The 72,089-nt window shown below is 34.0% G+C and overlaps 4 protein-coding genes and 1 pseudogene across 4 annotated transcripts in view; 1 reads left to right on the top strand and 4 right to left on the bottom strand.

Moving 5' to 3' along the window:
- The window catches only part of LOC114754405 (protein NUCLEAR FUSION DEFECTIVE 5, mitochondrial-like), a 3,699-nt gene extending 1,872 nt beyond the window's left edge, over positions 1–1,827 (bottom strand). The window contains exons 1-2 of the mRNA XM_028943172.1: positions 1,335–1,827; positions 647–1,266 (exon numbers count right to left, since the gene is read on the bottom strand). Coding sequence (XP_028799005.1) covers positions 647–1,266; positions 1,335–1,827 — 1,113 coding nt within the window. The remainder of the gene's footprint in view (positions 1–646; positions 1,267–1,334) is intronic.
- A 9,808-nt stretch (positions 1,828–11,635) lies between these two features.
- On the bottom strand, positions 11,636–12,664 carry LOC114754404 (cytosolic sulfotransferase 15-like). Its single transcript, XM_028943171.1, has one exon. The coding sequence runs from the start codon at positions 12,662–12,664 to the stop codon at positions 11,636–11,638; it is 1,029 nt and encodes a 342-aa protein (XP_028799004.1).
- A 12,387-nt stretch (positions 12,665–25,051) lies between these two features.
- On the bottom strand, positions 25,052–38,562 carry LOC114754403 (pentatricopeptide repeat-containing protein At1g05670, mitochondrial-like; annotated as a pseudogene).
- A 7,909-nt stretch (positions 38,563–46,471) lies between these two features.
- LOC114754427 (mitochondrial proton/calcium exchanger protein-like) lies at positions 46,472–61,264 on the top strand. Its single transcript, XM_028943194.1, has 14 exons — positions 46,472–47,064; positions 47,159–47,471; positions 47,937–48,083; positions 48,179–48,267; positions 48,361–48,453; positions 54,842–54,968; positions 55,048–55,112; positions 55,207–55,381; positions 55,875–56,066; positions 56,174–56,221; positions 57,232–57,378; positions 57,468–57,550; positions 59,028–59,143; positions 60,921–61,264. The coding sequence occupies exons 1-14, from the start codon at positions 46,472–46,474 to the stop codon at positions 60,998–61,000; spliced, it is 2,268 nt and encodes a 755-aa protein (XP_028799027.1). The 3' UTR covers positions 61,001–61,264.
- An 8,325-nt stretch (positions 61,265–69,589) lies between these two features.
- LOC114754402 (cytosolic sulfotransferase 15-like) lies at positions 69,590–70,600 on the bottom strand. Its single transcript, XM_028943169.1, has one exon. The coding sequence runs from the start codon at positions 70,598–70,600 to the stop codon at positions 69,590–69,592; it is 1,011 nt and encodes a 336-aa protein (XP_028799002.1).
- Between the last annotated feature and the right edge of the window lie 1,489 nt (positions 70,601–72,089).

The following is a 72,089-nucleotide window of genomic DNA, read 5'->3' as shown; positions in this document are numbered from 1 at the left end:
AGTTGTTAGGTGGGAAGCAGGATGGTGAAGAATAGATCTACCACAGTACCACTACCACTACCAGTTTGGACATCAAAAAACAAAGCAATGCACATTCCAATCCCAACCATAAGATTCCACCCGAGTGGCCCTAGTTTTGGGAAGATCCCCACATAAAAACATGATTTGTGCTAGCCATAGTCAAGTTAAAACATGTCTTCCAGATTGAGAAGCCAAATTGGAAAATGGAATATAAAATTGGTGCCAAAGTGATGAAAGTAAGAAAATAAAGACCTTTATAATCTGCAATGTAATACCACAAATCTAGTCAACTAAAAACTGGCGGACAACTGCAATAACACAAAAAAAATAAAAAACAACCTTCTGTACCTGATTCCTCCAACATCTTCCTACTACTGTTATATCATTGCTAGTTCAAATTTCTCCATGCTAATGGAAAGAACAAATTGATGCCTATAGTTTGAGATACTCTAATGTTGAAAAAACAACAGAAAATTCCCTCATCAAGCAAAGAAGTCATGCACTTAGAATTGAATATTGCTCTCTCCAAATAATCAGTAGAAGCCTCTGGATAGATTTATACCATACAATCCATTTACCTCACAAAGTTCCATAATCCATAGCTACACTAGAACTATTTGCGTACCTTTAAGTACAACGGAATTTTCTTCTCTTTCAATTTGTCAAGTAAGTTAACCCAGTCTATCCTGCTAGGTTGATGAATCTCTACCCACTCAGCTATCAATGAAGACGGATCATCCATCTCATTTAATGAAATAATTTTATCAGTGATAAGTTTGGCTTTCCCAGATACAAGTTTTGGCTCAGGCGGCCAAATGAGTTCCTCTGCCTCGTGAATTCTGTCAGCAACTTCTGCCCACTTAGGATCAGAGAGATTGAGCCCATGTATCTTGTAGTTTATCTTCCCCCGCCTCTTGGGGAGAGTAACAGTCTTAGACGTCTCCCCAACAGCATCAACCTTCTCGCTATCTGTTCTCACAGTTTCTTCAGGTTGTGCCTCTTTCCTCAGGCGATCCAAACTCTCATAAAACTCATGTTCCTCCATTTTCTCACATGCCCATTTGAATCTAAGCTCTCTAAGCAAAGTCCCACGAACACCAATTTCGCCAGCAAACCTGCACATCTCCTTAACTTCTCCGGACTGCAAAAAAACCTTGATCCTTTCCTTCTTCCGTTCCTTATTCATATCAGCCAACACCATATTGCTCACTTCCCAGACTGTTCTCCACAAATCCTCACTAAAATCTCGCAAATTCCATTTGTGTGTGTGTGTTCTCTGTAAACATATTCTGTAGTACTCTATTTCATTACACCGATCAGGAGTAGTGAAGCAGAGACCGCCGAATTCATTATCGGCTGCAACCCACCCTTTTCCAACTCTGACACAACCTTGCCAACGATGATCAATAGCATGCCATCAATTGTTTGCTTATCAGAGGCTGGATAAGCTTCAACGAGCTTCTTACGCATTATCCACACAAACCGTGACAGAAACTCATTTTTTGCTACATCTGCCTCCTCGTCCTCCACCTTCGAACTAACTTCAGGGTCATATTCCAAATTATTTGGTCTAGTTAGTGCAGTAGAATGAAGGTGTCTAGAGAAGGACGAGATGGAGTTCAGGCATTCATGCGACACGAAGGTAGTGAAGCCATAGCTGTGATCAAAAGAATGAATTGAAAGAAATGTAGGAAATGCGGTGGTGGAGCTAGTTTTACAAACATCAGAGTAAAATAATGGTGGAGCTAAGCTGCGCCTATGTGGTTTTTTTATGGCATGCCTGCAGAGTAAACTCCTCCAAACCATGTCTCAGTGATAAGCCACCAATGCTTTTAGTCCTGCAGAAAGAGGCGAAAAATACCATTTGAGGTGTTCATCAAAGCTATGGCCATCAGTCACACCGTCTTGATGTTGAAAAATTCAGAAAGAGATGAGAAATGGCTAATCTAAATCTAAACTCAAATGAGGAAGGAAAAGTTCAGATATAGCATATAAATCAATAAATCATACCTCAAGAAAGATGCCGGCCACGAGAGCTGTGGAGAGTGACTCCAAGAAGACGTCAGTGACGGCCAGAGGGAGGGCAACAGAAAGTGATAATTTGGAGAGCGTTGAACATGATGGGGTTTAGGTATGGAATCAAAGGTTGAAAGCTACTATGGACTCGTACCCATAAAAAGCCACACTGTCTTGATGTTGAAAAATTCAGAAAAAGTGAGAAATGGCTAATATAAATCTAAACTCAAATAAGGAAGGAAATTTTTTTTTAAAAAAAATTAAATCAGCAATCTGGATTGTGCAAGAACCACACCAAATAGTGCATTTTGTATTGTACATCCTCCCATACTAGCAAAGTTGATAAGGAAAAAGCTAGCACTTATTGTCTACATGCACGCGCTCATTCTTTCCTTCCTTTACCCTCATTAGTTTTCATTCCTTGTTTACCTTTTTGACTCTTGAGGATCAAAGGGGCTGAGCCTAACATTCAAGGGTAGCGAATGAAATATGGTTTAACATTAATGTAAGGACAACCGAAACATTATTTAACAGTCGAATGAACAGCTTGCATGCACCCCTTGATATCAGCTTGACTAAACTTACATATTAAACAAGTTGATTCCAAATTATTAGACTCACAAGGTATTGGTGAACAAAATCTGCTCGTTTAGATTTTTCAAAATTCCAAAAATATAATTCATATCCATCATCCTTAAGTTCATATAAACATATTTGTCACTTTTACGGTCAGAAAATACTGTCCTTGACTGCAAAATATGGTGTAGCTTTTTTTTTCCTTGGAAATAAATTGACATTCAGAGGAAAAAAATCAATTCAACGTAGACATTGCCAGATCAAGTTTCAGCGAATCCTCCATCAAATATGAACAAGAATACCCAAGGCAGGCAAATTTTAAACAAGTTTGAGCGCCAAAGCAATAACAGATACACAAGATAATATGCGTAGTCTCAAAACGCTTGCCTCAACTGATTTACGCTTTCAAGACTTGAGAATTTAGAGACCAATTACAAGAATATTTGAAGAAATGCTCAAGAATACAAACCCCTTATAGTGAAACAAATGATTAATAGCCACATAATGACCAATGATACACGGAGTAACATGATCAACAGCTAAAGATATAGCATATGAACTAATAAATCATACCTAAAGTTAGACGCTGACGACGAGAGCTACGGAGAGTGACTCCAAGAAGACGCCGGTGACGACCAAAGGGAGAGCAACAAAAGGCGGCGATTTGCGTTGAACGTGCTGGGTTTAGGCATTGAAATCAACGGTTCAGAGCTGAAAAAATGTAATGTTTGGTTGTGCTTTTTTTATGAATGAATCAAAAGAATCTTTTGAATGGTTGTTTGAACAATTTCTGATATCTACGGAAAACTGACTACCATAAATTATTGTCACTGACCAAGATGTTACTATAACCAAAGCAATTGAGAAGATATTTCCTAATACACAACATCGCTTGTGCTTGTGAAAATGCCCCATCTTATTTAGGTCATTTCAACTCTAACAAGGAGTTCCAATCATTATTTCAAAAGTGCATGAAAACGTGTGACTCAAAAGAGGAATTTGAACTCACATGGGATGAAATGATTAAGAGATTTAGCCTCAGCAACCATAATTGATTGAATAGAATGTACGCAATTCAGCATAAGTGGTCAATTGTATTTGGCGAAGATATGTTTTCTGCAAATATAAAATCTTCTCAAATGAGTGAGAGCACTAATAGTGTTTTGAGTGATATATCTACAAAAAGAAAACTTCTCTTACACAATTTTTCTTAGCTTTTGAGAAGATGGTGGAAATGGAGAAGCGCTAAGGGTAAAGAAGATTTTCACAACTGTGAAGGCATTCCTTCATGTGCTATCAATAGTGATAAGACTTTATCCCATGCATCAAAAGTTTATACTAAAAATATTTTTAAATTGTTTGAGAAGGAATATTTGGATGGAGTGAGGATTTTGTTTACAAAAATTAAAAGGGATGGGAACATTTTTTATTATGAGTTGTGGAAGGAAGAAAAAGAGTAAAAGAGGTGGCTTGTCCAATTTGATTCATCTAATAAGGATGTTATTTATAGTTGCAAAAAAATTGAATCTATGGGTATTATTTGTTCACATGCATTGAGAGTTTATAACATTAATTGTGTGATAAGAGTATCGAATAAATACTTCTTGAAGACATGGTTAAAGAACGCAAAGTTTATTGATTGTCAACATAAAGGAGAATAGGCAACTAGTAAAGATCCAAAAATTGTCTACTATAATTCTATTATGCTATTAGTTTATAACCTTGTGTTGGCCCCACAAGATCACAAGGGAACTCAAAATATCATGTAGGATATTATCAAGAATGGATCCCAAAAAGTTCTAGAACATCTATATAATTTGAATCAAAGCAGCAATATGGAAATGAATAAAGAAATTCATGCCAACAATCAAGATGCATCTCAAAAAATAGGTTAAATTCTTGATCTACCAAGACCAAAGCCAAAAGGGAGTGGAAGTGGTAGACGAAAGGGTCATTTTGAAAAATAGTGAAAATCAAGTAAGATATAATTTTTATAAGTAGTTGTGTTATATGTGTGTATATATATATATCAGGTATTTGTTTCCAAATTTAAATTTCTCTGTAGAAAAACAAAAAGGAGTAGAACATGTTATTTCAACTGCGTCAGAGCAAGTTTTTGTTCTCCAAAATATTGGTTACACTCATTAGGTAAAATAAATGTGCCTATAAAATTAATAAATATAACAATTATTTCTTTAATTATATAATTGTGTTATATTATAGGCCAATTCTACTTATTTTATTCCAACAAGTCATTCTATGATTCCACTTGTCTTTTATGGTTCTTCGAACATTGGAAGCCCATTTCACATGATCGACATGAGCAACAATTTAAATCAGGTATATTTCAACTAGTTATGTTATTATAATAACTTCATCTTTCTAAGATATGTCAATTAACTATATTATTTTGAATTTATTTCAATGCATTTTTAGGAAGTACATTAATCAATTTGGAGGCCACCAACTATGTTTGCACAAAACAAGTAATTGCCTTCAAGCATTTAAAGTAAAGCCAATGAAAGAAGATTCTTTTGCTCTCATATTATTTGTACTTTTGTATGCTGGGAAGTAAACTAGTAAATGACTTCAAGTTGGATTTTTTTGATTCCCTATTCTTTTAATGTATAGTCAAGGAAAAATGGGTAGAAGACATGATGTATACCTTACAAGCTAGATATTTTTTGGTTCCCAACTCTTTTAATTATAGTCAAGTTGGATATATTTGTACTTTTGGCCCCCTTGTGGTTCCTTGTCAGTTTTTACATTACAGTAAATTCTAATTTTTCATTATATTTATTGTCAAATTAAACTTTAAGCATATTCTAATTTCTACATTATACAAATTACATCAACAGGCATGATAACATATTCAATCTAGATGTTCTATTACTGAAGCTCTGATTTATGAAACATATTTTCATTTATTATATTTGTTTTTACACAATTGGGCTTTACACCATAACACCATACTTACGACTACAAAACTGCTTCATAACAAAGCATTCCTAATACAAAATTATAGACTATTACATAACAAAAGCAAACAACCCACGATACAGATTTATACAATCTCTTAAGGCCTTGTCTTGTCTTCTCTTTCTCTAACATTTCTTTCACCATTATGCTTCAAATTTTGCTAATTTAGAAATTCCACTCAGTCATCATCTATGGTCTTTGAATATTGCTTTACATATTCTTTTCTCTGTAAACAAGTGGTTCCTAATTAATAGAAATTCTGTTGACAAATTTAGGATCCCCTACACCAAATATAAATGTGCAAAATATACTTTGCATAAAGATCCCTACACCAAAACAAAGGTTAGTTTGTGGTCCCCTGTAAAGCATACTTTAACAACATCAAAATAGTATATTTTGACAGCATTATGTATTTACTGTCATATTATATATTTTGGGTATTGCCCAAAACTAGATTCATGAAACATATTTTTAGTGATTGTGTGTCTTTTTTCCATTGGTTATTACACCACACTTTGATAGCATCTAATTACAGAGAACCAAATTCATGAAACATATTTTCATTCCTACATCAAATGGGTCCTAATAATTAGCAATAGAAAATTCAAAATTAACACTTTTGAATGAACAACCTAAGCTACAACACACAGAAATTACATTTGAAAATTAGTCCACTAAAGTGCAATTGTAGCAGCAAACAATCCATATGCACAAACATGGTAATTCTTTTAGAAGCATCAACCTTGGTTACTAACATTGTCCCCATTCAACTCTTTTATGGGCTTCTGTATAAGAATTTTTCAAAACAACCACACAAGTATTAAAACACATGAACCTGCCATACAATGGATATCATATTGAATCAACATGGATGATGCACTCCTAGTCTCTTCTAGGCTTCAAATTGGGGAAAAAACAATAATAAGATTAATTTCTTTATTATATTCCCTATCCACTAATAAGCAACAACCTTGACCCAATTAATGATATCGATGCCACAATACTTGTTTGCAAAGAATTGATTGGCAAAAGATCCATAATCTATTTTGACTATTATATAATTATAGGAATACAATTAAAAGGAGAATGGGTGGATCTGAAATTTTTTTGGGGCCAAAACAGGGCAAGAAAGTATGGGAAATGATAAATGAAAGAGACCTAAAAGGTTGAAATCAAATTGAATTTTTGAGAAATAGATGATGATGCTTCCGCCGCCGCTAGTGATATTGGAGGCAACCAAGTCTACTTATCGCTCTAGATCCTCTTGATTTTCTTTGAACAGAGAAATGATATGCAATGCGTCTACTATCTTTTCTAGGAGGCAAATGAAAAACAAGAATTCCAAAGTTAGAGTAGAGACAAATCTTAACATCAACAGCCTTGGTTTTAGATTGGCTCTAAATTGACATCTTACTATTACAAATACCACGATCTCTAATCTAACCACTTACAGCTCTTTAGCATTCTTGCTTGCTTCATCATCGTTGCAATCAACGCCTTCGTGTCGTCAGGATCTTAGATTACTCTAGCTTTTGAAAAGGCTCCTAACTTGGTGACTTATGATTGGTTAGACCACAAATTACATGGCACTCAAGGCTCACCAAAGAATTCCTCTCGTCCTCTCTCCCCCATGCAACTATGTCATTCCCCTGTCTATGTCATCATGTGGTTGCCATGTCATCACCTCTCCTCCCATGATGCCACATCATCATCTCGTCACCACGTCACAAATTGAGCCAATTTTTGTGAAGGAGTGGTAGTTTGAACTCAGGACTTCCTGCACACGTGTTAAAGCCTTTGCCAGCTGAGCTAAAAAATACATATAAAATTTTTATGCAAAAATAAATATATAATATTTCTAATTACAAATACAAATATATATAATAAATGTTATATATATAATTTAATATATTATTATTTATTTCAATTTATTTTTTTATTTTATTAAAAAATAATTAATCATTAATATTTTTATTCAAATATTAAATAAATCATTATTATATCTTATTTTTTATTTTTATTTATAATATTTGTGTTCTTATCTATATAATATATTATTGAAAAATGGTCATATATTATATTTTTATTTTAATAATAAATATTAAAGAAATTATTATTATTATATATTTATATTTTAATTTATTCCGTCACAAAATGTTTTGTGTGGGGAGTTAGGGATGGATTAGTAATGAAAATTAATGACGAAAATTTTTTTACCATTAATCCATTGCCAATTTAGTGACAAGATAAAATTTCACCACTAATTTAGTGACAAAAAAATTCCGTCACTAAATTCTATTACTAATTTTAGTGACTTAATTTGTCACGGATTTACTAAATTTTGTCACTAATGCCCTATTTTTTTTCAATGTTTTGGTGAGATAATGGCTTGATAGCTAAATATCATATTTTCAGGATAAATGGATATCATGAATATCCTCTAAATAATTAAAACTATGTGCTAAAGATATGTGTGTGGATATGATGATTAGAATCCATCAAAATTAGATTTGGTCAAATTCAAATGAATTTAATGAATATTTGTAGGATAATTGGGTTTTCTAAAATTTATTCCTAAAGATAAACTAATAATATCCTAATATGTCTTTCTTAAATACTCTTGAATATCATTCTTGGGATTTGGCTAATCAGGTCCAGCCCCAATTCAATTTATTTAAAAAACAGTGAAAGAAAGCATGGAGTGCAAGGACAAAATGGACATTCTGATCACTCCCACACATGCCTCACGTGACGCTCCACCCATTTAATCCATCTGCACCTTCTTCCTTCCCATTTCGCACCTGGAGATTGAAAGGAGAGAGAGAGAGAGAGAGAGTGAGAGAGTGAGAGAGAGAGAGAGAGTCGAGAGAAATAGAGAGATAGACCGAGAGGAGGAGGTGTTGAAGCTACATGCAAGAGTGATTTTCGGTCAAGGTGAGTCTCTTGATCACTCTCCTACACTTCTTTTCTTCATTCTCTGCACCGTTTGGGGGTTTGAGGGACGATGGAATTTGGGTGCTAGTGAGAGAAAGTGAGTATCTAAACGGATTATGGGTAGGAGATGTTTGATGGATGTTTGATCATGTAAATGATGCTGTTGCATGTTGATTTTTGTGGCTGAATGTTTGCTTTTCTCCTCTGTTTTTCAAGGCTGAAACAGGGATGCTTCTTTCGCTGGTCTATGGTTCTGGGTTCTATGGGTTTGAGGGAGGAGATGTGATATATAGGTATGTTTCTGCTCCATCCTATGTAAACCGTGACTGTCGGAGCATGATTCCAAAAGCTGGAAAAAAATTTGCAGATTAGGAAATGAGATGTATTAGAATGTTAAACAGGTGACGTATGTAGAAGAAGAAAGAATATTTTCAGTCACAGTTGCAAGATATAGATATATATGTATATATATTTATATAACCGATAGTCTATGTGCTGTGAGATTAGGAAGGGCAGGGCGTGATTAAATAAAATACATGTGAGGTTACTGTCAAATTTGGATGACTTATGGAAGTGAAAAGTAGTATGCATTTATATATATATATATAGACACACACACATACACATATATCTATATAAACGCGCGCGCGCACGATGAGCGAAGGAAAAACGGGTAAAGCTTGGAATGCAATGAAGCTTGAGTTTTGAATATTGGATCTGGTTTTTATTAAATTTGGGAAATACCTCCAGATTAAGCATAAAGTTTCAAAAAAAAAAAAAGACCAAGCCGTGATCATGTGTAGCTGATAGATATAAGAGAGTATCTGCTAATTATTTGTGTATTATTTAGTTTTTTTTTTTTTACATGCTTTGTGTAATCTGTACATTTGTTTGATGATATATTGATAATTATTATTCCTCAAAATCTCACTCTCCCTTTCATGTGATACAGCCAAGGTCAGTAATAGCAAAAGAAAGGAAATTGCAAGAAAATAATGTCGGCTATAAGAAGAGCAGGAATGCATGCTTTTTTTTTAATATAAATATGCAAAGTATTTAATTATATCTATATTTTAGTTATTTTGGCAAGTAGCAAGTACTTGTTATATATACATATATATATATATATATATATATATTTGCATCCTCTATCAGAAGAAGAGCATTGCTGGGCGCAAGTAAAATGGGCACAAGTAAATGCTGTCGACCGAGATAGTTGCTATATTTTAACATAATATTATTAGATGTCAAAGTATAAAATCGTTCGGGAAAACATCAAAAAGCACTTTTAGACCCAAAACCATGGTTTGGATCTAAAACTATCCAAAACACCTCAAATTTTTAGAAAATCATGGTTTGGTTTCACCCTCTAAATCATGGTTTTGGGGTGTTTGGATAGAAACCAAACCATAGTTTCAAAAGTGATAAATTTTATGATATATGAAGTAAATATATAGAGGAGTTTATCTCGATTTGTGAAAAAGTGATCATGCTATCCAAACACCCTCATTTCACTTCTGGAATGAAAAACTGATGCTTGGAGTTGGAGCAATTATCATGGGTGTTAGACGAACAGTGTCAAAAGCCTTTCTCCTTTCTCCTCCCTCATTCTTTTTATTTTTTGACCAGCTCGTTTGCTCTCGTCCTTCGTTCCACAATTGATTTTTCTGTTAGGAAAGAATATTCATTTTTTTAAAAAACATATTTAATCTATATTTTATAAATATTTATAGAAATATTAACAATTAATTAATAATATTTTTATATATTATTTATTATGAACTTAATTAGGGAGTTAATGTTGGTCCTAATGTAAGACCTATTTTATATGATTATAAATTTTTTTCAAATTAACCCTATTAATATTCTTTTAATAATAATCAAGTAGGAGAGAGAAGAATGGAATCAAAATTAGGATGTTTTAAAAAAAAAATATCATACTAAATAATTTAATTAATATTCGTAATCTATTCAAATTAATTAATTAAATTTTTGTAATTATCATATTAACTTATGTCCTTTTTAGTAATTTGAACTTAAAAAGTGTTTCTGATAATAACTATCCAAATACTTTCATATTATTAAAATCACTTTTTCACAAAATCTATTCTTCACAAAGGAGGTGTTTGAGTAACCCTAAAATCACTTCTCAAAAACATTTTTCTACAAATCGAGGTAAACTCCTTTGCATATTTACTTCGTATACCGTAAAAACACTTTTAAAATCATGGTTTTGTTTCTACCCAAACACTTCCAAAATCTATTCTCCAGAGGTTATTCTCCAAACAATAGTTTGGTTTCATCCAAACACCCCTTAAACTAAAAACAGAGTTGATTGTGAATCACTCATTAGTTTTTCTGAAAGTTTAAGTTATTATAACAACGAATTCCACTGTTACTCTTGTTCTACTCTTGCATTGGGATTCTGGTTTCAAATGATTTACGTTTTGAAAAGAAAAAAAAATTATCCTAGTTTTCTGAGGACAGAAACTTGATGTTTAGTGATTCATAGAGATTAAAATAATCCTATTAGTATATTGAAAGTTAGGTGTTGCACATGGCCTATTTGGAAACTTTCTTTGTCTTCATTCTCCTCCTAAGGTGGTGAATTTTCTGCGCAATTTGAATTAAGTCTTCTTCTTTTTTTTCCTGATAACAATTGGATTTAATAAAAATATATTACAGATTAATATTGATTTGATTTCCATCTGATGTCAATTAATATGAGAAACATGTGTCCTTCAAATTAATAATATGGATGCAACATATGCAAAATGGATATAAATGAATAATAAGGATTAGTACATGAACACCTTATTTTTTAAACCAATACAAAAGGAGAGAAACCGGATGGTTGATCTCATCACTAGAGAACAATATGACACAATTTATTCAGGGGTTCTATTTCTCTTCTGGTGCTTTAAGGTATAACTCTCCCCAAGTACACATGAAGTACCAGCATCTTTTCTGAAGATGGAGAACCTGTCATAAAATACCCGGCGAGAAGCTTTGCCCGTTATCGAAATAAAAGTGAAGAACTTGACATATATTCTCTGCAGAAAGATATATTATTATGGGCTTATATAGTCTAAATGGTTGAAGAGAGCAATTAAAAGGATAAACCAGATCTTCCCAACCTCTCTTCTACCACTTTGGACAATCTCTCTACCATCCAAGGTTTAAAATGATTAACCCAATCACCTACCTCACCTTTCCTAAACAAGACCTTGTTTTCATACTTGTCAGATATTTTTCCAGTCTTGTTCACTTCCAATTCCTTCATCTTCTCAAAGCTACACAGTTCAATAATGCTTTCGATAATACCATTGCCTTCCTCCTCCGAGTCAAATGGGCAATTTAAGAACTCAGCAATTCTTTTCAAGTGGAACTTGATATCTCCTTTCAAATCCTCATACTTTAAAAACAGAACTTTGTTTGGTGCCTCTATGCTTTCCCTCCAATAACCCAAAATATTGGTCCAAAATGGACCAAACTCATTGACTCCCTGGGAATACCTCTCTAACGCTTCTTCACAAGATAATCTGAGCGATGTTGATGCTGCAAGTGCATTCTTGAAAAACCACAGAGATACGAAATTGTCAAAGGGGTTACGACATATGTAGATTATCTTGCATTTGGACTTTGAAATTGAATCAGGCAAAGAATGGAATGAAACATGTGTGCCGAAAAGTCTTGGTTCAGGCAAGTTACAGAGATCTGGATTCTTCTCTTTTTCATAAAGATGGAACTCAAAGTAAGGCACAAGATCATGCGCATTGGAGATGAGTAAAGGATGGTTTTTTTGTGAAGGAGAGAAGCGATTGCGACTTACTATGGCAAAAACAAGGGCTTTCAACCAAGTAGTGCCAGCCTTTGGTAAGGTAGCTATAACAATATCACTATCTTTTGCTTGGAATTGCTTTTGAAAAGTGTATATGGCTTGGATTCGAGCTGGTGAAAACCAATTGTCTTGATAGAGATAAATGTAAGGGACAATCCAACCCTTCTCTTTGGGAAGAGTGCGAAGCAAGCTCTTACATTCTTGGCTAAATTCTTCACATTCTTCCTCTTCAGCTTTGTTCTCAAGCTCAACATTTGGTTGGTTTTCTGTGAAAGGAGTTGTAGTAATTGCGGCCATGGGAACACTGATGATAGTTGAGTAGTAATAGGCATATAAGAACTCCCAGGTCTCATATTTCGATTATTTATAGAATCACTTGTCAACTGACTCTTGAAACTATTTGAAATGAACACACAGAAGGATCTGTCTATTTCTTGAAAATAAACATTGCGTATGGAAGGAGTCGTTTGCCTGTTGTGGCACAAAATCATTAAAGCTTCTGACTCATATTCCAATGGAGGACGTGGGTTAATTAACATCTCAGAATTCTTTCATTTAATGGGTAGATTAACCTTCACGTCAAGGTATTTCCTTTACTATTAAAGTTTAAGGTACAAATTTGGCCTGCAAATTTTTATTTGGGAGAGCTAGGCATCTGAAAACTTTTGAGTGCAAATTTGCCCTTGAAAATTTAAAATCGTAACAATTTTGCTCATACGATTAAAAATGTTAACGGTCAATGTCCTATTTTAATAGTCAGCATTATTTTTTTAATTGTAAAAAGCAATATTACTATGATTTTAAGTTTTTGAGGCAAATTTGTACATAAAAAAACCCTTTCAAGTACTCAGTGCTCCCTGAGTGAAAACTTTTGAGATAAATTTGCATATTAACCCAATTATTAATCACTTCTTACGTTTAACGTTCAAGCTTCTCAATATTTTGTCCTTTCAATTTCCAAGTCCAATGTTTATTTATGATTCCGATCTTTTTTTAGCAATGAAATTGATGATTCCAACAGATATGAATGACTCAGAATTAAACAATTGATAATTTAGTACTCCTGCATCTTGTTTCCATTTCTTAGTTATATTTCTTTGATTTCCTTTTTATGTAGAGATTTTTTAAAGTGAATACTCAACATACGAAAAGAAGCAAGATGCCCATTTTAAGACATTTCATTTTTTTAAATACATTTTGAGACGTATTTTAATTTGGTGTACAAGTCTAATTTTTATGAGTAATTAAGATGGGTTATGTATGAATGACTAGGACGAATAATGGTGTGATTTACTTGAACAACTTGTTTTCTTTTTCTGCTTCCTTGATTAACCCCCGCAACTTGTTTCCTTTTCTATTTCTGTATTCGTCTTATGTGACAGAAAGAGGGAGAATATGCTTTTGTCCTTAAGATAAGTTATCTTATTAAATTTATATATGAATGTACAATTCTTTCTTAGATTATTGACTCTTCTGTAAATTGTGTGTATCAAGTAAGGATAAAATTAAAAAGTTATTAAAATTTAAGATAGAATTAATGAAATTTAAAATCTTTCTTAAGTCTAATGAAATATGTTGAAAGTGTCTCCTAAAAAAGTCAAGTGACAACATTTTGATTTTTAAATGGATGAAAAGACTAGATAAAGCAGATTTGCATCATCTTAGCATACTTTGTCTCCTTTTCTCCTGAGAATCCCTTCTCCGCCCTTAAATCAAATAATGGATGATTCAAATGTAATATTTTATAAAACTATTATTAATATATTTTATAAATTAATTTTTTGTACTATAGGTATAAATTGTCCAGATTTTTTTTTTCGCCAATGTGTCCAGATTAAATTTTAATAGTTTAAATTTACTTATATTATAATAATATTTTATAAGATATTACATTTGAACTATCCAATCTTTTAATCTAAGAGCAGTGTAGAAGGAAGTTAAAGAGGAAAAAGAGAGAGAATTCCAAGGGAATCGAGATGCATAAGAAGCGAGGCGCCCATTTTGCGACGTATGTGAAAGTGGTGCGTGTGTACAGTTTATTTGAATATATCATCAAATTTGGAAGTTGAGCAATTTTTCTCCGGATCAAAGGACTTATAGTTATATATATATTTTTTTTCTCTTGCCAGCCTTATGGTTATATATGATTTATATATACAACACCAGGGTACTTTTAGATATGAAAGAATATATATATTAGATTTTTGGGTTAGTATGATTTTTATCCTCGTGTTTTTAGTTTTCATCCCTTAAGTTTCAAATCATGGGTTTTGGTACCTCCAATTTCTTTTCATTTAAAAAATTAATTTTTATAATTCAATAAAAACTGGATCATCTTGCCTCTAGAGAAACTAAAACTTATAGTTTGAACCTTGAAGAACCAAAACCAAGATGGAAAAAAAATTCCATGTGAAGATAAGGTAGAGAAAATTGCAAATAAAGACCCATAAATTATAAAATTATGAAATAGGTACCTGAATCAACAAAATTGTTGTTAGAGAACAGGTCACAAATATGAATTATTAACTGCTAGAAAAAGACCAAAATATCTTCTTCTTCTTCTCCTCTTTCCTTTTTCTCTTCCTCTCCCTCTCTGCATCCTTCTCTTTCCTCTGCAATCTATAAATATGCAAGACTTCCCGTGCTATAGTGCTTCCTTACACCCCCAAATGGTAATCAAGAACTTTATACTTCTCTCTTTTGTATCAACATTTAACAATGGCGTTAGTTCGATCTTCCTTATTTATTAAAACCGGTTTTTTCTCATTATCTTCGTCAGCATTTCTCTGTTCAATTTACCATGAGCATCCATCAGCACGTGGTTCATGAATTTTATATAGGAGTGTGTGTGTAATAATTTAGTAAAATTGTTGAATACGTAAAACAAGTTCGAAGAAGAAGAAGCAGAAGTGTTCATTGTTAATGCAAGTGTTGATTGGCCAGGTCGACCTGCTGCGGGAGCCAAATCTGGAACATTGATTTTTGGGATTATATATATATGCATGATAAGTAGATACTAGAATTCCTGAATTTTCTCTCGACCGCTTGGAAAATTAAAGGAGAAGATCGCTCAGGTTGATAAGGGTGTGTTTGGTATGAGGGATTTGGAGGGAAGGGGAGGGAGGGAGAAGGATTTTAATCATTTCTCCTTATTTGATAACACACAAATTTTAGAAGAAGATGGAAAATTTTTAAAAAAATTTCCTTCCCTCCCCTCCTCAACCTCCCCTCCAAAATTGGGAGGATTTGGAGGGAAAAGGTAATAGTTTACCATGTGTGATCATTATGCCCATATTTTGCCATATTGTGACTATTATGCCCCTATCTTAAATAAAATGAGGGCAAAATTGTCCGTGTTAAAATATTTTTTCATCCCCTCCCCTCATGAACCAAATAAGGTAATATTAAAACTCCTCCCCTGCCTTCCCTTTTTATAAATCCAAACAGGTAATATTAAAATCCTTCCACTTTCCTCCCCTTCCCTCCATTAAAATCCCTCCCGTCCCCTTCTTCTTACTGAGCCAAACAGACCCTAAATGATAAACGCTTTATACTATACGTATGGGAACGCACACACATAAATACTACCGCCAGTCCTTAATATAAAACCTTGTTTGACTTTTATTTTAGTTCTAAACATAAGACTCCAATCCACTTTGTCTCTCATATATATGCATTTTTTTTAATGTAGTCCTTCTAACAATGATGGTTCTAACCAATACACTTGATTAGCAAGGATATTTTAAGAAAGACAACACTTATTTATCATAAATAACTAACCTAACTTATTTTCCTAATCTCCTCAGATTAGTCAACTAGGTCTTATAATTAGGACCGAAGGTAGTATTAAGCAATTTAAGTGATATTTTATGCGTAGGGGTATTATTTTTACAATTTAATTGTCAATTAGAAGTCTAATATGAGAAATAATAAGTATTGAAAAGCTATTAACAATAACATAAGTTTTAGGAAAAATTGACACTATTTTCACAAATTAGTTGTCAATAACAAGTGTTGAAAAGCTATTCACAAGAATTTAAGGTTTAGCCAAAAATTGGTATTATTTTCACAATTTAATGTATCAAGGTGGTTTGTTTCAATTTTATCATCTTTCAATCTATCTTATTTAATGTTTAGCATTTTACTTCTCAAATGAATACTTTCGCTTTTTATATTGAACAAATATGTTACTTATAGTTATGTTACTCTGCATTTCATTTTTAATAAAAAAAATTTATGCTTGGAATTTGAAAAGAAGTTTTGAAAATGTTATTTGAACACCCTCATGACGAGATCATTGTTATAAAATATTTTTTAAAAAATTTCATTTTTTTGAAATAAAATATATATTACTCCGTTTGCTAATGATAAATTGATCCCATGTATAATTGTGCACTTACTGAGAGGATGAATACAAAACACTAGTTACTAATAGTAGTACTATTAGTCCTTGGCGTGTCATGGTAATTTTGATCTCAAGAGGTGCTCGTGGGCACTGCTCCTACACTTGTTTCATGGTTTTAGCTACGCTTATTTTGTGGCTTTAGCTACATTTGATTGGTTACTTAATCTCGTAGGATGTGTGTCCATGTTTTTATTCGTGGCTGCAAGCTGTACTTGTTGTTTCATTCCGTTGAAGTCTGACAAAAAGATAAGATTTGAAAAATATCATTTTATATTATTTTCTTTGTGCCAAAAATTATCCTATTATGAATTTGAATTTATTTGTTTTGAGTTTGAGTATACATTTAACTTTTCAACTTATGATTGTATAGTGCAGAAATTTTAATGCTTTGCCGCATTATCATTGAAATTCACATTTATTTCATTCATTTTTTATTATTGTATTGAATTTTATAAATGGGATATCATTCACTGCTAGATTTTTTTTTTTTTTACTTCAAATACCTATACCTCCAGCAAAGCAGTGAACAGCCAAGATTCATAACTTGGGAATTTGTTTTGAGTAGCTATTAACTGTTGTAAACTCAAAAGTGGACTTTTAGTAATTGCTTCTGTGAACATAGTAGCTAAATAATCCCAATATGTTACATAAGGCAGATATTTTACAATTGTTCAGTTTTCTGCAATTTTTTCAGTCCCTCTGTGTAAATAACCCAATATGGGTTCACAATCAATAACATCCTCACCATCTAGAGTAACAATAAGTCGAAAAACACCATGCATTGATGGATGGCGATGACCCACATTGACTATCACGAGATCTTTTCTTGTAGTTGGGGCATTCATATTTATTTTTCATAGTTAGATGCTCCACGTAATGTATAGTTAGGTCCTAGTCTTTTAGGTTATTTTGGCATGTTCATACATATAGTTGTAATGGGGAGCTAAGCTCCAAATACTGTTTTAAACTTACAAACTGTTCTAGAATTTTTGGAAAGTTTAATTTACAGTAAAGATTCTGCCGAAATAACTAAATAACTATAATATGTATATTTTAAATACCAAACTGAATATTAGCAAATAACCAAATCAAATTAACCAATAATTCAGTTTGGTTATTCGGTTTTAATAGGTTTTTGGGCTTTTTCTTTGTGTTGCAATAAACTTTTCTGCTTGTTCAATGTATCCGATGCTTATATTAAAAATATTACTAAAATGGGATAAGATTAAGGGGTGGTTTGGTAACTCCAAAAAGTGCTTCTCAGAAATACTTTTCAGTAAAATGAGACAAACTCCTCTACATATTTATTTCGTAAACCGTAAAAACACTTCTGAAATTATAGTTTGGTTTCCATCCAAGCATCTCCTAAAAATATTAGAGCAGCTCAAAACTAATATTAGGTTTCTTTGTTGCTCGAGAAAAGGACAATGCACCGTTGGGGGGGGGAGGACAAAAGCTATAATTATTATTTGAACTGAAGGTGAAACTAGGGACAATGATTCCTGATGTGATGTGAGAAGCAAAGGAGGGCAAGGACATGAGACTACGACGTAAGCTGTTTGGTTTGAGGGGAGGAAGGGATAGGAAAAGGAAGGGAAGGTTTTATCCTCATCTTATTTAGTTTGATTAAAAAAGAAGGGATGGGAGGATATTTAATGATCCCTTGTTTGGTTCAAGAAAGGGAGAGGAGAGATAGTAATAATCAATTTACTATTTTACCTTACATATTAGTTTATGTTTTTATTGATATATTATATAAATTAATTTACATCTTAATTTAAATTATATAATTTAATAAAAATTCAGTCTTATCATGTTAATATGTGTATTAAAAAATTGGTACAGTAATTTTTATTCTAATTAATATAATAATATATTTAAAATAATCAAATTAACAAATTTTATATGCTCTAAGAAAAATGAAATTTTATTCTCTTTAGGCTATCTTTTTTTCCAGCTTTAAAATATATTTAATAAATAATATATTTATAAAAAAACAATTAATTTTATAATATTATAGTTTTTTATTTAAATAATTTTTTATTTTTAAATAATTTTTTTATAATATATTTTTAATTATAATAATGTTTATTTTTTTATTTTTTTACTTAGGATAATATATTTTTTATTTAAAATAAATATTATAATAATATATTTTATGGGTAGAAGTGAAATATTAAAAAAACTATAAAGGCATAATGGTCCAAAAATTTGGTTCCCTTCCAAAAACCCTCAATTTGGATGGGAGCTAAAATGAGGGGAGGGAGGGGAGTTTTAACCAAATGAGAGGAGGGGTTTATTTTCCCTCCCCTCCCCTCCAACCAAACAAACCCGCAGAGTGAAGGACTGGATTGATTAGGCAGAAGAGAAGATAAAAAAAAATTCAGCCTCCATCCATTCTCCCACGTCAGTTGGGGCATAATTCGACTATGCGGTTATGACCTTTTTTTTTTTTTGCAAGGCACTGAATCCAACACCAAAAACCAAAATAACTTAAAATAAAAACAAAAAAAAATTGAATACGGAATTAACCTAATAAAAAAAATAAAACTAGGTTTGGTTGGATTTTTGTTTTTGGTTCAGTCTTATTTATGATTTCAATCAAAAAGTTCGTCAAATACTACCTCCGGTCCTAATTATAATTATGACAGGAGGTGGTAATTGTTTGTGTATGAGAAGGCTTGGTAGTGTGAAGCTTCTTATACTCCGTGCCAGTTACCTCCAAAATTTAGAGCGCAACAAATAAGAAATATTTTTTTGACAAAGTTTGATGCTCCAAGAAAAGATATTTCTCAAACCCATTGATTTGGAGTATCTAGTCTTTTAACAACATTCAGAGAGGCCAGCAGGCTTGAATTTTGGTTTTGATGTTTCAACTAAATTTGATTAAAAATTTTCATATTTTTTAAAATTATATGTCAATTAAAATAAAAACTTATTAAATATATATATGATTAAAAAATCAAATTTGTACTATCCAATTTCAATTTAAACAACTGAGATTTTATGACCATTAAAACTCATCCCTTTTCAATGGGGTCATTGATTAATTTGGAAAGTAACATTTCAACTTCCCAATTAAGAGCTACAAAATTAACCTCTATATACGTGGTGGCTAGCCTGCAAACAGTAAGCATTATTAATCTCAGTCATATTCTTAAATGACAATTGAATAACAAAAATGACGAGGGTAGAAGTAGGCCAAACTCTTATCAAGTGGCCTACAGTCTCGTCTGGTTAGAGGAGGGGTGGTAATATGAGTCAGCCTGTGGGTTGCAGGTTGACCCGTGACGGGTTTAACCCATGTGAGTAGGGTTAAAAAGTGTTGTTTCAAGGTGAGTTGGCTTTTAGCCAACCTTAACCTGTCAAGATGGACTGGTGGGTTGGCCCGCCTACCAACCAACAATTATTTACTTTTTACTTTTTATTTTTTTATCTTTTAATATTTTTTATTCAATATTCAAAAAAATATAATGATATTAAAATATTTGATTGGAAGCACCGAATAAATTATATAGATACATTTTTAATTTTTTAGATATAATATTATATGTAATAATATAATTATAATAATTTTTAACAATTTTAAAAATAAAAAAATAAATGCGGGTTAGCCCACAGGTTGGTAGGCTAACCTACGGCGAGTTGTAGGCCTAGCCGTACAGGTTAGAAAGATTCATTTACTAGCAGGTTGACTTTTAACCAACCATAACTCATCATTTTTTGCGGGTTGGCGGGTTGGACCTACGGGTTCAACCCATATTACTAGCTCCAGCTTAGAGCCTAACTGAACAATAAACGCTAGTAATCTTAATCATGTCCTTAGATAACAATTGAATAACAATAATACTAAGAGTGAAAATAAGCCAAGTCACGATGTTTAACAAACAGGTTAGGCTTGGCCAAGTCTATTTTGTTAAGACTTAGCCTATAAGCCTTCAGGCTTCATCTCATTACTACAAGAAAAAAAAACATTTAACGGCAGTTAAAATAAGCTTTTTATGACGGTTTTGAAAGCGATGTCTATGTCATCGACGTAAAATGTAGAGGATTTCACGGTGATTTAAGAACCGTCGTGGTATGTGACTTTTCACAGCGGTTATATAAATAACCGCCGTAAAAAGCTTTTTTTTTCTTAAGTCTATGTTTCACCCTATTGATCAAGATGGAACGGGAGAGCAAAGCCTCAAAGAAAGGGGTCTGAAAATCAATTAACCAATAATCTCTCACCAGTTAAAAGCATTCTAATAGAGCAAATGTAGATTCTTTCCCACCGTAATAGCGCCACTTAGCTCACCAGATTGAAGCCACTAAGATTTAATAAAGATAAAATCAAATAGTTAGATCTGATAAAATCAAATACTCAAATCTGATAAAAATCATATCTCTTTAAACTCAGATTAAACATCATATTTTTAACCAACAAAATAATCATATCAAACCACAAAAACTATGAAATCTATTGAAAGAATAGAGGTGAAAGCTCTTTTTTGTAATAGTGTCTTTTTACGCATTAAATAATATATATAATTATATTTATATTATATTTTTTATTCTTTTATTATAGTTACCTAACTCTATTGTAATACCCTAAGTCTCTATCACTCTCTTCATGCTAAATATTCAACCTCTTCTATTCAAACCTAGCCGTCACCACTATCTCCCCTTGCCTTTGCATTCTTCCTCGCAACCCAGTTCGCGTTCCCCCATTCTTTCAGACTGTCTTTCTTCATTCTACGCTCTGTCCTATGGTTTTCTTGTTATAGATATTACTATATTTTCCTTACATAGATGTTCTTTTTTTTTTTAATGATTAATTGTCGGCAAGCAAAATTAATTATGCGAAGCCACAAACTTTCGCTCCTGAAAATGGTGATGAATGTGGAGACTTACCTTCAGGTTGCAATGGAATGATTGTGGGCAACCAGATGTCTTTGCAAAGATATTCTTTTTTTTTTTCAATTTGATTATATCGTATTTTTGTGTTTTTTTTATAGAGTATTATTAGTGAGATCATTTTCTATAGTTTAGATTTCAAATAATAACTGAGTTAATTTTTATTTAGATGTATTAAATTATATGATTTATGTTTTTTTGGCTGGTATAAAAAGTTTTATTTAATAATATTGTAGAAGTTTAATGAGGTGTAGGTCTCCAAGCCTACTTAAAGTCAGAGTAAGCTCTTCAAGACCTAATTTCGTTAAATTTATTTAAAAGCCTACATTTTAAGTAGGTCTTTAAAAAAACTTGAGGTCTGACCACAACTTTTGAAGGCTTGGACTTGAGCCTAAAAAAAGGCATATATACAAGCTTAGGCTCTAGGCCTTCATTACAAGCTCAAACCCGTTTGATCTAGTTTGGTTTGTTTTCACCCTAAGTAATGCCATCTACTTCTAGTTGCTTTTAATTTATTGGAAGCCTTTGAACCAAACCAGAAATGTTATGTTAACCTTTTTGTATAAAGAAGAATTATAAGTTACAGAAGAAAATAGACTTTATGATATATTAATTAACATTAATTTAGATTTTTTTTTGGAGTAGTAAAAGAGGCCTAACACCCAAAAAACTCAGCCATTACAATTGAAAAAATTACAATGAAGTCTCAAAAAAAAATACAAAACATGTTCTAAAAATTGTTATTTTCTATTCTGAAACTTGTCATTATAAGTTATTTAAGATATTATTGAACTTATTAATTTTTTTTTTTTTTGACTTGATTGTGATTCTATCATCACTAATTCTCCCCCACATCCAAACACGAAACAGCCTATTTATCCCTTTCGAACTTAACTCGCACAACTTCTAGAACTTCCTCCCAAATCCTGCCTTCAGATTGAGCTTCAAACCATATTTCGCCATAGCGTCGGGATAAACGTTCAAATCTTTACTTGAAAATAACAATTTGTTTTTTTACTAATACTTGAAAATAACAAGTTCAGAAAGGAAAGAAGCATATTTTTCTTTTTCGTTTTTTCACACCAGGAATCACATTTTTCCACAACTCACATGGGAATAATAAATCCTAATGGTAAAATAACAAATCTGGAGTTGAGAATACCAATAACTTTTTTAATACAGAAAATGACATTATTTTTATAATTTATCTAAAAATAATAAGTTCTAAATATAAAATAACAAGCATGAAGCTATAATAACCTAAACTTTAGGCAAAACCGTAAATCCACTCACCTTCCTCATTCCCCACAGCACGCCTCGGCAACTCACTAGTCCAGCCCCGACAAAGTACCATCTAATTTGATCTTTATCCAACTTAGGTGAATTAATATATTTCTAAATTCTAATCCCATATGAAAGAAATATATTCAAATATAAAAACAACAAAAAAATTAAAGTGAAGATGATAATTAAAAATATACCTCTATCACACTATCATAAAAAAATTATAATACCAAAAAAACATAGAAAATATAATACAATCCATTGTTAAGATAATGAATGTCAACTCTATTTTCCGAATGGGACCAGCTAGTTAAACCAATAAGTATCGGTTTGGTCCTTGGCCTAAAATCGACTGGTCAAAAATCACAGTGATCGGTTAAAAACTTTAACTACATAGAATTGGACAATTCCACAAAGAAACTTTGAACCAGCTCATAAAAAGACCGCCCCCCCGGGAACCCAAATACTTTTTTTTTTTTTTTTCTAAGTACTGTCAGATACTAAATATTGACATCTTTCTCGGTGAGAATTTGAATTTTAGTTTACCACATAGAAAATTAGTCCTTTCTGTTAGACTCAACTTTTTTTGATAATCCAAACAATTAATATAATTAAAATTAATTAAATTTTGAGCAGTAAGCGTAGCTGTAGGCCCACTAGACTTGGTAACTAACTAGCCTACACCCCAACCCAACGCTCGGTCTTTTTACCTTTTTTTGGGCTTTGATCTTTGTCCTTTTGGTTTATCTCCAGAAGTGTTTCGGAAAATTTTGGTAAAATATTTATGTCTGAAAATTTAATTAACTAAAAAGACTTGAATTTAAACCCGTCCAAGTATAATATGTGAGTGCAACGTATCTTCTATTTTAATTTGTGCAACATATTTACTGATGTGTGCAAATGATTTTATATTGATGATTGTTGCACATTATTCATGCTATGTTGCACACATCGGAAGATACGTTGCACTCACGAATTAAAGTTGTATTTGCTCAAATTCATATCTTTTTAGCTAATTAAATTTTTAAATAGAAATTTTTACCAATTTTCCCTATTGCTTTTGCTTATGTGAGAGGATATTTTTAATTTATGTTATTCCAATTATTTATGTATATTTTCTTAGTTTCTTTCATACTTTATCTTTTTCATTCAGTTCTAATATGACTCCAAAAATTGCTTGATTGCAGAGGCTTTAATTAAGGATAACTTTAAAAATAAGGGTTCTTAAATTATTATTAATAATTTCATTAATGTCAAATAATTTTAATTTCTTGCATAATTTTTATCATACAAGTAAAAAATATATTAACTTAATTGCAAATGGTTCGGCTTCAATTTAATTATTATCCCACTCAGATGAGTTTGATAATCGATCCAGTTTTTACAAAATTGTTATTTTCTAAATGCATGCTCATGTATTGAAAAAACAGTTTTGAGTGCTCCGCTGCCCATAGCATCTAGGATAGGGAAGAAAAAGGAAAATTACAATGAAATCCCATGAAAAGGACATATTCACACAAAAAATCTCATAACTAGATACCTTGTAATGACAAATTTCAGAACAGAAAATAACAAATTTCAAACACCACCTTGTCATTGGCATTTTTTTAATAATTATCTTCTTTCTTTGAAACCTTAGTAATGCTCCCCCCCCCCCCCAAAAATGTTTCATCCACCAAAGCGCTTCCTAAAATACAAATGTCAAAATATAATGCTAAATACTTGATACACTTAACAACAACAATAGTGTCAGACCACAGACAAACAGCACATTGTAGAATAAAAGAATGTGAAACCACCAGATCCTCTTCAACTGGGGTTGGTGTGTTATAAGAAGCTTCTAAATGCAACATTTGTCACAGATGTGCGCACTAACACGAACTCCACTCTCTATAGGATTAGAAACACATGACAGACCAGGATCAACATGCCAACAAAAATGCTTATTTGGAAGATATTGCCTGTCCCATTAACGTGCTACAAAACGAGCAACCCAACAAGAGAATAATAAAGAGATGAAAAGAAGAGAAGGAGGGGTGGTGTTCCTCTGAACACTCGAGCATGTAACCACTAACAACAGCAACATTGACATGGGCCGGTTAAGAAACTGGTCATCTGACAATTTAAAACTCAAATCTTTGTTGGTTACACGCTGCGACTATTCCAGCATCCAGTTGCTTCCATGACAAGCTATCGCATCGGTTGATCACTAAGAGACCAGAAAGAGAACATTCCCAACACAACTGAACTATCTCAAAACTGGCCTTCTGCCTCCACGATCAGCTCCCCTAAAAGCCATTTCAAGTGGCTGTGATGGAGTAAATCCCTGTGCCTCCATTATTCCTCGTATTCTTCGAGCATGCTGCACAAACCCACCCGAAAGGAGACTTCTTATAATTCTCTCAAACTCATCTTGTCTTAATTGATCCTTTCTAGCCTCGAGAACTCCCAGAGCTTGAAGGGCCTTTTTCTCATTTCCTAACCTTGCGTACATATCACAAAGACTCACTTGAATTTTTAAAGGAGGAGCCTCGCCCTGCTGAGCAATTTTCCCCAAAAGTTGTTCGGCCTCATCAACAAGCTGCATCTTTGCGAACCAGTCCACAAGAACAGTGTTAGTGGCAATCCCAGGCTCAAACCCATCCTGCTCTAGCTTCAAAAGAAGATTTAGTGCCTTGTCCAATAAATTTTTCCTCTCATAAGCCGATATCATGCTAGCAGTAACCCTGTCATCAGGCTTAAATCCAACTTTTATCATGTAGTCAAAGCTAGTTCTAGCCATATCAGGGTTGTCTGCACGCTCATATGCCTCAACAAGCAATGTACAGGTCTCCATTGTGGCCTGAAATCCTGCAAATTGCATAGATGTTGAAATTCGTAAAGCTCCATTAACATCTCCAAGATGAGCAAATGATCGGAACAATGCAAGGTATATTTCATAAGAGGGTTTCACTTCTCCTGTCTCCAGTTCCCTCAATAGAATCTCACCCATCTTAGGTTGGCCAGCATTTACATATGACATAATCATCGCATTATATATTTTCATGTCTGGTTGGACACCTTGGCTTCTCAAGCTTTCAAATGCTTCTTTTGCGCGATCAAAATTACCCGCTTTGGCATACATGTGAATCAAAGTATTGGCTATTATAGCATCTGGAAGAAAACCATTTTCACTCATCTTCTTGAGAATCCTCTCAGTATCATCATATTTGCTCTCTTCAGCATAGACACTAATAAGCTTAGAATAATCCCGGATATTTGTTTGGAAAGACTTTTCTGTCAATGCAATTTCTGATACCTACAAGTATAAAATTTGATTAAAATAGCTAAATCCATAGACCAGAGTAACATTGGGTTCATTCCGGGTTAAAATTTGTTCACTTTAAAAATATATCCAAGTAATACATAAAGGTTCTTTTATTTCATAAGCTACATATACAAGTATCTTCCTAGTTTCATCTGCATTAGCAAAATAAAATATTCATGTAATCATAAAGCCTCAGAATTTTGTGGGACACGAATCATCATTTCTATTTAATTGATAATCTACCCAAATTACAGCTGCTCAAATCATTACCCAAGAAAATTAATTGGGAAAAAAAAAAGTTTTTAGTTCCTATAGTTAAGGTCAACTTGGATCAAGGTCCTAGTAGCTTTCTCATTAAGGAATCAGTCTCCAAGTTTTGGTCAACTTAGGTCAAAATCCTATTGTTACAAAACATAACTGCCGCATCAGCAACGTGTCATCTCCAAGGATTGTGACAAAAGTTTATCATAATTTTAAGGATTGATTCCTCAACGAATAAACCATAGGAACCTTAACCCAAGTTGACCACATAAACAGAGGAACCAAAAATTATATTTTCCCAAATAAATTCGTTGTGGTGAGGGATTTATTAATAAACATTCTTAGCACCTCAAGCAGCATAAAATTACATGTGAAATTCTTGGACACTCTAAAGAAGCTTTGTTAACCAGAGATGGAAGGAACAAACAAAACATATCTCCTACCCAAAAAAAAAAAAACAAAGGTGTTGAGTTGTTAGGTGGGAAGCAGGATGGTGAAGAATAGATCTACCACAGTACCACTACCACTACCAGTTTGGACATCAAAGAACAAAGCAATGCACATTCCAATCCCAACCATAAGATTCCACCGGAGTGGCCCTAGTTTTGGGAAGAGCCCCACATAAAAACATGATTTGTGCTAGCTATAGTCATGTTAAAACATGTCTTCCAGATTGAGAAGCCAAATTGGAAAATGGAATATAAAATTGGTGCTAAAGTGATGAAAGTAAGAAAATAAAGACCTTTATAATCTGCAATGTAATACCACAAATCTAGTCAACTAAAAACTGGCGGACAACTGCAATAACACAAAAAAAATAAAAAACAACCTTCTATAACTGATTCCTCCAACATCTTCCTACTACTGTTATATCATTGCTAGTTCAAATTTCTCCATGCTAATGGAAAGAACAAATTGATGCCTATAGTTTGAGATACTCTAATGTTGAAAAAACAACAGAAAATTCCCTCATCAAGCAAAGAGGTCATGTACTTAGAATTGAATATTGCTCTTTCCAAATAATCAGCAGAATCCTCCGGAGAGATTTATACCATACAATCCATTTACCTCACAAAGTTCCATAATCCATAGCTAAAATGATGGGTTACAGTAAAATAATCAGGCTAAACAGCTAATGCAACACTAGAACTATTTGCGTACCTTTAAGTACAATGGAACATTCTTCTCTTTCAATTTGTCAAGTAAGTTAACCCAGTCTATCCTGCTAGGTTGATGAATCTCTACCCACTCAGCTATCAGTGAAGACGGATCATCCATCTCATTTAATGAAATAATTTTATCAGTTATAAGTTTGGCTTTCCCAGATAGAAGTTTTGGCTCAGGAGGCCAAATGAGTTCCTCTGCCTCATGAATTCTGTCAGCAACTTCTGCCCACTTAGGATCAGAGAGATTAAGCCCATATATCTTGTAGTTTATCTTCCCCCGCCTCTTAGGGAGAGTAACAGTCTTAGATGTCTCCCCAACAGCATCAACCTTCATGCTATCTGTTTTCACATTTTCTTCAGCTTGTGCCTCTTTCCTCAGGCGCTCCAAACTCTCATAAAACTCATGTTCCTCCATTTTCTCACATGCCCACTTGAATCTAAGCTCTCTAAGCAAAGTCCCACGAACACCAATTTCACCCGCAAACCTGCACATCTCCTTAACTTCTTCACACTGCAAAAAACCTTTCATCCTTTCCTTCTTCCGTTCCTTATTCATATCATCCAACACAGTATTGCTTACTTCCCAGACAGTCCTCCACAAATCCTCACTAAAATCTTGAGAAGCAGAGGCCGCCGAATTCATTATCGGCTGCAACCCGCCCTTTTCCAACTGTGACACAACCTTGCCAACGATGATCAATAGCATGCCATCAATTGTTTGCTTATCAGAGGCTGGATAAGCTTCAATGAGCTTCTTACGCATTATCCACACAACCGTGATAGAAACTCATTTATTGCTACATTTGCCTCCTCGTCCTCCACCTTTGAAGTAACTTTAGGTCAAATTCCAAATTGTTTGGTCTAGTTAGTGCAGTAGAATGAAGGTGTCTAGAGAAGGACGAAATGGAGTTCAGGCATCTATGTGACACAAAGGTAGTGAAGCCATAGCTGTGATCAAAAGAATGAACTGAAAGAAATGTAGGAAGTGCAGTGGTGGAGCTAGTTTTACAAACATCAAAGTAAAATAATGGTGGAGCTAAGCTGTGCCTAGGTAGTTTTTTGATGGCATGCCTGCAGAGTAAACTCCTCCAAACCATGTCTCAGTGATAAGCTACCAGATGCTTTTAGTCCTGCAGAAAGAGGTGAAAAATACCATTTGACGTGTTCATCAAAGTTATGGCCATCAGCCACACTGTCTTGATGTTGAAAATTTTTAGAAAGAGATGAGAAATGGCTAATCTAAATCTAATCTAAACTCAAATGAGGAAAGGAAAAGTTCAGATATAGCATATAAATCAATAAATCATACCTCAAGAAAGATGCTGGCCACGAGACCTGTGGAGAGTGACTCCAAGAAGACGTCAGTGACAGCTAGAGGGAGAGCAACAGAAGGTGATAATTTGGAGAGTGTTAAACGTGATGGGGTCTAGGTATAGAATCAAAGGTTCAAAGCTACTATGGACTTGTACCCATAAAAAGCCACACCGTCTTGATGTTGAAAAATTCAGAAAGAGATGAGAAATGGCTATATAAATCTAAACTCAAATAAGGAAGGAAAAAAAAATTTTAAATTAAATCAGCAATCTGGATTGTGCAAGAACCACACCAAATAGTGCATTTTGTATTTTATATCCTCCGATACTCGCACAAGTTGATAAGGAAAAAGCTGGCACTTATTGTCTACATGCCCGTGCTCATTCTTTCCTTTGCCCTCATTAGTTTTCATTCCTTTTTTAGCTTTTCGACTCTTGAGGATCAAAGGGGCTGAGCCTAACATTCAAGGGTAGCAAATGAAATGTGGTTTTACTTTAATGTAAGGACAACCGAAACATTATTTACCAGTTGAATGAACAGCTTGCATGTAGCCCCTTGATATCAGCTTGGCTAAACTTACATATTAAACAAGTTGATTCCAAATTATTAGACTCACAAGCTATTGGTGAACAAAATCTGCTCGTTTAGATTTTTCAAAATTCCAAAAATATAATTCATATCCATCATCCTTAAGTTCATTTACAAAAATATGGTGTAGCGTTTTTTTTCCGGAAATAAATTAACAATTACAAAAAAAAATCAATTCGACACACACATTGCCAGATCAAGTTTCAGCAAATCCTCCATCAAATAAGAACAAGAACACCCAAGGCAGGCAAATTTTAAACAAGTTTGAGCGCCATATTAATAACAGATATAAGATAATATGCATAGTCTCAAAAGGCTTGCCTCAACTGATTTACGCTTTCAAGACTTGAGAATTTAGAGACCGATTACAAGAATATCTCAAGAAATGCTCAAGAATACAAACCCCATATAGTGAAACAAATGATTAATAGCCACATAATGACCAATGATACACAGAGTAACATGATCAACAGCTAACTATATAGCATATAAACTAATAAATCATACCTCAAGTGAGACGCCGACGACGAGAGCTACGGAGAGTGACTCCGAGAAGGCGCCGGTGACAGCCAGAGGGCGATTTGCGTCGCGAACGTGCGGGGTTTAGGTATTGGAATCAACGGCTCAAATGGAGTTGTACCAGAAACTAAAAACTAGTATGGACTTTGTGTTTTTGTTTGCTTATGTTCGGGCCTGGAATTGGAATCCGTCCCTTCCAACAAAAAAGTACTCACGTATTCACTGAATTTAATTCAAAAAAAAATCAAGACCGAATTTTATAAGGGAAAATGACACATAAAGAAGTTTGAAAATAGGGAAAAAGACAGAAAAATGCACCTCCAACTCCAAAAGCCCAGAAATGTCCGCCCAATTCCACAAATCCCATTTTGGTACCATGAGACCAAATTGGGATTATTATGTGAAAGGAAAAGACCACATTGCCCTTCATTTTAAATATTATTTTTAAAATATCACAGCCCCTACTGGCCGGCCGGTCACCGGACCTCCGGCAGCGGCGGTCACCGGAGCTCCGGCGACCAGCCGACAATTGGTCACCGGAGCTCCGGCGGTCGGAATTTTTTTTTTTGAAAATTTTTACAACTTTAATATAACGGTTAACAACTTTTGTAATGCTATTCACAACTTCAATATAGCAATTAACAACAGCTTTTCTGGAAAATTCAACAAACTCCGGCGACCGGAAACAATTATTTTGAAAATTTTTACAACTTCAATATAACCGTTAACAACTTTTGTAATGCCATTCACAACTTCAATATAGCAATTAACAACAACTTTTCTGGGAAATTCAACAAACTCCGGCGACCGGAAATAATTTTTTTGAAAATTTTTACAACTTCAGTATAGCGGTTAACAACTTTTGTAACCCTATTAACAACTTCAATATAGCGGTTAACAACAACAAACTCAAGCGACCGGAAACAATTTTTTTGAAAATTTTTACAACTTCAATATAACGGTTAACAACTTTTGTAAGCCTATGAACAACTTCAGTATAGTGGTTAACAACAGGTTTTTGAGTTTGTTAAAGGCATTACTGAAGTTATAAAAAAGCCACTTTTTGAATTTTTCGAAAAACTTGTTGTTAACTACTATATCAAAATTGTTAACCGTTATATTGGAGTTGTAAAAATTTTCAAAAAAACATAATTGTTAACGTTATACTGAAGTTGAAAATTTTTACAACTCCAATATAACGGTTAACAACTTTTATAATGCTATTAACAATTTCAATATAGCAATTAACAACAAGTTTTCTAAGAAATTCAACAAACTCCGGCGACCGGAAATAATTTTTTTGAAAATTTTTACAACTTCAATATAGCGGTTAACAATAGGTTTTTGAGTTTGTTAAAGGCATTACTAAAGTTATAAAAATGTCACTTTTTGAATTTAAAAACTTGTTGTTAACTGCTATATCAAAGTTGTTAACCGTTATATTAGAGTTGTAAAATTTTTCAAAAAAACGTAATTGTGAACGTTATACTAAAGTTGAAAATTTTTCCAACTCCAATATAACCATTAACAACTTTTGTAATGCTATTCACAACTTCAATATAGCAATTAACAACAGCTTTTCTGGGAAATTCAACAAACTCCGGCGACCGGAAACAATTTTTTTGAAAATTTTTACAACTTCAGTATAGCAGTTAACAACTTTTGTAACCCTATTAACAACTTCAGTATAGCGGTTAACAACAGGTTTTTGAGTTTGTTAAAGGCATTACTGAAGTTATAAAAATGTCACTTTTTGAATTTAAAACTTGTTGTTAACTGCTATATCAAAGTTGTTAACCGTTATATTGGAGTTGTAAAAATTTTCAAAAAAACGTAATTGTGAACGTTATACTGAAGTTGAAAATTTTTACAACTCCAATATAACCGTTAACAACTTTTGTAATGCCATTCACAACTTCAATATAGCAATTAACAACAGCTTTTCTGGGAAATTCAACAAACTCCGGCGACCGGAAACAATTTTTTTGAAAATTTTTACAACTTCAGTATAGCGGTTAACAACTTTTGTAACCCTATTAACAACTTCAGTATAGCGGTTAACAACAGGTTTTTCAACCGCTATACTGAAGTTATTAACCGCTATACTGAAGTTGTTAATAGGGTTACAAAAGTTGTTAACCGCTATATTGAAGTTGTAAAAATTTTCAAAAAAATTGTTTCCGGTCACCGGAGTTTGTTGAATTTCCCAAAAAAGCTGTTGTTAATTGCTATATTGAAGTTGTGAATGGCATTACAAAAGTTGTTAACGGTTATATTGAAGTTGTAAAAATTTTCAAAAAAATTGTTTCCGGTTGCCGGAGTTTGTTAAATTTCCCAGAAAAGCTATTGTTAATTGCTATATTGAAGTTGTGAATGGCATTACAAAAGTTGTTAACGGTTATATTGGAGTTGTAAAAATTTTCAAAATAATTGTTTCTAGTCACCGGAGTTTGTTGAATTTTCCAGAAAAGCTGTTGTTAATTGCTATACTGAAGTTGTGAATAGCATTACAAAAGTTGTTAACCGTTATATTGAAGTTGTAAAAATTTTCAAAAAAAAAAATTCCGACCGCCGGAGCTCCGGTGACCAATTGTCGGCTGGTCGCCGGAGCTCCGGTGACCGCCGCTGCCGGAGGTCCGGTGACCGGCCGGCCAGTAGGGGCTGTGATATTTTAAAAATAATATTTAAAATGAAGGGTAATGTGGTCTTTTCCTTTCACATAATAATCCCAATTTGGTCTCATGGTACCAAAATGGGATTTGTGGAATTGGACGGACGTTTCTGGGCTTTTGGAGTTGGATGTGCATTTTTCTGTCTTTTTCCCTTGAAAATATAAAATGCCAATTTAGAAAGCTAAAGAAATGTAATAATAGAGAGGAAAGTCCTTCGCAAATAGAAATTTTGAAATTCAGTAAAATGACAAAAATACCCTTTATCTTTTAAAAAAAAAACCTCAGTCCCTCACCGATGGCCGGCAACCACCACCGGCGACTGGTCCCCGGGCACCAGCGCCGACCATTGGTGAACTTTTTTTGCTACAGTTTTTTTTTTTTTTGCATGGAAGAATATAAGTTCGAAGTGGAGGGAGTGGGATTTGATCCCACAACCCCTTGGCTATTTGGGCCAACCAAAAAAAAAAAGGACCATTAGGCCATCAAAAATTTATTAACCTTATAATACAAATAAAAATATAAGTTGACTCTTTTGCTATGACTCCAATTCGTGATAACAATTTACCTGAGGATGACAAGTCGTAATTGAGAAATAACAAGTCTAAATTTGATATTAACAAAGCAACTTTTCCTGATACATAACAAGAAGTAGCACATACATCAATTAAAAATAACCATAATTTATTTGAAAATGACACTTCTTTACTGGAAAATGATAAGTTTAAACTTGAGATTAATAATATGTCTTTTCCTGATACATAACCAAAAATAGCATGTACATTAATTAAAAATGACCATAATGTATTTGAAAATGACAAGTCTAAACTTGATATTAACAAAGCAACTTTTCTTGATACATAACAAGAAATATCATGTACATTAATTAAAAATGACCATAATTTATTTGGGAATGTATATATTGTACATGATATTTCTTGTTATATATCAGGAAAAGACACATTGTTAATTTCAAGTTTAGACGTGTTATTTTTTAGTAAAGACATGTCATTTTCAAATAAATTATGGTCATTTTTTAAAAACGTGTCATTTTCAAATAAATTATGGTTATTTTTAATTAATGTACATGCTACTTCTTGTTATGTATTAGGAAAAGTTGCTTTGTTAATATCAAATTTAGACTTGTTATTTCTCAATTAACACTTGTCATCTTCAGGTAAATTATTATTACGGGCTGGAGTCACAATAAGAGTCTACTTATATTTTTGTTTATATTATAAGATTAAGAAATTTTTGATAGTCCAATAGCCATCTTTTTTTATTGTTGGCCCAAATGGGCAAAGAGTTGTGGGATCAAATCACACCCTTTCCACTTTGAACTAATATTTTCCCATGCAAAATATATATATATATATATATATATATATACCGTAACAAAAAAAGTTCACCGGTAGCCACCACATCGATGCCCGATTGCCGGCAGCCAGTCGAAGGTAGTGGCTGCCAGCGCCGCCGGCCACCAGTGAGGGGCTGAGGTTTTTTTAAAAAAAAAAAAAGACAAAGGGCATTTTATCATTTCACTGAATTTCAAAATTCCAATTTGGGAAGGACTTGCCTCTCTGTCATTATATTTCCTTAGCTTCCCAAATTGGCATTTCACATTTTCAAACTTCTTTATGTGTTATTTTCCCGTTTTATAAATTTCTAGAAATATTTATTATTTATAAACTATGAGTCTTGTCAAAGTCTCTATCTCTGCAATTTTTTCAATCTTTCTCCTTTTCCTTTTCTTTTTTTTTTACCAGCTTTTTTTTTCCTTTTTCTTTTGCACTTTTATTAGGATCTGTTTGTTATGAGAGAAATGTAAGGGAGGGAGAAATTTTAATAAGCTTGATTTAAAAAAATCTGAAGAAATTGAGTTAAAATTTTTTAATTAAAATTTCTTTCTTTTTTATCTTACATCTTTTTTTAATCAAAATTTCAAAGCCCCACTTCTCCAATCTTGTAAATCAATCTCATTAAAAAAATTTCTTCACTCTAATTCCCTCGTACCAAACTAGTATTTGAAAAACATGCTAAAACCAATCCTTCACGAGCTGCAGGTCTAAACAGGATCACCATACAAAAAAGAACCATTTTACTAAACCCAACCCTTGAGCTTGTGAGCTTAGAAATGTTATCGAAATTAGGTTACAAATACAAACATTATCACCAATTTAGTGCTACTCTGGTCTTATATTTAGGACCGAGAGAGTAATATCTACATATCTAGTAAGACAAATACTAAGTGAAAGACATTAAACATAAACAGAAAATCAATATTAAGCAATATCATTAATGGTTATATACCAACTATATATATACTGCGCACACTCTTACAGGATCAAGTAGGGGATCTTTAATTAACCTTTGATTCAACACTGCAAGGGATATTGTAATTCAAACCACCAAATAACACAAAAGAACTTAAAATTTAATTAACAGACCAAAAATCAAACAGCTACATATGAAATATTGAGATTAATTTACCAAAATGTATCTAATTAGAATCCTTAATACAAATAACGACATTAATATATTTCTCAAATTGGAACACCAGAGAGGCAATAGAAAGAATCTATATAAATATCACAAATGAAATCATAAGATAAATTAAAAAATTTTAAAAATAAATAACAGGCTTAAAGGGGCCCTTTTTAAACTTCGGCCTTATAAGACCAGTCTTTTTAAACTCAACTTCCCTCTAGAGCTCTCAAATTGGAAGCCTCACCCTCGATTTAAACGAGTCAGCTTGATTTTATCATTTCCATACCAAACATAAGATTAGGGTTTAATTTGAGCAACTTTTTATATTTTAATAAGGATCTCAATCTCAACCAAAATAAGACAACTCTTTGTTACCCAAAAAAAAAACAAACAACTCTTTCAGCTCAAGGGAAAAAAAAAAAAAACAACTCTTGTTAACTAATTGCTTTGGAGAATCCATTAACGTAATTGTGTCCGATTTGGTTTAGACTTCTTTTTACCATTTTTGGTTGAGACTACAAATTTTATATAAAGATGTTTCTGAAGTCGAACCGTCGATATAATTCAATGAGAGGTTCAAAAGATTAGTTTAATTTGTCCGTAGTCATGTTAATTTTTGAGTTTTTTGGTTACCACTGTTTAATAATTTGAAGTCTAATCATAATTCATAACATTCAATGATGATTGATTAAGGTATAAAAATATTCAATTATTATATTTTCATTGTAGAATTTGACGGCAAATTAGATACTTAAAATTTTCATTAATTTTTATAAAAAAATAAATATTTCTACTCATATATATATACACCTAGTTTTAGTATTCATCATTGTGATGAGATTTGCACCATTTAAATATAATTCATTTAGTCCAAATTTAAAAAATTTAATTGATGATTTTTAAATAAAAAATCAGTTTTTGAGAAGCTACTACCTCCGGTCCTAATTATAAGACCCAGTTGACTTATTTGAGGAGGTTAAGGAAGTAAGTTAAGTTAGTTATTTGTAATAAATAAGTGTTGTCATTCCTAAAATATCCTTGCTAATTATGTATATTGGCTAGAACTATCATTATTAGAAGGATTATCTTGGAAAAAAATGCATAAATATGAGAGACAAAATGGATTGGGGTCTTATAATTAGGACCAAACAAAAAGTCAAACGGGGTCTTATAATAAGGACCGGAGGTAGTATTAGATAAGAAATTATTTCAATTTTAAATTCTACACATTAAAATAATTTTTTAAGAAAATATAAGTTAAAAAATTACATCTAAACTCTATTCATCCATGATCCAGATTTTGGTGCTCATCAATGAAGAGAACCAAAACTCTATCCAAAGATGTGGGTGTGTGTGCGCGGGAGATAACTTTTTACAATTACTATTATTTTGAGCCTACACAATTACTACTTATGAGATCTTATAATTAGAATCAAAGATAATATTATTTACACTGCAAATTAGTATTTATATTTAAAACTAAAGATGATTTTTTTTTTCAATAGATAGAGACAGGCTCTAATCCGCATTACAACACCCACTCCACTAACAAGCATATAACTATCACTCGGTCAAACAGTCAGTGGTGGAGCTAGTACATTCTTTCCAGAAGCATCACAGTACAAGTGATCAGATCATTTTCCAAACCCCAGGTACAATTTTTTTTTTTTACCAGCAAACCCCAGGTACAGGTGACATTATTTGAACACATAAACAATTGATAACAATACAGGAATAACCATTAATTAAATATCACAAACACATAATATACTAGTGACTTCTAGACTGAGATCATATATGTAAAACATTGTTTTATCTTTCTCAATGTGAAATTTATGTTACGTTTTATTTAAACCACATGCAGTAATCATTTTTATCTTGATATATTAAGAAGGGGAAAATTAGAGGGAAGGATCTAGATCAAATGATATTTATTGGAGAGAATCTTATAAAATGTAATTATTTAAAAAGATCAAAATCCAAAATATATGAATGTATAAATACTAACTTTGGTGTTTAATATAAGAACTAATAAACTAATTTGAATAAATTAAAAAAATTAGCTAAGTGATTGATTTGTAATAAATATGTATTGTCTTTTCTGAAATACCTTTGCTAATCATACCTATTAGCTAGATCTACCATTTGTTGAAATTTAATTTGTGTTAGTATTACGAGGATTACCTTAAAAAAATTGATAAATACAAGAGATAAAATGAATTATGGTCTTATATTTATGATCAAATAGAATGTCAAACTAGTTTTTATATTAAGTAGTAAGTGCCAAAAGTAGTACAAAATTGCCCCCGTTAAATTCCAATATTCTCTCTCATTATATCTCAACTATTTGACAGTTGTGAAGAGAAATGATTTTTTTTAATTTTTTTAATGGAAAAATTAAGGAAAAAAATTAAAACCACACTCTCTCCTGGTCTCCTTCCACCTTCTTCTAGACGATGGCAGGAAAGATCAGGATCTCAAGCAACTACGTTCTATCTCTCTCTCTCTCTCTCTCTCTCATTTTCTTCCATCTTCTTATCTCAATAAAATCTCCATTTCACAAATTAAATGAGGCACTTCAAATCCTCACTAGGGGTGTTTACGGAACGGGACCGGACCTGACCAGGACAGGCCTGTCCTGGTGAACAAGGACGAGACAGGGTTTTTGTCTTGTGTCCCGTCCCGTTCCGGCTCTATCCTGATCCTGTCAAGACTGGGATGTCCGGCTTCCCTTTAAAAAAATACTATAATTTTTTATATGAATTTTTTTTATGTTATAATGCTTACTTTTTATTGGGCTTCTAAAGATAAAAACATTATAAGAAAATATTATGTAGAAAAGTCAATTATATAGCATAAAAAAAGTGTAAAAAAATATTGTTAAAAAAATACCGTAAAAGAAACACTATATGATGACTTTATAAATTATTTTATTGAGGAAGAAGATTTTGTTGAGATAATACTATAACTTAAGAGCTAAAAATCACTCTAAAAATAATAATTACTATTAATAAGTAAATTGAATAATCTAATAATAATTATTAATAAATAATTTTTAAAAGAAAAAAAAGCCCCAGGACGGGACAGGATGGCACGGGGTCCCGTCCCGTTCCGTTTTTGTCCTATCCTAAAATTTTTTTTGTCTCATCCATCCCGTCTTGAACTCAGCCGTAATGAGATGGAATAACTGGTACGAGACAAATTGAACACCCCTAATCCTCACCATCACTTACTTTCACAAGGCCAAGGTCATCAAAAGACGGTGATGGCAAAACAGCATCTCCAAAAGCAGGTAACATGGTATCCAAAATGGCAATCAATATGGCTTTTCCCTAAATACCATACGAGTTTTTCTTCCTCTTTCGTGATTATATCCATGTTTTTTTTTAAAGAAAAAAGTCATCTCTCCATTTGCCTAATTGTTAAATAGTTGAGATTTGATTAGAGGAAAATATATGGGTTTGAGTAGGGGCAATTTAGTATTTGTACAATTATGTTTTGTTTTCTGGTCTCCTAAATAGGTACGTTTTTAAAATCCTTTTTAATAAATATCATTTTATCTAGGTTATTCTCTCTAATTTTCTCTAAAAAATTTTTTAATTATTTTTTGTCATTTTAAAAATTTAATTATCATCATTATCACGGGAAAGTAGATTCTAAAATGCAATGAAAAAAGTGCCGTAAAATACGTTTTTGTCGTATTTTTATGTAAAGTAAATAATTCCCAGTTTTATTTACTATGACAACTAACAGAAGTCATGATCATAATAAAAACATATCAAGACAAACATATTACATCGAATAAATATGTAACAAAGTACTTAGGGATGCATGCATCATTATGATATTTACATGTAAGGTTCTAACTCAAGCATATAAAAATAGATTGTTTGCATATTGTGCAGTGGATACATTAATTGTTTACCATTTACATTGTTTTTTATTGTATGATTTTGATTGGATTTGAGAGGTGAAAGTTGTTTTCTTAAAAAAGTACTCACTCCGTTCCTTATTATAAAAGACATTTGATGCTTATGGCATGTTCCTATATATAAGAGACACTTACAAGTTGTCTCTACTTTTTTGTGTTGATTTACTATTTTACCCATATTTATTATCTCCAACTCACACTCTCTCTCCCTCCCACTTCTCTTTCTTTTAATAATTTAATTGTTCTCTCTCATGCTCTCTCTCCTTATTAATGAGGGCATTTTTGAAAAAAAAATTATACTTTTTACACATTAATTGTTCTTAACTAATTTTAACTGTTTTTTTAATCAACGTACTTCGGTTATTTGTCTCTTATAATAAGGAACGGAGGGAGTAATATCTATGGGCCCATTTTGTAGAGAAAAACATTGGTTAGAACCAAAAAGAATAGACTGAAAAATTTCAAACCCAAAACTATTTGGTAAACACAAATTAAGGAGAATTTTAAACTTTATTAACTCTCATTTAAAATTTAACAACTTTCTAATTTTATTCATCTTTAATATACATTATAGCGTATGTAAACAAAGTCAACACAATAATAAATGAAGGGTAAAATTATAAATCTATACAAAAAATTTCTCTCAGTATCTTATAAATAGGACTAAAAATATTTTCTTTTTCTATCTTATAAATAGGACCACATGAATATATATAACAATGCTATCCAGTGAGTTTGTGCCTTGAATAATGTACAATCATCATGTTCCAATCTTTCAGGACGATTCTGTGGTAACTAGTGGGTTATAACAATCACATTTGTGTGATCGAGAGTTTTGATAGATACCGATCGTGTTTGCAATACTTATATATTTATAATTATTTTGCACTTTCCTATGTTAGATGATGTGTCTTATTGGTATTTGTGATATGTTTTCTCGATTTTGTCTTTCATGCGAAGAGTTTCAATTCAATAACCCATGCATTGCATGGGATGCGGCGTCCAATTTAGATTTAATTTTCAAATTATATTTGATGAAATTTAAATTTTAATATGACAAGGCAAGCAAATTCAAACTTGATGCCAAAAAATTTGAATTTTATTGCATCCAATTTGAATCTACTAAAAAAATTCGAATTTGATATGAACATTCAAATTTTCTTGCATTAAATTTGAATTTGCTCATTTCCTTATTACAACTTAAAACTCAACTATGGATTTATTAATGTAAATTAGAACTTGTATCAAGAAGTTCTAATTTATGCATCATACATTCCAACTTTCACATAAAATTTGAATTTTCTTATCCTTTCTTACACTCTCTATTTGACGTATTAAATAGAACAACTTTCAATTAGATACAATTTTTTCTGTTTAAATTCAAATTAATTTATCATTGAAAAACTATGAGTCTAGTTTTTAATAAAATAAGACCTATTCAAAAATATTTTGTAATTTTAAAATTATGATCAAAATAGTGATCAAGGGTCAGAAATGTTTTTCTCACCAGATTTAAATAATCATATATGTTTCATATAAAAACATTTTTATTGAGGTACATGTTGTTAAAAAGCTTATTGAGTCTAGTTTTTATATATATTGAGTTTCACTTCAAAAATATTTACATATAGGCCATGAACGCAAGGCAAGTTCTAAATTTGATGATTGAGATAAAGGGCTTATAGGTCAAGCTTGGATGATATCTTTCCACTTGTATTTTTTAGAAACAGTAGTTGTATGCTGCTCTTCCTCCTTGCCCATTGGAAGATTTTTTTTTTTTGGCTTTTAATTAAAAAAGATATTTTGCTTATCTATTGAGAATAAAGGGTCAATCTTTACTGCATAAATTTTGTTTGTTTTAAAGGAATGAAACGTTTTGTTTGTCAAAAAGGGGAATAAAAGGGGATGGATGTGAAGATGAAGAAGGGAAAGAAGATGGAAAGAAAGAAAGATGAGGAGAGAGTAAGAAGCAATAGGGGAAGGAAAAGAGAGAGAGAGCAACATCGTATGCTTTGAGGGGCAGACTTGTCTTTTACATTTGCTTGCCTGCGTTGGAAAATGGGTTCCCACTGAAAAGGGTGGGAACTTATTTTCCTTTATGATCTCCTGCCACCGAAGAATTGCTTCCTAGAAAATTGTCCAACCAAATATGTCAAATCTATCGAAAATCTTGACTTTCTTTTTTCAAAGCTAAATTTTCAGCATACCAACACAAGTTCTACGGATTTACAAGCTTCTCGTGCAACGTACGAGGAACAAAATCTAATTGAAAGAAAATATAAGACTGGTAAAAAAAGCCCCAAATAATTCGCACTTGGAATCCACAAAAAACGATGGGTTTAGATTGGGAAAAACTTTTAAAAAGTGAGGTGTTTTTGGGGATCAAGAGCATTTGGTTTCACTTGAAACTGTTTTTTAAAAGCATTTTCGTTGAGATAAAACTCCTCTAAGATATTTACTTTGTATATTGTAAAATTATTTGTAAAAGTATGATTTGATTTTTACCCAAACACTTGTTTAATCTCATTTTGATGGAGCCTGTGACAAGTTAATCTAGACTCTAGGTGTTGGTAGGTTAATCTGACTTTCTTTTAATAAGTTTTCAGCTGAATTAAAAAAATACAAATAATATCATTTGAAATTCTTGTACAAATTTTCAAAATTTTAAGCCAATACCCAGGACCAAAGTATAATTTTAGAATGTGGTCATTTTATAATACAACCTCCAGTTTTTAGTATAATAGCTTTTTGACTAATTTGAATAGATTAAGAAAATTAGTTAAGTTAGTTATTTATAATAAATAAATATTATTTTTTCTAAAATATCCTTACTAATTAAGTGTATTGGTTAGAATTACTATTATTATAAGAATTATCTTAAAAAAATAGATAAATATAAAATATAAAGTGGATTGTGATTTTATATTTAGAAAAAAAATAAAAGTTAAACGAATTATTATATCAAGAATTAGAGATAAAATTAATTTTATGGAAAAAAAACCCGGGTCGACATCGACAGTGCCTAACTGGGGAGAGTCACATAAATGGCGGCTTGAATTTAAAGAAAGAGCAAAATTATAAATTGGGCAAATGGCAAAAGAAGACTGTGGAAATAAAAAAAAATTGTAAATAATAACCCATGACAATATTAATATGGGTTTTAACAATAATAATATGGGTTTTGACAACAATTTTTATAAATTGGTCATTGTGTATAATTTTTGGCAGTCTTTTTTTGTCATTTTTTTTTAAATTCAACGGTATTTCAAAATTTTATTTTGATTATGAGTATTAATATGAAATTTTGGTAATTTATATTATCTAGTTTTACATTTAATTTATTTTTAAATATAAAATTCAAATCTATTTTTTTTTATCTATCTGTTTCTTGTCAAGTAGTCTTTACACTCATAATTAATAAAAATACTCACTTTTTAAAAAAGGGAAAATGACAGATAAAGAAGCTCCAAAATGTGAAATGCCAATTTAGGAAGCTAAGGAAATGTAATTACCCATAGGGAAGTCCTTCCTAAATTAGAATTCAGTGAAATGACAAAAATGCCCTTTGTTCTTTTTTTTTTTTAAAAAAAACCTAGCCCTCACCGGTGGCCGGCGACCACCGCCGGCGGCCTCCGACCGCCTCTGGCCACCGGCACCGGCCACCGGTGTGGTGGCTGCCGGTGAAGGATTTTTGTGACAAGATTTTTTTTTTTTTTGGAATGGGATAATATTGGTTCAAAGTGACGGGGGTGGGATTTGATCCCACAACCCGTTGGCCACTTGGACCAACAAAAGGATGGCCATTGGGCCATCAAAGATTTCTTAATCTTATAATGCAAACAAAAATATAAATTAACTCTTTTACTGTGACTCCAGCTCGTGACAACAATTTATCTGAGGATGACAAGTCTTAATTGAGAAATAACAAGTCTAAATTTGATATTAACAAAGCAACTTTTCCTTATACATAACAAATAGCAGCATGACCATTAATTAAAAATGATCATAATTTATTTAAAAATGACACGTCTTTGTTGAAAAATAACAACAATTTATTCGGGATTTCTTGTTATGTATAAGGAAAAGTTGCCTTGTTAATATCAAGTTTAGACTTATCATTTTCCAATAAAGACGTGTTATTTTCAAATAAATTATGGTCATTTTTAATTAACGTAGATGCTATTTCTTGTTATGTATAAGGAAAAGTTGCCTTGTTAATATCAATTTTAGACTTGTCATTTTATAGTAAAGACGTGTCATTTTTAAATAAATTATGATCATTTTTAATTAATGCACATGTTGCTATTTATTATGTATAAAGAAAAGTTGCTTTGTTAATATTAAATTTAGACTTGTTATTTCTCAATTAAGACTTGTTATCCTTAGATAAATTGTTGTCACGAGTTGGAGTCACAGTAAAAGAGTTAACTTATATTTTTGCTTATATTATAAGGTTAAGAAATCTTTGATAGCCCAATGGTCATCTTCCCTTTTGTTGGTCCAAGTGGGTAAGGGATTGTGAGAACAAATCCCACCCTCGTCACTTTGAACTAATATTATCCCATTCCAAAAAAAAAAATATTGTCACAAAAATCCTTCACCGGCAGCCACCACACCGGTGGCCGGCGCCGGTGGCCAGAGGTGGTCGGCGGTCGCCAGAGGCCGGTGGCCAGAGGCGGTTGCCGGCCACCGGTGAGGGGCTGGGTTTTTTTTTTAAAAAAAAAGAACAAAGGGCATTTTTGTCATTTCACTGAATTTCAAAATTCCAATTTAGGATTTGGGAAGGACTTCCCTATGAGTAATTACATTTCCTTAGCTTCCCAAATTGGCATTTCACATTTTGGAGCTTCTTTATCTGTCATTTTCCCTTTAAAAAATAACTATTTATTATAAATAATTAATTAAACTAATTTTTTATTTAAAATTTCAAATGTTTTATGTTTGTTCTTTTCCAAAGCAAAGACCCCGTGAATGCTAGCCCCCCGGTCGCCCGCGCTCGCCAGACCAGCGGAGCCCAGACCTCGCATTGCACTCGCACCGCAGCCTCTGTCTCACCTCACTCGTCTCGTCACTCACGCTCTGCCTCCCTCTACTCTGTCGTTCTCCCTCTTGTGATCACTCGCTAACGGAGCAGCTCGCCAGTTGCCGTCGGCCCTCATCCCACTCTCAGTCATCGCCTTCCTCCCCTTCTTCTCAGCTCGGTCAATTTCAATTGTCATGGCCACCGTTGTTCTCACTCTCTCGTCGTCGTCGGCCATCTGAGGTCCTCAGCCACTCGCCAGCCGTCCATCTTCAGGTTTGATTTGAACTTGGAATTCTTGAAAATACAATTTTAAGAGTTTGTTTACTAGTTCATCTGGAAGTACATACATCCTTAGAGCGAAAACCATAGAAACCAAAAATTGTTTGCTTAAATGTTTTCTGAAACTGTTGCTCGGTAAAAATAGCATCTCACTGTCCAAAATTGTTGTGCTTTGTGGCTGGAATCTTAAGCTTACACATTGGAATTTTGCAGCATTTTAAGAACCCGGGGGGGGGGGGCTAAGAATTTTCCTCTTTTCTCTATTACTGCTGTTAAAGGATAATATATTGCTTGCACACGGCGTTTTAGCTTCTTGCAATGACGGACATTCACAAACATCTCCGCTGAACAATAATCACGTAGCCATTTCAAACTCTTTTATTTATTGAATGAGGCAAAAATATAAAGGAAAAGTTATCAATAAAATCCGTTGTCTGAAATTGAGATCATGTTGGCTTCAGGGTCATAAACTTACACTTCTATGAATAAAGGGTCAGAAGCATAGGATTCGGAGAAATGAAAATGAGAGATGGTAGGGAAAAGAGGAAGTGACAGGGGGAGAAAGCAAATAGTTTGCGTTTCACCCCTACAACACTGGAGGCTGATAGGCAAGTTAAAGTTATGATGTTATGCACCTTGCAGCAAAAGTTAGAAGAATAATTTTACAATTTTACACTAAGGCAATTCAAATCTCAGAGACCCAGACTCTCACACCTAAGGCCCCCCCATATTTCTAGTATGGTATTTGCTTTTTCAATTTTTTGCTCTTTTTTTCTTTTTTGTTTTTTTCACCTCGTTAATCAAATTCTCTTCCCCACATGGTTTATATTATGAATGAGAGAATTCTTTTAGAAGTGATTATATTGTCGACTGGATCAGGGAGATAGAAAGTGAGGGAGGAAGATAATTTGGGTAAGGAGGTAAAAATAACAAAACAGCATATACCATACTGGGAATATAGGGGGCTTGGGCATGAGAATCTAGGACTCTGGGATAGGAATTCCCCTTGAGGGTGAAATTGTAAAATTATTCTTCTGACTTTTGCTGCAAGCTGCATGATATCATAACCTAAACTTTTCCGTGTTTACCTTTATGGCTCGCTGCTGTTTGCAGCCTTTGATCACCTTGGCCTTTAGTGTTTAGGCCAAAACCAAATTGGATCAGTGCACTGATACCATGAACATACGAAAACAATATCTGATGCCAAAAGCTTGTGTTTTATTCAAATATTAGTGGTATGCATAGATACAGAACTCTCAATAATTAGAGATATGCTGAGATATTAGGGAGAGAGACAGGATCTTATTCTAGAAATCAGGTAATAATTTAAATAGAATAAAATAACACAAAATAATGGATTAGATACTGTTTCTGGCGGTAGGCACCAAACCTAGGAACTAACCTACTAAACCTAGAAACTAACTTAGGGCTTTATGGTTTTAGGTCCAGAGGACACACTAGGAGTCATCTCTAACAGTATTGTATTATAATAGGTTAAAATGCATGATAGCCGAAGTATGTGCCCATGGTCCATCTTGTGTATTTTCCAACCCGTTTAGTTCCCTTTTTGTGCAGGCTCAGGTTGACCCAAATTGATTGGGTACAAACGAATACACTGGGTTCGCTGATGGCTTACTTAACCCTAAAACCACTGCAGGGTCTTAGGTTATTGTTTTACGTCTACTTTTGGTAGTGTACTAACTAGATAACCAACATCCTGAAACATATTGCTCTCTAGTTACATTAGTTTGAAGGTTAGACGGTCATAACTGTGATATTTGTATAAGAACCCTAATTTGTATGAATTAACATGGCATGTGAGCTTCCAGTTCAATGAATTTTTGATCCATTTTATATCTTTCTATTTCTCATGTTTTTTATTGTCACTTGGGTTAATATGTTTGAAGAAGCTTAATTAGATGTTTTTTGACAGATGTAGATGTGTTTTTACCGCTGAAGAGAGCTGACCTGGATAATGGCCACTAGAGCTATTTTGAACAGGAGAAGATTTGTTGATCATTATGTCAATATCTGCGCCCGTTCGATTATAAGTTCTCAGTGGCATGTTATTGCTGTAGAAAATTTGAATTCAAATCCTCTTCAAGTCTCTTCTTTGAACACGCCTACAAATTTTAAGCACGTAAAAGATTATGAAAGAATATCATTGCCCAACGAGGAATTCTTCAACCTCTCTGCATTGGAACAATATAGACAAAGATGCTATGAATTAACAAGATCTGTACCCGCTGATCGTAGATTGGTATCAAACACTTTGATAAGTACAAGATGCTTGTTGCAGTTCTTGCATGGGTTTTCCACTGCAGCTGCTAAACAACCTGAACTAGGTAGTGATGATGAGAAAAGTGATGAAATGGTTGCTAAGAAGAGGACAGAAGCATCTCCAGAGGAGTGTGATCAAGCTGTTGAAGGTTTAAGCACTGCAAAAGCTAAAGCAAAGGCAAAACGGTTGCAAGAGCCTCAAAACATTGTTCGAACTACTTTAAAGAGATTGTGGGCTGTGATTTTGGGGATTGGTCCTGCTTTTAGAACTGTAGCATCTATGAGCAGGTTGGGATCCTTCTTTTGTATGTCATCCCCAGCATAACTATCATATGTTAATATGTGATAACGTAGATATATGGTTTGTCAATCCTTACTGCAGGGAGGACTGGTCCAAGAAACTTGTTCATTGGAAAGGGGAGTTTCTATCAACGATGCAACACTACTGGTTGGGTTTCAAGCTGCTGTGGGCAGATGTAAGAATCAGCTCAAGATTGTTGTTGAAACTTGCTGGTGGGAAGAGTCTCTCTAGAAGGGAGAGACAACAACTGACTCGGACTATTGCTGACATTTTAAGGCTAGTTCCTTTTGCAGTTTTCATCATAGTTCCCTTTATGGAATTTTTGCTTCCAGTATTTCTGAAGTTATTCCCCAACATGTTGCCATCAACATTTCAAGACAAAATGAAAGAACAGGTGCTGATAGTGCTGAGTATAACAAATTCCATATGTCATTTGGTCATATTTTTGCAACGTCTTTTTTTTTTTTTGGGGGGGGGGGGTCTTGATTTGTTGTTTCTTGTATCAAAGTTCTCATTGCAAAATATGTGAGTTAGGACTTGATAAACTATATATGATGAGATAATATTTGTGCGTAGACGTCAATTGTCTCCATATATCAATTTGCATGATCATTGCCAATGTATGCTCCACATTGTTTACAAAGACGGTAGCCACTGATGATGATAACCCTGTTTGAAATTTTTTCCATTAGTGCAATAGTGTTAACAACATTTATGTTGAGTTTTATTAGTTTGTATCAATGCATACATTTTGCACTTGTTTTTGGAGTTTACATTAGTATTTTATAGCATTGTGATTGTTCGGGTTTTGCATGATCAGTTTTACTGTCTTTGTTCAATTCACATGCTCAATATGTAGGAAGCATTAAAGAGAAGGCTCCATGCTAGAATAGAGTATGCAAAGTTCCTCCAAGATACAGTCAAAGAAATGGCAAAAGAAATTCAAAACTCACGTAGTGGAGAAATAAAGCGAACAGCAGAAGATCTTGATGAGTTTTTGAACAAGGTCAAAAGTTCAGTTTTGTAGAATAATTCATAGCTATTCTGTCCACATATTTCCCTTTTCTCTATAACCCTTGTCCACTTCATATTTTTGTGCAGGTTAGAAGAGGTGCCCGTGTTTCTAATGACGAAATTCTGGGCTTTGCCAAGTTGTTTAATGATGAACTTACTCTAGATAATATTAGCAGGTGGATTTCATAGCTTTTGTTTGATTTTAACATACTGTGTTTTTAAGTTGTGAGGTGGTATGGTGAAATCTGTTGGCTTTCTACTATTCTTAGGGCACGATTGGTCAATATGTGCAAGTACATGGGAATCAGCCCTTTTGGAACTGATGCATACCTGCGTTACATGTTACGAAGATGCCTACAGAGGTAATAAGCATCATCTCATATTATGAGCAACTTGCATGCATGGGTATGGTGTATCCCACAATAGTTTCTGTGGTCTCCAAGCAAAGTAGATCAAATGGGAATTGATATGCCGTAGAGCTGGCTTATGCCTTTAATTTTTAACCTAGTCTGAGCCCTGACATCCAGTTGTAAAAGTGAAGATTGGAAAATCAACTTTTTTTTTTCCCCAGATTGCAATTTTTATATATCTAGCTTTATAGAAATTGCCAGGTTCATGATATTCTCTTTAGAATGAGTATTTGAGCAGGAATGCCTTTTTTCTTCCTATCTTTATCATTTTATTGTGCATTCTTTGTAAGCCATATATTTTTAATTGGGACAAAACTTAGGTCAAGTTGCTTATATACATTAGGTTAAGCTCTCCATTCACTTTGTTATTTTGCTATTGTTAGTTGTTATAATGCATATGTGCACTTGTAAATTTATCCACGAACTTGACCTAATGACTATAGGCAACTTGACGTGAGTTTTGTCTTTTTAACTGAGGATTGGGGAGGAAACAACTTAGCATCAAACTTAGGTTTTACTAACTTTAGCCCTAAGGTACAACAGGGGGGGGGGGGGAAAAAAATCTAGTTTGTCATGCTGGGCTGGTCCCTGCTCATGTATCTTGGTCATGTTTGATTAGGAACATATTGCCACGAAATGTCTACTTCACAATATTTATTTTCTGGTAGTTCAAAATTATTAGAATTTTAATTGACAAGAATGCATCAGAATTGTTCACTATTTTATCTGTGTTGCTCAATCAGAGAAAAAATCCGCGAGACTCCATAATACTCCCTCCATCTCTTTTTATAAAAAACAATCTCTCTCATAGTGATGTCCCTAAATATAATAATCAAATTCCCTTTGTCTGAAATTTTAAGCTAGTCTTTTCACTTTTACTCCCATTAAATATATGCCACTTATTATCTCTGTATAATAAATTTTTACTGATTATTTCTTATGTACTTTCTTTACAAACTGTTAGAAGCCGTGATCCTCTCCCCCATCTTCTCCCTTGATTTTCTCTATTAATTATCTAGAATAAGTTCCTGATTTCTTGTGATACTGCATTATTACTGATTGATTGTAATCTCTTTGCATTATTATTATTGATTGTAACCGGATTGCATACTCCTATCCGGACTCTATAAATTGTACTCAGATCATATGAAATAATATGAATGAGTGAATTTTCACACTCCACAAATATGGTATCAGAGCACTGGGTTCGGTCTGAACCCAGAAAAGCTCCTTGAACGTCTGCTGTGAGCCACAGAGAGAGAGACAGCGAGGGGGAGAGAGAGAGAGAGAGTGAGGCATCCTCAAACTGGTGCAAGAAGAGCTGCGTGGACGACACCACCCCTCCAATCCTCACCGGCATCCCTTGATCGGCCAGTCCCCAGAAGCCGACGTCGAACGGAGCTGCGTGTGACTGTCACGCGCCGTCACAAGCTCTGCGTGTGAAGTCCACGCGCCACCACGCCCCTGTCACTGTTCCAGCGCGTGAAGCCCACGCGTCGCCGCCAGAGACCTCCAGTACCTTCCAGAGACCCAGAAAATGGATGACCCAGAATTTCCACCACTTTTTGGATCTATTCGCAATATTCCAAGGGCCCTCATGTCCGGTACATCTTCTAATACTCAAGCTACTCCTTCTAAAAACTCTACTGCAGAATCAGACTTGACAATAGCCACTGAACCTCAAGCTATGAGGGTAGCTCACAAACTTAATGGTAGCAACTATCTCCAATGGTCTCAAAGTGTCTTAATGTATCTGCGTGGGAAGCGTAAGGAGAAGTATATCAATGGAGAAGCACAACACCCTTCACATAATGACCCCAAATTTGACACCTGGTTCGCTGAAAATAATCAGGTGATGTCTTGGTTGTGCAATTCAATGACTCTCGAAATCAGTGAAGGATACCTTTTTGCAAGCACAGCCAAGGAAATCTGGGATGCTGCTAAGCGGACCTACTCTACCCTCGACAACACTGCAGCCTTATTAGATCTCAAGAGGCAACTCAAAGATCTGAAGCAAGGCAACTTAACTGTAACACAATACTACAGTACTTTGACAAAGATATGGCAGCAATTGGATCTCTTTGAAGTACATCCTTGGAAGGATATAGATGATGCTAATTACTACAGACAATTGGTGGAAAAGGGACGAACATATGACTTTCTGTTGGGCTTGAATGATGTGTTTGAAGAAGTGAGGGAGAGAATTATGGGACTGACACCTCTGTCATCCCTATTTGAAGTCTTCAGTATGGTTAAGTTCGAAGAAAGCCGAAGACACCTCACCCAAGGTAACCTGACCCCAGCAGAGGGCTCGGTATTGGTGACGAGAGGGTTCCAGACATCAGAAGGGCCTGAGAAGAAAGGGAACAAGTGGTGCAATCATTGTAACAAGAAAGGCCACACCAGAGATGAATGTTGGAAACTACATGGAAAACCAACCCAAGGGAAGCAGAAACAACGAGAAGATAGAAAGAGCCACCACACCTCATCTGAAGAAAGAGGTGACGATGGAGACCAGTTGACCAGAGAAGAGCTTTAAATGCTTCGTAAGATACTTGAAAAACAAAACAAGTCAAAATCTGTTCCCAACGTGAACTTGATACAGTCAGGTAACTCTATTATAGCCCTTAATGCAATGGTAACTAGTGATGAGACTTGGATTATTGACTCCAGTGCTACAGATCACATGACTGGTAATAAGTCCTTCTTCAAATCCCTCAAATATTGCCATGAGAACCTTAGGGTAAAAGTAGCAACTGGACTATATACTAAAGTTGAGGGTGTTGGCATTGTGGCTCTATTTGAAGATCTGGAAATCCATAATGTTTTGTTTGTCCCTGCTCTTACTTGCAATCTTATTTCTGTGAGCAAATTAACTAAAGGGCACGTATGTCGGGTGTCATCTTTGATGATGTTAAATGTGTTTTTCAGGATTCGACCTTGGGGAGGAAGATTTTGACTGCTAAAGAATGGGATGGACTCTACTACTTTGAAGGAAAGGATATGAAGATAGCAGGAGCAAAGAAAGCTATGGTTAGCTCCAATTCTTAGAATAAAAATGTAATGTTGTGGCATCTAAGATTAGGCCACCCCAGCTTTGATTATATGAAGCATGTGTTTTCAACTTTATTCAATAAAAATTCTTCTCCTTTCCAATGTGAAACGTGCCAAATTGCAAAACAAACTCACGTCTCTTATCCCAAACATACTTACAAACCTACTGCCCTGTTCACAATGATCCATACCGACATTTGGGGACCTGCCAAAACCAACACCCGAACAGGCACAAGGTGGTTTATCACATTCATAGATGATCACACCCGGGTCACATGGGTTTACCTTATGAAAGAGAAATCTGAAGCCTTACAAATTTTCAAAAACTTTTGCTCGTTTGTGAGAACCCAATTCCAAATTCCCATCAAAGTTTTGAGAAGTGACAATGCCAAAAAATACGTGAGTGGAGCCTTTAGGGAATTTCTTGAGCAGGAAGGAATCCATCACCAAACCTCATGTGTCTATACCCCCCAACAAAATAGAATTGCTGAGCGAAAGAATAGACATCTTTTGGAAGTAACTCGAGCTATTATGATGGAAAGAAACGTTCCAAATATGTTTTGGGGAGATGCTGTACTAACCGCAGCTTACTTTATCAATCGCATGGCCTCCAAAATCCTCCATTTCAGTAGCCCTATTCAGAAATTCCTCGAGACTTATCCCACCTCACCTATCATCAATTCCATTCCCCAAAAGATCTTTGGGTGTGTTGTCTTTGTTCATAAACATGATGGAGGCAAACTAGGTGCTAGAGCAGAAAAATGTATTTTCCTCGGGTATTCCTCCACCCAAAAAGGGTATAAGTGTTATAGTCCTACTACCAGAAAACTCATAATCTCCAAAGATACCGTCTTTTACGAGGATGACGCTTGCTACCCCAAATTACCCATTCAGGGGGAGCACTATAGAGTAGAATGGCTAATTACACTTGAACCTATAACCACCTCCAACCTACCTCTTAACCCTCTTGAATCTTCCACACCTCAAGAAGAAATCCTTGAACCAGAATCACAAACCCCTAGTCCTACACCTTCTCCAAAACACCAAAACACCACAAACACTCCTCACCCAATGGAAACCAATGCTAAAATTGATGCAGGGGTAACAGAGTACTCAAGTCCTCAATCAGGTAGTAGGGTTCCTTCCATTCCAAGGCAGCAACATGATTCCAATCTGGAGTTGGATCCTAAAGAGCTGGGATGGCCTATTGCACTCAGAAAGGGGGTAAGATCGTGTACTCAGCATCCTATTCAAAAATTTGTTTCCTATGGCAATTTATCTGTGCAAATGCAAACCTTTGTAGTGAATAGTTCACAGGTGAAGATTCCAGAAACATTTCAACAGGCTATGACAGATCCTAATTGGAAACATGCTACATATGAGGAGTTAAGAGCCTTGAAGGAAAACAACACGTGGGATATTACCACACTTCCTGAGGGCAAGAAAGCAGTGGGCTGCAGGTGGATCTTCACCCCTAAATTCAATCCTGATGGAAGCATCAACAAGTACAAAGGAAGATTAGTGGCTAAAGGGTACACTCAAACCTATGGGATTGATTATCAAGAAATGTTTGCTCCAGTGGCAAAATTCAACACCATCCAGGTACTCTTATCCCTTGCTGCTAACCTTGACTGGTCTCTACATCAGCTAGACGTGAAGAATGCTTTCCTAAATGGAGATTTGGAGGAGGAAGTATACATGGAAATTCTAGATGGAGTAATAGCTCCACCCAACTCAGTTTGCAAATTGAAGAAATCATTGTATGGCCTGAAATAGTCTCCACGAGCTTGGTTCGATAGGTTTGCCAAAGCGATCAAAAGGTTTGGTTACATTCAAGGACAAGCTGATCACACTCTTTTCGTCAAACACAGTGATGGAAAGGTAACGATCCTAATTGTGTATGTGGATGATATAGTCATAATTGGCAATGATGAGGTTTCTATCTCCCATCTCAAGAAAGCCCTGGCTAGGGAATTCCAAGTGAAGGACCTAGGACAAATGAAGTACTTTCTTGGAATGGAAGTTGCTAGATCCAAAAAGGGTATAAGTGTGTCTCAACGAAAATACACACTTGACTTACTCCACAAAACAGGAATACTTGGGGCTAAGCCTAGTGAGACTCCTATGGAAGAGTCATGCAATCTGGAAGTGAAACCAAACGGGACACCGGTTAACTCAGAAAGGTACAGAAGACTTGTGGGTAAACTGATCTACTTGACTCATACAAGGCCTAACATTAGCTATGCAGTTGGAGTGGTAAGCCAATTTATGCATCAACCCCAGGAAGAACACATGGAAGCAGTATACAGAATCCTCACCTACCTCAAACTCAATCTTGGAAGAAGAATATTCTTTCGAAAGGGGAATACAAGGATCATAGAGGTCTACACTGATGCAGATCATGGGAGAGCTGTGGATAACAGGAGATCAGTCACAAGATACTGCACTTATGTTCGGGGAAACCTAGTCACTTGGCGAAGCAAGAAACAAACAATAGTCTCAAGGAGCAGTGCTGAAGCTGAGCTAAGAGCTGTAACCCTTGGGGTATGTGAAGGAATGTGGGTGATTAGACTCCTGAAGGAATTGAGAATTTCCTATGAAGGACTTATGAATCTCTGGTGTGATAATCAGGCCAGCATTGAAATGACTAAAAATCCTGTGTATCACGACCGAACAAAGCATGTTGACATTGATCGGCACTTCATCAAAGAAAAGGTCGAAGATGGCACCATTAACTTGAACTATGTGCGTTCAACTGATCAGATTGCTGACATCATGACCAAGCCGTTAGCCAAAGTCAAGTTTGAAGGGCTTCGGAGCAAGTTGGGAATGGTTGACATTTACTCTCCAGCTTGAGGGGGAGTGTTAGAAGCCGTGATCCTCTCCCCCATCTTCTCCCTTGATTTTCTCTATTAATTACCTAGAATAAGTTTCTGATTTCTTGTGATATTGCATTATTACTGATTGATTGTAATCTCTTTGCATTATTATTATTGATTGTAACCGGATTGCATACTCCCATCCGGACTCTATAAATTGTACTCAGATCATATGAAATAATATGAATGAGTGAATTTTCACACTCCACAAATACAAACAAAGGTATAATTGGAAAAATATGTATATATTTGACACATTTATTGCTTTTAATTAAATTTAACTAGCATTTTGAACCGTGTGATTTTGGTAGTTTCTTATAACAAGGAATGGAGGGAGTAGTATGTGTTATGTCTAACATTTTCTTTTCTGTGTTTTTTTTTTTTTTTTTTTTGGGTTGGGGGATTAGGATTAAGGAAGATGATGTGTTAATTCAAGCGGAAGGTGTGGATTCCCTTTCAGAAGCTGAACTTCGCGAAGAATGTACAGAGCGAGGCATGCTTGGATTGCTTTCTGTTGAAGAAATGCGCCAACAGGTTTTTTGTCATGAAAAATTTGTGATTCCTTTTTGACGGACATAAACCTCACTATTAAATTGTTCTTATTCTCATGTAGCTTCGGGATTGGTTGGAATTATCTCTGAATCACTCTGTACCATCATCTCTTTTGATACTTTCTAGGTAATTTTAAAGCTTCCGCACCAAAAAGAAACTATAATTAGTAAAACCTTACCAAATATATGCATCCTGAAGTCTTGCATGATGCTCTTTACAGGGCATTCACTGTGTCTGGGAGGTTGAAGCCAGAAGAAGCTGTTCAGGCTACGCTTTCTTCTCTCCCTGATGAAGTGGTAGATACTGTTGGTGTTACTTCTTTACCCTCTGGGGATTCAGTCTCAGAAAGGAGGAGGAAATTGGAGTTCCTTGAAATGCAGGAAGAACTTATCAAGGTGTATATTGGGCTTTTTTTTTTCGGTCCCTCCACTTGTTTGATTTGAAGCTTCGATTGTTGCACTAGAATATCAGCATTTCTCTCTTTGCTCAATTACTGATATTGCATTAATTTATCCGTCAGTAGTTGATAAAAAAAAATAGGTAGCATGTGCTGGTATCCTTAAAAATATAAAATTCTTTCGAGATACAGAATTATTATTTGATTCCGATTGATTATTATTTAATAATTAACAATCAATAATTAGGTCAAAACCTTTAGTTTCCAATATTGCTCAGATTAATCTGTCAATAAATACTGAGCATTTAAGGTACAGAAGCATTGTCTTCCACTAATTGTTAGGTTAAAGCCTCAGGTTGACCATTTGAGATGAAGAGAGTTCCCCTCAAGGTTTTTTTTTTTTCTAGGTTTAAAATGTTGGGCTTAATATCTTGGTATTAATGAACATTCAAGTGACTCTGCCTTGAACAAATGAGTTTCCCACAATGTAGGAGGAGGAAGACAGAGAAGAGGTGGAGCAAGCAAAAATGGGGTCCAATTCTGGTCAAGACAATATGGCCTCGAAAGAGATAAATATATCCACAGCTTCAGAAGCACAACAACTTGCTAGAGCTAGGGCATTGGAAAGGCAAGAGCAGCTGTGTGAACTCAGTCGTGCATTGGCTGTTTTAGCTTCAGCATCTGTGAGAATTTGTGTTCAAAATCTTTTGATTGTCTCAGTATGGCTGATTGCATTTTCTTGTCTATGATACATATATTTATACGTGTTTTTCTCTCATTTTGATGGCAGTCAGTTAGCAGAGAGCGTGAAGAATTTTTGAGGCTTGTTGATAAAGAGGTATGGTGGAACTTCTATTATTTGTTACTTGTTTTCACATCTTCCACACCCTGCCCTCAATATTTTGTATGTGGGGATCACTTTTCTTGTATTGTATCTTGTGTGAGTTTTCTTGTATTGTAAAACTCTTTGACTTCACTGAGGGGAAGAGTACTTGATTTAATATAAATCAGTGTCAGTTTTCTACTATTGTGCTTTGGTCCCATCACAATTCTGTTTCAACCAGTATGTCTAAGCCATATTTTCTCTATGATACAGCAACCTTGGTTCAAGATTGAGCAACTTTAATTCCCAGAAGATATTTCAGTTTTCCCATATCCGTTTCTTGAAAAGAATGGAACAAATGCTGGTTGAGTTGAAGAATGCTCTTATCATCAATGCTTGGAATGATAGGAGTCCCAAAATTTAACTTTTCATTTTCATCAGTTTCTCTTTACAATATTTCAATGCAACATTTAAGATCATAGAAGTATGAACCAATCTTCTATGCCATAGTTGCTTGATTGAACTTGTGTAGGAAGTTCTATTCACAACTGAAGCCACTAGAGTTGCATGTGACTGATTCTGAATCTTGCACACGCCTCCATCAATTTTCCGTTTGAGCAAAATTCTTCTCCTATCCTTTTCATTCACAAGAGGATTCAGAAAATACTGGATCTCCGCCCACACAAGCAAATTGTTGATAAAACTCCAAAATGTCATTTTCTTTTGACCTGATTTTTCTTTCTCCTTATCATTCAGGAAAGACAAGAAAATTTCAGGGTAGCACACATTCTCTGGAATTTCTCTTAAATTTTAACCCATAGCACTTGTCAAGCCTAAGAATGGACTTTGATAGATTATGTTTAACAATTATATTCTCATGTCTTCGGAAATTCTTTGATTAAGTTGGATAGCAGCTTATCTATTTAAAAATTTGTAATTAGATGTGGTCCATTTGGAAATTTGAATCTTAATCCATATGGGACCTTCCTGAACTTAGTTCGTGCTTCTGATTTGTATGATTCCAGATAGAACTTTATAACAGCATGGTAGGAAAAGATGGTACAACTGATGGAAGAGATGCCTTGAAGGCATATAAAGATGCACGAGAGGAAAATGAGCATACTACAGAGTTGGATGAACGGGATGAGCTGTCCTCAGCACTCATAGAGAAAGTAACGTCCCCATATCATTTTTTTTTCCTTGAAAAACTAGTAAACCAACTGGTTATTTATGCTTTTTGCAATTGACAATATTCCTTCAGGTTGATGCTATGCTCCAAAAGCTTGAGAAGGAAATAGATGATGTTGATGCAAAAATAGGTGATCGTTGGAGACTGCTAGATAGGTTTGTACTTTCCCTTTGACAATGCGTCTTTTGTTGGTTGCTTTTGTCTAACCCAAAAACTTGAATTGTTAATAGAAGGCCTAACCATTCATGAATGGCTGTGTTAATGTTTGTAATACTCCTTTGCTTGAACTGTGGAGAACACATAGGCTAACCATGTGTCTAGAAGTGTAAATGAATTGATTTGTTTATGAACTATTCATGTTCAGCTTGTGAAGTGTTTGAACATGGCTCATCTTATTTGCAAATGAATAAGCTACATCAACTTGTGAGAGCTTTCATGGTTGAAGTGACTGAGCTAGAAAATTGGATGTTAAGCTTATTAATCTTCCAAATATGAAACTTAATTTATTTAAAACTAAGGAATATTTGTTGCATGGAAATTAATTTGTTTAAAATTATGGAATTAGCAAGCAAGAAACTTCTGATCTTGTGGTCATAAAGGCTCTGATATTATGTGTATTTCCTTTTTCTCTTTTTATTGACATAATCCGCTAAGTAGTGTTGCCTTCTCCAAGGCCATAATCACAGCTGGCACTGCTATCTTGCGCTTATTAGTTGGAACATCGAATGGTTCTTGGATTCTCTACGATTCTTGTACAATGTTTTCATTCCACTAACAAGAATTTTTAGCTTATATTTATGGAAAAATTAGAAGCTTTTGAGAAGGTGATTTGCATTCTGCGACAAATTCTCTTCATCATACTATAAAAGAATTACTTATATCCTCTGACCTAGTTTATCCAATGATTTCTGTCACTTTATGACAGGATATTATTCCCCTTTCACAGCAGTAACATTGCTGTTCTCATTATGATAATAAGGCCTTGATAACGTTGAGGGGTATCTATTTCCTGAGAGAGCAGAAAGGTTTCACCCCTCATCTTCCAAACTTGTCATTTTTTGAACTATCTGGCCCTTTACCTCACTAGGTAGGGAGTAGATCCTTTCAATTTAGCGGGTAAATTGAATTCTTCATTTAATATGAAAGAAATTAGCAAACGGAGAGGTAGCAGAAAAAGAAAAAGCGGCTCTTATTCTCTCAAGAAAGAAAATGCATTGTTTTAAGAGTGTGGAAGAGCTTAAATTCTTCATGATTTCTTTTACATTGTTTCCTTGTTTGTGTAGGCCCCCCCCGGGCGAATTCTACAATTATATGAGAGAAATTCTTAGGACTTTCAACCATTTTAATTGGATGCTTATAAACTAAAGGTCTCGGCCATTTGGTCAGAGCCTGAAATGATGCATTGTTCATGGCTGGTGAACAATATTTTGATTTGGCTAGCCCTTCTTTTAGTTTGGGGCAAGGCTGTTTTGAAGGTCTATCGTTGAACACAATAAACCTGAAATTGGCTGAAAATGAACTTGTTGAACTGACCACATCTTAATGGTTTTTGCTCTCCAATCTTTAAATGCCAATAGTTACATGGCTTCAATGTAGTGATTATTGTCAGTATTATTGGTGAATGTTTTGCAGAGATTATGATGGGAAAGTGACTCCTGAAGAGGTAGCAGCAGCTGCAATTTACTTGAAGGATACTTTGGGCAAGGAGGGAATTCAAGAACTCATAAGCAATCTTTCTAAAGATAGAGGTCTGTCATCTTGTTCTTTTATTGTTTACTGATTCCATCCCTTGTTTGTTCTCATGCATTTTTTGAGTTAAAGATAAAAATAAAACGGAAAAGGAAAAATGCTGCTCTTTTTGCATTTACCTGGAATAGATTGTTGCAGATATATGATGAAATTTCTCCTGTACGGGAGAGATGGCCAACCAGTGACCAGTCTCTATTCCCAATGGCTCAACTAATATTCTTCTTCTGTATGCATCTTGGGGCATAGGATTTGCAATAGTTTGGAGAGACTTGAGTTCTTCCATTATGATGGAGCCCAAGCTAAATGATAAAAATCTAATGCTGATTTTATATTAAAAATATCCTGACAGTTGAAAGAGTACTCAGAGAAAATAAGCTGCGGTTTTTTTTTTTTCCTTTTTTTAGGGGGGGGGGGAGGTGAGAATATAGGGACTGAATAATTTCTTTATTCAGCAACCAAGACGAGTACACGCTGGGGTATTAATAGTTCTCTACCACTCACTTATTCTGATTGAAATCCCTAACTGAAGTGGTTATACCCTAACCAGAGTAGTTACAAGCTACTTAGCCTACTGCCACCTATCAAACACGCCCCCCTAACGGAAAACATCCTTGTCCTCAATGATAGAGTGAGGAGGTGTGGTGGTGGAAATCAGGCGAGGGCTGCTGGCTGAAGGGAAGGTCCTCTTGGGTTGTCTCCTTCAGGACCATGAACTTCCATTAGAGACTCGAATTTGTTATGTGTGCTGGTATTATAAGCATCATGACCCATTAACCCATGGCTCCCTGCACCTGTGACCACTTGCGTGCTTCTCATTGCACCAGTAACATAAGCCCTTTGTTCTTTGCTCCATTTCTTTCTCACTCAAAAGTCATTGTTGGCTTCTTGCTAGAAGGAGACAAGATCGCTGTTGAGTCAATCTCCCCCCCCCCCAAAAAAAAAAATCCTTAGGAGTAGCTGTTGAGCCGATCTTCTCTCCCTTAGAATCCTTAGAAGGAACAGAGGTTGGAAGCTTTGGTCGATGATGCCCTTGCCGTTGCAGTTGCGGCCAGGTGTGATGGTTGGATTGAAACATTTGACCAGTTGCGAAACCATGATATAGTGAAATAGATGCGTTCTGAATCTTAGTATATGATGAGGGTGCAATATATATAGCTATTCTGAGGCTTACTCTAACGTGTACATGACAACCGTGCTGTTGATTCATATGACCAGAATTAAAACTGAATCGTAAACTAACCCATACCTAAAGCATAACTGCTTATCTATTTAGTTAATTCTCTAATATAGGGTGCTTCATCTGCTGCCTTGGACAACTTCTATTATTACTAATTTTAGTCACTTTTCTATATGTTACATCTTAAAACGACTCCTGGGAAGTTATTCTATAACTAGAGTTTGCGTCTGATGTCTTACTAAAATCAGTAGGGGAAAATTTAACAGAAAGGCAGAGATTTAAAAAAAAAAAAAAAATTGCAGCCAAGATAGAAACTTGGATTGTGTAGATAGAAAGATTAGTATGTTCATGTATTGACATCTGGAGTTCTAATTTGGCGAATTTGGTATCCTTTTGCTCATACACCCTCTCAGTTTAACCTGTTCTCACTCTTATATTTTTCATAATTTTTTTGGGCGGTTTCATGCCACGCAGCTCTTGAGTTGCACAGCTAGAATTCTATTTCGCTTATAGTCATTGTGTGTTCAATGTTCATTATCAACATTGATTGTGAAATAAACCATGTTACTCAGCCATTGCATTCATTTGTGTTGGTACAGATGGGAAAATTCTTGTAGAAGACATTGTTAAACTGGGCAGTTTGAAAGATGTCAATGTGGCCGAAGATGAGACTAGGTAGAGAGTGATATCTCATTCCACCTTCCGATAGATATTGGAATTCTATTTACAAAATTCAATTTTGATATCCCATTCCTTGCTTTAAAAATGGTGCAGGAATGACATTTAGAATCATTATTCTTGTTTTCATTGTATACATAAGTGGTATAAGTGGGAGATGTCAGAGGAAGAATTTAAATCGTCTGCCAGATTGTAAATCTATAGTAGCTGGTGAATCAAACAAATGCATAGCATTATGGAATCATAGCCTTGTTGACTATCCCAATACATATTCTCTCGCTCAATAAAACGTGTTTGTTTGTTCATTTTGAACAAGTGTTCTATCGGCAATGTAGTAAAAACTACACGGGGATAATTAACGTGTAATGTCCTTATAACTGATTTTTATTCTGATACCTATGGGTTTTTTTTTTTTCCTTTTTATAGTCCTTATTGTTTCTATTTTTAATTAGGTCCTTATAGTTTTTCTCCTCTAACGAGGTCTTTTTTTTTACCCAATTTTTTATCAAGTCTTCTAGTTTAGATGATAGATAAAAAGAAAAATAACGGATAAAAAAAATACTATAAGGATTTGATCAAAAATTAGGTAAAACTCTGAAGATCTAATAAAAAAGGCATGTAAAACGAGGAAGACTTGATAAGAGAAAAAGAACAATGGGAACCTGATTAAAAAATTGGTAGAAGTATAAGAATCTAAAGATTAATTTTTCCAACTATATATCAGCTGCTTCAGTTTTTGCGTGTTATGGTTTTTCTTTTTTTCTTTTTTTTAATGCCAACGAGTAAGGAGAGTCAATTATAAGCTGACAATTATGCCTTTCCTTATTCTTTTATAATATTTATATTAGAACTATTATTTTCTAATTTTTGAATTTTAAAAATTTGTTGTCACTTTTATATGAAAAATGTTTTTATATGCATTTTAAAGGATGGTTTTATTAGCTGGTAAAAAAAAAGAGAGGATGGTTTTATTTAATTTTAATATGTTTTTATCTCTTAAAATATGATGAAATTAGAAAGTTGAGTTGAGAAGGAGATAAATGGTTTCTTGGAATTCTATTTACACAATTCAATTTTTATATTTCATTCCTCGCTTTTGAAAATGGTGGGGTTTAGAATCATTACTCTTGTTGTCATTGTATACACAAGTGGTATAAGTGGAAATGTCACATGAAGAATTTAAATCGTCTGCCAGATTGTAAATTTATAGTAGCTGGTGAATCAAACGAATGCCATCATGGCTTTATTGGCTTTCCCGATACATATTCTGTCAATTATAAAACGTGTTTATTGGGTCATTTTGATTGAGTGCTCCATCGGGGATGTAGTGAAACTGTAAAGGGATAATTATTGTGCATGTCCTGAACTTTGATCTGATTCCTATAGTTTTCGCCCCTCTTTTTATAAGGTTTTAATCAAGTGAAAAATTAAAAAAAAAAAAAACTACAAAGACTTCATTAAAAATCAAGTGAAATTATATAAACCTGATTAAATAAAAGCATGTGGAGCAAGGACTTGATGAAAAGGAAAACATGACAGGGACCTGATTAAAAAGTTGGTAAAGGTCTAAGAACTTGAAGGTTAATTTTTCCCACTATATGTCAGTTGCCTCACAAGTGTTTTTGAGGCAAGGGATGGTTAACTAAAGGGAGGGGAGTGAAGGGGAGGAGAGCCAATTCTAAATTGACATTTATACTCTTCCTTTTTTTTTTTTAATAACATTTATGGGGTTAAGAGCCAATTATATCCTTCCTTATTCTTTTATAATTAACCTCATTTATATATTTTTTATGTAAATATATATTATTACATGTGGTGGCCAAACAAATATTATGACATGACGAGAATGGAAGCATGAAACCCAAAAAAAAAAAAAGATAAATCCAGCACATGTGAATCAAACATAAAAAGGGTTCAAGTGAGGAGGGTAATACTGGACAGATGGAAAAAAATGTCATGGGCAATTTTGTGGCATTTGAAAAATAGTTTCTCTCCCTCCAAAAACATTTACTTTTCCTCCCATTCTCCTAAAAAAAATCCAACCAAACACTACTTAAAGTAAAGATTTTGTTAGTTCAGGATAATTTGTTTCACTAATATCCTCATCAAATATAATAATACCTCTAGTCTTTAATATAAGAGTTAGTTTTACATTCAATTTAGTCCTAAATATAATACTCAAATTTGCTTTGTCTCATATTTATTCATTTTTTCTCAAAAAAGTCTTGTAGTAGTTGCACATTAAATGTTTCATCAAATGGTAGTTCTAGCTAATAAACATGATTAGTAAGGATATTTTAAGAAAGACAATACTTATTTATTATAAATGACTAACTTAATAAATTTTCTTAATTTATGCAAATTAGTCAACTAATTCTTATATTAAAAACCGAAGGTAGTATAATTGAATAACTTGAGTTTTCAAACACTTTAATGGAGAGGGTAATAATGTCTAAAATGCTTTAATTGCTTTACTTTAAAGTTTAAATGAGAATCAAATGAATTTTTAAGTAATTTTTATTGACATAATTATTTTTTAAGTTTTAATAAGGCAATTAAAAGTAACTTATAAAAAGGATTAAGGTATAAATTTTGTCTCAAAAATTTTCACCTAGAAGCATTGGATATCTAGATTTTTTTTTTTGGTTCAATATCCCTTTGAAAGTTTTTAAATATTGTGAGACTTTCGTTTCACCTTGTCATTATCTAGTTTAATTTTCACTATTAGTTGGCTAAATATACTGAGTTGGCAACTCCATGTGTTATCTATATCACTTTTGTTAAGTTATAAATTTGTCATAGAAGTTTTCACTCGTGAAATTTTTTAGGTTCAATATTATCTTGAAAGTTTTTAAATTATAGTAATGTCACCTAAGTCATTATCCAAATTAAGTTTGACCATTAATCCACTAAAAGAGTAAACTACAGTGAAGAAGAAGAAGAACTCGTAGACGGAGGAGGAACTTACATTGGCCAAAAAGTAACAGAGAAGATTGGAGTACCGGATGCAGAACACACTGTGGGACATTATCAAGAACGAGGCCACTGGCAATCCTCCACTGCCATAGCCCAGCAACGAAGAGATAGGCAAGTGGCTCTTCAATTTTATTTCACTCCGCTGCACCAGATGCTTCCACTTTTTTTTATTTTCTCCAATCCTTCAAACAAATGCATTTTTTTGTTAAAAAAGTTTTACTTATAAATCTGACTTGGAAAAAAAGGCAAATGACATATGGACCTAGTAGATTATTATATTTTACTCCCTCCGTTCCTTATTATAAGAGACGAATAACCGAATTACGTTGATCAAAAAAACAGTTAAAATTAGTTAAGAACAATGAATGTGTAAAAAGTATAATTTTTTTTTCCAAAAATACCCTCATTAATAAGGAGAGAGAGCATGAGAGAGAACAATAGTAAATTCTTAAAAGAAAGAGAAGTGGGAAGGAGAGAGAGTGTGAGTTGGAGACAATAAATATGGGTAAAATAGGAAATCAACACAAAAAAGTAGAGACAACTTTTAAGTGTCTCTTATATTTAGGAACATGCTATAAGCATCAAATGTCTCTTATAATAAGGAACGGAGGGAGTATTAACTAACAGTCAAACTTAATATGGATAACGGCTGGAAAAAATTGATACAATTTGGAAGCTTTCAGAGCAATATCGAACTCCAACAAAAACTTTTGAATACCTAGTGCTTTAAGTGAAAACTTTGAAGATAAATTTACATCTTAACCCAAAATAAAAATGACACGAATCACATGCAGATCTGCTAGCTTAGCATATTTGGTTAACTAATAGTCAAACTTAATCTGGATAATGATAAGGACAAAATTGCTATGATTTGAAAACTTAGATTGAACTCAAAGCAACTTCCACATAACCAGCACTTTTTTTTTTTTTGGAAAATTTCATAGACAAATTTACTCCTTAACCCCAGTAAGAATTAGAGGGAGTATTATTCTTAAAAAAAATTAGAGGTAACATTTTGTTCGCTTCATTCTCCACCATGACCTGCATACAAGTGAATGCCACTCCCTCTTATCATAAACTTCTTTTAACTAAATTATGTAGTTTAAAAAATAGTTAAAATTAGTTTAAAATAATAAATAAGTAAAACTTGAACTTTTTTCCCTTCAAATATGTCCGTATTTAATAGGGGAATAAATAAGAGAGAAAAATACTAGTAATGAGATAAAAGAAGAAAGAGAGTGTAGTATGAGAAAAAGATAAGAAGAATGAATAGAAAATTAATTATGGAAAAAATTGGTAAAAATACATTTAATGTTTGGACAATTATAAATAGGATCTTACGAAAAAGACAAAATCAATTCAAATTTTAGGACCTTATAAAATGTACGGAAAAAGTAGTTTCAAGAATTGAATGAACAAAGTTGTGGTTAAGAATGATGGATGGGATGACAATATTGCCCTAAAAACATGACCTCAAGTATCATATATAATCTTTTATTATTTCTTGAAGTTACATCAAAACATTTATTTAAAGCAATAAGAAGTCAAGTCAGGCAAATACTAGAATTGTTCACAGTGAAAATCACAAGGCCCAAGCAACCTCCCCCAGTCCCGCGACGCAGGGTTCATGTAACTAAACTACAAGACCAAGCACGGGTTTAAGAAGAAAGGTATTGTTTGATAATGCTTATGTATGTGTTTAGTTTTTTTCTCTAAGAAATTTCACTTGAGTCCCGTAATGTGAATTTAATAAATAAAAGGTCTCAAGAAATTGTGAAACTTCAAATTAGGCTCTCTTTTTTTTGGATACAAAGGAAAAGAAACAAGACAAAAAGACCCCAAGCTATAAGGGCAGTGCTCAAGAGCACCTCGAGAAAGTCCGGGTTGAGGATTTGCATACCCCAGCTATTGCTAAGGGCATGTTTTGCAAGGGCGTCCGCCACCTGATTGTGTTCTCTGTCAATAAGCTGCAATGACTCAACGGTCCATTCCCTACTTAGAAGCTCATGTATCTCCGAGATCATTGCATGGTCTCCATGCAAGTCATATTCTGATGAGTGGGCAAGTAGTAAGGCTTTAGATGAGTCATTGCGCAGTATGATGCTTCTGAGGACATTACCCAGGCCCTCTTTAAGCCCATCAAGATCCCCCAAAGCTCCACTATTAGGGAGTCACCATAGTCCAATTATAGGTAAACGCCTGTTTGAGCAAATGGTCTTCATGTCTGATAACACCACCGCACACTCTCTTCTATAAACAAGGGAGAACCCTCCATTGACTTCTAGTATTGCTTTGTACACTCATAGAATCCTTACTTGGCATCTGGTTCTACTCATTCAACTTTACCTGTTGTAGATTGCTTGAGGCTGTAGTCATGCATCGCAGGATTGCTGTGGCTCTTGTTAAAATTCCAGAGATGTTCATTGGGGTTTGTTGATGAAGGATCTCATTCCTCCTTATCTACATTAACCAGCAGCATAGAAGGAAAAGATTGTTCCAAGGGTCGTTGTTCAGGACCACACTTACAGTTCAAGTTGAAGCGCAACCACTCGTGGAGATCTAGCTTAAAGGATCGGTTCTGGATATCCTGCCTTGTCATGTTCAGCCAAAACAGTTTGGTATCCCTACAATCTCTCGAGACATGAAGCTCATCTTCAATCATATTACTCTAACACATCTCACTGTGACCTGTAGGATGAATGTTTTGTTTCTATTTGAGACTGTTGGTCAAGAGCTGCTCTTGGGTAACCAGCCACGCAAAGTGCTTGAAGTGTTGGGGTATCTTGCTTTCTAAATAGTCATGAGCTAATAGTTACAAGTCTGGGATGGTTCGTTTTGTGCCACACAAGCCGATTTCAAAATGAATTTGCATGTCTTTGTCCACTTCCATTGAACCACTGGGTTATTGTTTCTGTCCATCACGTATTGAATTCCTTCCTGAAGCAAATTCCAGTTCCACTTTATTCCTTGCCAAGCATTAGAGCCTAGCTTTCGTGTGTTAACTGAAGGCAAGAGTTTATCTCCATATCCATGTTTACTTCTAATCACTCTTGTCCATGGAGAATCACGCTCTTTAATGAGTCTCCGTCCTAGCTTTATCATGAACGCTCTGTTTTGCTATTTGATGTGCCTCATACCAAGGCCCCTGGAGCATTTCTCTTTGCACAAGTGCCTTTTACAGTGTTCATCTGAGGATCCCCATAGGAAGTTCTTAGCTTGCCTTTCGATAGTCTCACAAGTACTAGTGGGCTTACCATATCTCTTCCTTTAGGCTATCAATGTATCTTTTTCATTCCTCATCGAACACCCTTCTACCTCTGCCATTTACAGAAGTGGATCCAGTCTTTGATCCTGTCAGCTTGTCCTTAAAAGTGTCCCCTTTCTCACTCCAATTGCCTTTGTTCATTACATCCACCTTTTCTCCCATACCCTGTCTAACCTATTTCCGCCGTCGAGGAGCAGCCTCGCCGTCCTCCACTCTGTTTCCACTGTTCGTCACCATAGTGCCACCGCTCATCGTTCACCTACTAAAAGACACTGATAACTACTTGTGCTCTATCTTTTGTATGCGCTTCAAATCACTCTCTGTAGGTCATAATAATAATAATATTAAATTGAGAGAGAAAAAGACTAAAACAACTCTAGCTGAAATCAGATCGGTCTGTGTTCTTATTCACCTAATTTCAGTTGTTTGTAGGCTTATTTTCACTAATCAAATGAGAGTTGTTTATTCCCTTTATGTGGTGTTGTCAATTTTCTTATTGTAGTTGTTCAAATGCATATTTTTAATCGCAAAATGGGAGTTGTCGATTTTTTTTATATGTCGTTGTTAATTTCCAAATTATAGTTATTCAAATACGTATGTATTTTCACTGGTAAGATGAGAGTTGTTAATTCTTATTAATTTTCTAATGAACTAAGGTTTGATTTTGGCCTGCAAGTTTTTTAACTGGATGTATAGATATCTGGAAGTTTGGTTGGATTCAATATCATCCAGAAATTATTAAAAATGTAGCAGTATATATATCCACGTGGCACTCGGTACATGCGGCCTCATCACTCTATCTCCACCTAACCCTTCTTTTCCCATCTATCTCTTTCTTTTGATGAAACATACCTAGAGTGCACCACTTCAACTAGCTTGAGGATGAGGTGGCCAGGGAGACTCCAAACGTGCGGTGCAGGACCGCCGACTGTGGAGGGACTTTTGGCTGCTTCCACCGCTATTACTGCCATAAACCCTATAATCATCAATATCTCCTGTTGATCTTCTCCGGTACGAATCCACTGAATGCCAATACATTTGAGAATTTTCTATCAGTGTTAGCCTTGCATATATGTTTGATGAGGCCAAGTTATTGTTAGTACTAACTCTTGTTCTAATTATAAGAGCCAGTTGACTAATTTGAGGAAATTAAGGAAATAAGTTGAGTTAGTTATTTGTCCTAAATAAGTGGTCTTTCCTAAAATATCCTTACTAATTAAGTGTATTGACTAGAACTATCATTGTTATAAGGGTTACTTTAAAAAAAAGGAGGAAAACCATATTGAAAGTACTTATACTTTCTCTCAATTTTTAATTTGGTACCTATATGTTTTTTTCCCTTTAATTAAACATTTAATTTTATCTTTTTAGCAACATTAGCTCTTATAACTTTGTTCTATTGATGTTTTTAGTCTCTACATAAGGATTAATGATGTTAATAGAGGAAAAATAAAGATTTAGTTAAGAACAAAAAACACATAGGTACCAAATTGAAAATTGAAAAAAAGTATAGGTACCTCCAATATGGTTTTCCCAAAAAAAAGTATAAATATGAGAGACAAAATGGATTGGGGTCTTATATTTAGGACTAAAATAAAAGTCAAACAAGATCTTATATTAAGGACTGGAAGTAGTATTTAGTAATAGTAAAGGCGTTATAAAAAGAATGATAAAATAAATAAGAGGAATGGAGGGCACAAATTATGATCCGCCATCAAGGGAAAGGTAAGCGTGGGGTATTAGTTTTTTCTCTTTTTCTTCTTTCTTTTTTTCTTTTGCAGAGTTCTGAAACTTTCACTTTTAGCTTGGATTTTCTCTCTGCGGTTTTTTCGACTTCATTCTGTGAATTTGCCGTGCAATCTGAATTGACCGAAAGTGTTGGAATGGGTAATAAGCCTTGTGTTCTCTAACAAATGGATTTAATTGAGAAAATATTGAAAGAACTTTCTTACAGATTTATATTGATTTGATTTCCATATGATGGTAAATTAATATGAGAACCACGTGTTCTATAAATTAATAATATGAATGCAATACATGCAAAATGCATATAAAATATGTACAACGATTAGTACTATAGAACAATTTATTGCTGATGAAATCAATACAAAATTTTTCTCATCCTCAGTGCTAGAAAACACTGTGACACGCAGTTTGTTCAAGGATTTTTAAGTAAAACTCTCTCCAAAGTACACAGAGTACTAGAACCTTTTGTGATGTGGAGAGCCTGTTACTAAGATACGTAACCAGAAGCTTAGGCCATTATGGAAATAAAAGCGAACTTGATGCATTATTCTCTGTAGGAAGATATTATTATAGACCTATAGTTTAAATGGTTGAAGATAACAATTAAAACGATAGACCATACCCACCCAACTTCTCTTCTATTGTTTTGGACAATTTCTTTTCCATCCAAGTGCTAAAATGATTAACCCAATCACCTACTTCACCTTTCCTGAAGAAGACCTTGTTTTCATACCTGTCCAATATTTTTCCAGCCTTGTTCACTTCCAATTCCTTCATCTTCCCAAAGCTACACAGCTCAATGATGTTTTCAATAACACCATTTCCTTCCTCTTCCAAGTCAAATGGGCAATTCAAGAACTCAGCAACTCTTTTCAAGTGGAACTTGATGTCCCCTTTCAAATCTTCATACTTTAAAAACAGAACCTTATCTGGTTTCTCTATACTTTCTCTCCAATAACCCAAGATATTTGTCCAAAATGGACCAAACTCAATGGTTCCCTTTGAATACCTCTCCAATGCTTCTTCCCATGATAGTCTGGGCGATGTTGATGGTGCAATTGCATTGCCGAAATACCATAGAGATACGAAATTGTCAAATGGGTTACGGCATATATAGATTATCTTGCATTTGGACTTGGAAATTGAATCGAGAATGGAATGGAATGGGAAATGTGTGCCAAAAAGTCTTGGTTCAGGCAAGTTGGAGAGATCTGGATTCTGCTCTTTTCCATAAAGGTGAAACTCAAAGTAAGGCACAAGATCATGGGAATTTGAAATGAGTAAAGGATGGTTCTTTTGTGAAGGAGAAAAACGATTGCGATTCACTAGGGCAAAAACAAGGGCTTTCAACCAAGTGGTGCCAGATTTTGGCAAGGAAGCTACAATAATATCACTGTCTTTTGCTTGGAACTGCTTTTGACAAGTGGATATGGCTTGGATTCGAATTGGCCTCAACCAAATGTCTTGGTAGAGATATATGTAAGGGACACCCCAACCCTTCTCTTTGGGAAGAGAAAGAAGAAGGTCCTTGCATTCTTGGCTACAATTTTCATATTCTTCATCTTCAGCTTCCTTCTCAAGCTGAACATTTGATTGCTTGTCTGTCGCAGCCATGGCGGGAACACTGATGATATATAGTTTACAAGTAATAATAGGCATATCATATAAGAACTTGGGTCTCATATTTCCTTTATTTATACCATCACTTAAACTGATTCTTGAAACTATTTGAAATCAATACCATTTCCAATCGCAGAAATAAGGAGCATCTGTCTATTTCTTGAAAATAAACGTTGCGTATGGAAGCAGAATCGTTCACTTGTTGTGGCACGAAATCATTAAAAGCTTCTGAATTACATTGCATTAGAGGACACATTTGCCAACTTAGATAAACAAAAGTTGTCATATATATTAGGAATATATAGTCTTATTTTAATTAGGTTAATTAATTCGCATCTCGGAGTTCTTTCTTTTAATGGGTATATATAGATCAATCATCAACGTCAAGGTATTTCACTATTTCCTTATTAATCGTTCCGTACCTTTAAAACTACGTTCGAGGCTTCTCAATATTTTCTCCCTATCAATTTCCAAGTCCAATGTTTATTTGTGGTTTCGATCTTTTTTTAGTAATAGAAGTTGACACCAATACATATGAAAATGACTGAGTTGAACAATCGATGATTTACTCCTGCAACTTGTTTCCATTTCGTATTTTCTATTTCTTTGTGTAGAGATTTTTTTTAGATGAGTACTCCAAAACAAAACAGAAGCAAAGATGTCCATCTCAACCATTAAATTGAAATGAAATTTTGAGGATCAGATTTTATATTTTATAAAATATTTTTATTGCTATTTTAAATATCATGGTTAGAACTTAGTATTTTAATTTTATTTATTTACTTTTTAAAAAAATTACAATTTATTAATAATTTTATAAAATATGAAATTAAAATCTTTTAAATTTTAAATAATCCAAGGATTGGAATGAAAAGTGGACGAAGATAGAGGGGGATAATGTGTACAAGTCCAATGTTGATGAGGAATTAAGATGATTATGTATGAATGACTAGGACGCGCACAATGGTGTGAATTACTTGAACAGGTTCTTTTCTTTTTCCGTTTCCTTGATTTACTCCCGCAACTTGTTTCCTTTTCTATTTCAGTGATATATATATATATATATATATATATATATATATATAGACACACACATACAGAGAGTTAATATAATCTTTAGTTCTTTAATAGACAAAATAGTCCAGTTTTTATTAAATTTTTATATGACCATGTTTTAAATGAAAAGAAATTTGAGAGACTAAAACCTATGATTTGAATTTTGAAAGATTAAAATCAAAATAAAAAACAAATTTAAGCTATCAAAAATTATATTTACTCATGTATATATGTATTCTTCTGGTATGGTAGAAACAGAGAGAAAATTTTTTGTCATTAATATATGTTATCTTATTAAATTTTTTATATGAATGTATAATTTTATTTTTAAATTATTAATTTGTTTTGTAGATTTTTATTTTCTTAGACTCCTCATTAAAGTATATATTGAATAGCAATACAGGTATAATATAAAAAAAAGCCAAGG

Source organism: Neltuma alba, unplaced genomic scaffold (assembly GCF_004799145.2).
Source record: "Neltuma alba isolate B1F8T4 unplaced genomic scaffold, ASM479914v2 tig00010134_pilon, whole genome shotgun sequence".
Lineage (NCBI taxonomy): Eukaryota > Viridiplantae > Streptophyta > Magnoliopsida > Fabales > Fabaceae > Neltuma > Neltuma alba.
The sequence above is the reverse complement of the archived record's forward strand: the minus strand, read 5'-3'. Positions and strand labels throughout refer to the sequence as shown.

Coding starts and splice junctions, on each gene's coding strand:
- LOC114754404 (XM_028943171.1), bottom strand. CDS start 12,664: ATGGCCGCAATTACTACAACTCCTTTCACAGAAAACCAACCAAATGTT.
- LOC114754427 (XM_028943194.1), top strand. CDS start 46,472: ATGGCCACTAGAGCTATTTTGAACAGGAGAAGATTTGTTGATCATTAT. Junction 48,454..54,841: donor TTACGAAGATGCCTACAGAG/GTAATAAGCATC, acceptor TTGGGGGATTAG/GATTAAGGAAGATGATGTGT. Junction 59,144..60,920: donor CAATCTTTCTAAAGATAGAG/GTCTGTCATCTT, acceptor GTGTTGGTACAG/ATGGGAAAATTCTTGTAGAA.
- LOC114754402 (XM_028943169.1), bottom strand. CDS start 70,600: ATGGCTGCGACAGACAAGCAATCAAATGTTCAGCTTGAGAAGGAAGCT.